Source organism: Haemaphysalis longicornis, unplaced genomic scaffold, assembly GCF_048455015.1.
Source record: "Haemaphysalis longicornis isolate Haplotype H1 unplaced genomic scaffold, Haemaphysalis longicornis Haplotype H1 scaffold_7, whole genome shotgun sequence".
Taxonomy (NCBI): domain Eukaryota; kingdom Metazoa; phylum Arthropoda; class Arachnida; order Ixodida; family Ixodidae; genus Haemaphysalis; species Haemaphysalis longicornis.
The window spans coordinates 102,973,757-103,045,845 of record NW_027526422.1 but is presented as its reverse complement, the minus strand read 5'-3'; the positions used below and the strand labels follow the sequence as shown (position 1 = coordinate 103,045,845).

The following is a 72,089-nucleotide window of genomic DNA, read 5'->3' as shown; positions in this document are numbered from 1 at the left end:
GCTACCAACGCCGCTCGTAAAGCGAGTAAACGTCACCACCAGCACCGGTGAAGTGATAAGCGCTAGTGATAACACTTGCTTTGAGCAGAGCAGAACAGAAATGCCGCGTTGTGGATTTGTGCTCAACAAGGCGTGCTCGTTGGAACGAGCACAAAGTGTGCGAGGGTGAAAGGCGAAATACTCAGGCAGTGTAAAGGTCCACCAATGAATGTCTACTTTGGGTCCACGTTTTCAGCACATCCTATGGAATGGCACCAAAGAACAGCGAGACTTTTTAAAAACCTCGTAAGGGACCATGACTACATTTCAGCTGCAAACTGCGATGACGTCGCTGTGGCTGATTACCTCGAGAATGCAGAGTTTTATCGCAATTCTAGCGCTTATACCCTGAGGTTCAGTATGCCTTCTGTAAGTCTTAAGAAGTGTAGTCCAGAAGTTAGAAAGTAAGCACACAACTAAAGTGCCAATGCCATATTTTTAAGGTCCTTTTAAGCAGCCAGCAGGATGCACCATGCGGGATGACAGCTGCGGTGACACAGAGGTGGGTATTGAAACGGAAATAACCATCCTCAGTATCAGGGTGAAACCAGAGATAAATACTTTAAATTATTCAGATTTTAAAGCAATCAGCAACAGTGCACCGTTCCAATGTATGGGAGAAATATATACTTGGTCCTTTAGAAGTCTCCTTTAATAAGTAGCCTTCCTTGGGAACGACCAATGTCAGCATTTCCCCTATTCAGAACAAGTTGCTTAGGTTCAAAAAAAGTTCACTTCTGCTATAAGCTGCGCGCTCTTGGTTTACCAGTGCCTATTTTTATTTGTCTACGAACTACAGTTTATCGCAGAACTTACAAAAGTGTCTAAAGCAGTTGGTTAATAACTTCCGGTTGGTTTTGTCCCACCTCCGCTACCCATAAATTTGGACAACCAACAAAGTATTGAGATAGCGTTTTCCTGAACACTCACCGTAGAATGGCGGTTGAACTCTTGTGCATGGGCACGGCCGCAGCTGCAGATGTCTCTATGTGAGCGGTTACGCTCACGCACAAAATTGGTTTGCGCTTCTCAGCATCCGCGGTTTGTGTGCGCAGTAAATCATTGGTGATGGCATTGTGAAGGATTCTGAGGCCAAAGGGCGGGCACGCTTCTTTCTTTTTAAATATAAATGAGCTTCAACATACGTGCGTCAATTTGGAGCGAGCTCTGACTAGCCATTGCTGCCTTATTCTGAAGTGATTACTATTGATTGGCTCCAAACGCATGTGGAATGGAATTCGCCTGCTCGCTCTTTCAGCACCAGAAGGTCGCGGGTACGAGGCCGGTTGTTTCCCTTTGACTTTTATAGAGCATGACCAGAAGTTTTGTTTGGCAACTGGAATTCTACCGACCCGTTGCCGCTAGACCTGTAGCAAGACCTACGGCACCACGCAGGTTTTACAAGGCAAAAAAAACCTCAACGTGTGACAGAAAGTACTGCTACAAAAACGAAAATATTGGACTGTCCTGTAAATGAGCACTCACAAACAAAGGCTGTTGGCGTCTAAGGTCAATCATTTTTGCCGATTCAGCTACGAAACTATGCTAAAGTGTACTGCTTATATCGCCCGCGGATCAGCATCATAACTCATATTACTTAAAATTCTTTGGACTTCAGTTTTACAGGAGCACTCAGTTAGTACATAATTATGTCCGCGTGGCATATGCTAGTGAGATTAGGTGACTGTACATGATCTGAATGTCGAAACGTTAGTTGGAGTGCTGCTTTTAACTAGGGTAGCCGAATATTGCATAAAAATGATCAGTTAAATGAAAGGAAACAGGAAGCCCGTAGAAAGATATTACACAGACACACACAACGCACACATACAGACACACAGATGTGCCGATACTTAGTCCGGCGAGCCAACAACCACAACCGACACACAAAATGCCTGTTCGAGCGCGCACGTGCACACATTCTAAAATATGCATGGCATATCCATGCAGCATATTAACCGTTTATTTATTCGCAAATATTGATTCGGAGTAGGCCTAAAGCATTGCCTAGAAACTCCCGTTTGTGGCAGAAATGTTAAGAACTAGAAGCCAAGGATGAGCGCGGTTGCATTGTTTATAAAAACGTTGGCATCAGACTGAGGCCGCTACGTTGACCAAATATTTTCCTGTGACATGTATACAGCGTGTCCAAGCTACTATGCACGAAGATTTTCTAGAACAGCAATGGCGTTGCTCAAGGATAACCGCATAATCTTTCCAGGGCAGCGGAGTTACGGCCAGTAATTTGTTTGTTAATGAGACTGAATTACTTATGAGTTTTTATCTTACTGGAGAAGTAGTGTCCGAATAATTCGAATGTCAATGAGACACTTGTAGGTACCCACAAGGTGAATCCAACTGCGGTATTTCCAACGACAAACTAATTGCGTACTCATTTATGCGGACTGATAAAGAAACCCCCCGACATTAGAAAACTACGTGACGGCGCTCCGGGCCGCATCATAAAGCAGTGCCCTAGAACAGGTTGTGTGTGAGTTAGCCGGAATAAAATGAAGAAAATAAACACAGAAGAAATCACTACGGAGTTTGTGCCTTATCTGCCACATGGGCCTCGCGAGACTTGCTGTTGCTGCTCTTTTCATGCATGTTCTTATCAGGGGATGCGCTGTCGTTTCGGACGTGTCAGGCAAAGCAGTTGCTTTCAATTAGCTTATTTGAGGGCGCTGGTTTATGAAGCCGGCGAGAGCGCCGTCGATCGGTATTTGTTATATTTGGAAGGGTTTATTTATCAGCCAGAATAACTCAATACGCAATTAGTTCATCGCTGGAAATACCGCAGTTAGATTCCTCTCGTGGATACTACTAGTGCCGCATTTATACTTGATTGGTTAGGATAGTGCTTCTCGATATGTATTAATTATTACAAATAATATTATAAACCTCAAACACAAAAAACCCTGGCCGCTACTCCACTGTACCGGAAACATTATGCGCTAGGTTTTCTTTGAGTAACGCCATTTCTCTATTTTAAAATCTTAGAGCTTGACAGCTGGGACACCCTGTATGTTGTGGTGTTTTAGCGTGGTAAAAGTAGGGCAGCTACTTTACCATGTAATATCAAAACCGGTGACGGCAGACACTAATCAGCCTCTATTATCTCGTTTCGCCCAGCTAGCAAGCTATCTCCCACACCGCGACTGCTCGCTGGACCGCGCCAGCCGCGGCGGGCCATGGCCCGACGGAATAAAGGAAGCGACAAGTGTTTTCGCTCATTGACATTTATTGCTGAATAATAAACATTCGGATCTATTTCGTTGCCCGAACAGTTTAAAGGAATCGAGAGGTTCGGCTCACCACGACAAGAGTCTTATCTGGGACGTCACAGCGAACTCGCGTTTGCTGGCCAGATGCCGATGGCGGCCATTGCAGCACTCTTACCCGATCTCCCGAAGGAATGACATCGCCAGGCACGTCTTGTCGCCTTGCTTCCCGGGCACTCTCGCCAGCCGAAAGACAAGGGGGGGGGAGGCAGATCCCCCTCGCCGACGTCTTGTTAAGCAAGTTTCCGCGGGGAGCAAGCATTGCGCAGCCGCTGAACGTGAGGGAACGCACTGAGGTCGCGTTCCCACATCCCTCCAACCTTAAACTCTTCCGCACGGTGACAAGAATACAATGCGGGGACATGCATCTTATAACACCAAAGAATGAAGGGTTTGCACCGTGTAGCAGCTGTACTCCCACTCGTGGTCGTCAAACAGGCATCGTCAGCCGCATGCACAATCTGGCGCTCGGCTGTCGCAGGTAACACCGTATGCCAAGACTGCTACGCTGGACGCTGACGTGAAGGTGAATATGTTCTCTCGAACAGGCATCCGAAGCACTGAGGCAGTCTGTTCGTCGACTGCTTCGTCCGGGGATGCTCGTATCTCGTCCCACTGAGAAGACACAAGCAGGACAAATAAACACACGGCTGCGGAGCGCCCAAGCAAATGTTCGACGTATCGCAGCGCAGGCCAACATAAGCAATCGTGGCTCACGCTGGCGCTTCTCTGAGTCGGTTGTGATGATCAGCCGGTGCGGTGCGGCCCTGGCCGAAGATAGCAGGCCAGGGTCTAAATTGGTAGGGGTGAAGCCAAGCACGAGCAAGTCTAGCGCCGCGCTAACAGATGACGTCCGTACATCTGCTTCTCTCATACAGCTGCCGAGGACGTATTCAGCATGTCGAGAAATCTCCCGACCGCCGCCTTGGCCCAGGCACCATAATGACGCCATTCTGGGCAGCACAGTACAGCGCTGCCCGCACCAACACGCCCTCCACGGAGGGAGACAGCAGCCGTAGGAAGCCCCCAGGGAGCCGCAGCTAGGCCGCCTCTACGTAGCTGCCACGCCGAAACAGCTGCCAGTGGTCCCCATCTCTCGAACGCTCGTAGACCCGGAGCTGTAGGTGGCAGCGCAGACATCGCGAAACAAGCAAGCCTGGGTGACTCAACTCGCATTGCGCGTCACATCAAGCATTACCGGAAATCATGAACTCTGGCAAGGAAGAAATGCCACTCCATAACATCGGCAGCGTGGCACGAATCTAAGCAATTGCGGCTGTCACAAGACGATTTCCTGCCGCGCACAAAAAACCACCTTCTTGAGGCGTAGGAGATTTTAATGCAAAGCAGTATATGTCTTACCCCCCCCCCCCCTGTTTTATTTCCGGTAACATCTATTTACTCGGCGCCGCGTCGCGGCTTCTCACCACCGCTGGCACCTCTTTCACAACTATTTTCCCCCTCACCTCCACCGATGCCCCTTGGGCAAGCTGTGCAGTCGCCAGCTAACGGCGGTATGCCGTTATCAGATGATTGCGAAAACTAAACAGAAGCACGGATGGGCGCAAAGAAATACACTGATGATTACTACACTCCCGCACATGAAATTTGTGCGGAGCGCGGGCTGCAGTCTTCTCAGTCACGGCGCGTTTCTGCTGCGTCTCAGGAAGTGTTCGCGTGATGAGCGAACGTACGGTGGCGGGCGCTACTCTGCTGATACCTCGCAGGCGCCGCCGCCGCCGGCTAGCACGTTACAAATCGTGCTTGAACCTCCCGCGCGTATGTCACGTGGTTCGGAGGAGCAGCGAGTATGTTGTTGCATATCGAGTTTGAACATCCCGCGCAAATGTCACGTGGTTTATATTAGCGGAGAATGGAGCAACGTCTCGGTAAAGTGTCAGGGGGAGGGCGCTCCTTGGTGGCGACACATGAAACACGTGTGAGGGAAAGGCTGTCACATGAACGGATTGTGAGGTGTCTTGACTCGCGCAGAGATGGATGCAGGAAATCCGCTGACCGGTTTACACAACACCCATTTAATGCACACCTGGAAAACTCCGAAAGCAAACAACTAAACAAATCAATTGCACACACCCGATAACAATCAACCCTCAAGATAAATATACCGAAATACAATTCAAAGCAAACCCCGAAAGTATCTACAATACAGTTCTTCACAATTAGTTCATATACACTTCTTACGAAGAGTCATAGTTAATGTCTTTCCCACCACAATTCCTTAGTTGTGTCCTACGACTAAGTCCCTAATGGACTTGCCTACCCCGCTGTCGTCGCGCTGACGTGTCGCACACGTTGCGTCGCCGCGACTCGATCGTAGCCATCCTCGCCTCGCTTTGGTGCCGCCGTTCGATGCGCGCGGTCGTTCCTTGGACGGCGTGGGCTCCGCGCGTCATGAAGTTTCTTCGGTTGCTACCGCTGGTAGCCGCTGTCGCTGGAGGTCCCGGGTAGTCTCGGCACGAACGTAGCCATTCGGGGCTGTTGAAGCGAAGGTTGACGCAGCGTGGACGTTGGCCACAGCTGCCCGACCGCGGCCGCTGGGGCCAGAAAACACAGGTTCGTGGTGCGCCTAGGATGCCGCAACCGATGTGAAGTCGGCCCGCTCCCGCTCAGGCTTGGTGGGCATCGTCGCTGGCTTGGCCGCGTCCCCCTGGCTCGTTCCTTGAAGCTCACGTGTTGCTTACGCCTCCTGGTTTCTTGCCTCCCCCTTCTCTTTGTAAGCCCGGCTTTTAACCCCTCTGGGCTTGATCGCGGAACCCTCTCATTGGCTCCTTACTTTTTCGTGTCCATATATGGACCTCCCGCCACTGGTCTCCTGCGAGGCGTTCTCTCATTGGCTGACCAGTGCGCTGCCATATTTGACCATGATGCCTCGGGGTTTCGGCGCTGGCGTTCGCTCATTGGTACGCTCCTGGCGGACCGTTGAAATTGGAGTTTCTTTGTTCTATTTTACAACAAACCAGTATATGTCTATGATGATGATGATGATGATGATGATTGCTATTGGTTTCCCCTTTGAAGCGGGGTGATGACATGTCATATTACCAAAAAGGAATATATAACCATGTTTTACACTCTTGGTTTAATACTAGCGCTGCTTAGGGCAGGCACTAAAGCTTATCAGGCCCGAAAAACTTTTTTTTTCTTGTTACAGGTGGTAACTGTTATAGGCAATATTCCCCTCTCTGCTTTTCGTCCACCAGCATTCTAATCTTCTTTCCGTCCCCTCGACTGCCTTGAAGTTAACTTCCTCTCTTATACCCTTAAATCCTAGGGCTTCTGGAAGCCCAATATTCCCTTCATGTAGATTTGGATGGATACCCTCACAATCTAACACTATGTGCCGCATAGTTTCTGTTTCTTTTCCGCAGACCACGCATACCCCATCATTTTGTGAATACTTCCCCACAAAACTCTTAGTTCGGAGGCAACCTGCACTAGCCTCAAAAAGCAAAGCACTGCCCTGGTAATTATCGTAGAAAGTTTCCTTTCTGATGTTCAATTTCTCTGCCCTGTACATCTCTAACGACGTTTTAGCTTCCATTTTTTCCCTCCATTTATTCGTTTCAATCTGCCTTGCCTCTTTTTTGGTTACCTTGGCTGTTTTGGATTCTCCACTGTTCTTTCCGTATTTCATCGTTAGCCTTCTGGTCTTTCTTAACCACTGCGTGTCCACGCTTTTCAAGTATAGATACCTAAAAACCTTAGCTGCCCACCTTCGTTGATCCATTGCCCTCAACCTCATCTCAAAGCATATTTTACTCTGAGCTTCTGTAACTTCAAACGACGTCCAGCCCATATCTCTCTGAACTGCTTCGTTAGTTGTTTTTCCATGCGCGCCTAAGACCAAACGTCCAACCGTTCCCTGGTTTACTTCAAGGCGGGATAGAACATCTGATTTTAAGCAGAGTACAGCATTAGCAAACGTGAGACCTGGAACCATTACTCCTTTCCACATTCCTCTTACTACTTCATATTTGTTATACCCCCACAGAGCTCTATGCTTCATTGTAGCTGCGTTTCGCTTTCCCTTAACCTTAAGTTGCTCCTCGTGAGTTCTTAAGTAGTTATCCCCTTCCTTTATCCACACTCCCAAATATTTATATTCCTTCACTCTAGGTAATTCGCCTTGCTGGATAGACATCAGTGGTAGCGTCATTCAAAAACCATTATTCCTGATTTTTCTGCACTGCAATCTAACCCGAGGTCGGTGGCTTCCTGGCCGCTAATATTTATTAGTCGCTGCATATCGGTTTGGTTATCAGCTAAAAGAACAATGTCGTCTGCGTATAACATTCCAGGAATATGCTGTTGTACCACTTCGCCTTGCAGCATATGGGTTAGGCTAAACCCTACTTGACTTTCTTACAGTTTCTTTTCTAACCCTGCCATGTAAAGCATGAACAGTATTGGGCTCAAAGGCCATCCCTGTTTCAGTCCCCGATGGATGTTGACCTGCTGGGCGCATTTCTGTCCTTCCCAAGTAAGGTGCACTCTATTGTCTTTATAGATTGCTATAAGGAACTGTACTAACTCGTCATCTAATCCTTGGAGTTTCAGCGTTCTCCACAGCCGTTCTCTGTTTACGTTGTCATATGCCCCTTTAATGTCCAAGAACGTAATCCATAGTGGTCTATTCTGTGCTTTCGCAATTTCAATACATTGCGTTATCAAGAACAAATTGTCACCCAGTCGCCTGTCTTGTCTAAATCCATTCTGCAGTTCCCCAAGTATTTCATGTTCTTACATACGTGCTTGAATTTCTGATTTTATCGCCTGCATTACGAATCTATACACCACTGACGTTACTGTGAGTGGTCTGTGAGAATCAATACTGGCTTTGTCTCCTCTGCCTTTATATATTAAATTCATCCTAATTTCTAACCAGTCCTCTGGTATTTGTTTGGTTTCTATCACCTTATCTATTTCCCTCATAAATGATTCCTTACTTTTAGGTCCAAGCAGGTTTATCAGTTGCATTGGTATTCCGTCCGGGCCCACTGCTGTCTGGGGGAAACCTTTTGCTCTGCTTTTTTTCCAATCAAGGTCGCTCAAACTTATTTCCCTTTCCGCAGTCTTGTGTGGCGCTGATGTTATCGGTGCTGGTTTCCCTACCACTATTGCCCTAAACGTCTCACTAATCACTCGATGAATATGCGCGAACGCGTGCTCTCCTTCTAAATATTCCCCCTCCTCATCAACCAGGAATTTTTGATGGTTATCGTTTTTTGAGCTTAGTGATTTTACATGGTCCCAAAACTTCTTGGATGCGCTTCTGTCCTTCTTCCGTATTTTTGCCAACCATTGTTCGCTTTTCTGCTTGATCTTTGCTTGCACCATTTTCTGCACTTCTAGTTTTTTCCCACGGTAGATATCCCATTTCTCCTTCACTACCTCCGGTTCCATACCAGTTCTTTTTGCTTCTCTATGCTCTCTCGACGCCTTTCTTCGCTGGTCAATAGCCTCGTTTATTTCCTTATTCCACCAGCTTCTCGGCTTTCTCTTCCCTTTCCATCGGTTTTGTTGCTTTGCTTCATTCATCTTACTCTTTATGAACGCAATCATTTCGTCGTAATCCCAATTTTTGCCTGGGTATTTATTTCATCTTCCAATCTATAAGCGATGATCTTTAACTGCTCATTATTCAAATTAGATTCTCCTGATGTACCTATTTCTACATTTGTCCGGGTTGCGCCTCCAAAGTGCAAGCTAAACCGCTTGTGCTCGCTTCCTAAGCTGTCTGTTCCATTTTGCTCTATCCTCATTTCCCGCAGCCTTCCGTATACTGTCTCGGATACTAAACTGTAGTCTATGCTGGACTGTCTGTTACCGCTTTCCCACGTTATTTGTCCGTCACACTTGCTTTCCGTGTTTACTATTACAAGCCGGTTTGACTGACATAGATCTATCACTAGAGAACCGTTGTGGTCTGTGTATTACTAACACCCCCCCCCCCCCCACACACACACAGTTTTCATTCCGGTGAACCTGATTTACACGGCTCCGTGGCGACGCTCCTCCTCGCCGCCGCCCACATCACTTTCACAACTGTTATCACCCTCGCCACCACCCATGCCTCATTCACAAGCTGCTTTGAACGCCAACGTGAGCCCATTATTCTTTTTCAGCTTGAAAGGCTTTCAGCGCGACTTTTTGCCCGTGTATTTCACGCCTAAGCACGCACCCACCAGCAGTTGCCGGTTTAGGCGTGCCCTGGTTGGAGGTGGAAGCAGTAGGGGGGGGGGGGGGGGGGGGTTGCATGCACAGCTAGACTTCATCCGCTGGCGGTGACAGGCGCGGTGCGCTAGCGGGAAATTTAAGAGTGGAATTCTGGCAGCTCAATGCGACATGTCAGCTGTCCTCAAAGGTCGAGTGGTTTGTGATTTGGTTGGTGCGTTACACAGGCAGTAAGATGCCAACGACGCGGGGCGGAAGCGGACAGCCACATGTTTGTCCACTAGAATAAAGCTCGAGTACTGCCGGGTTTTAACTCCCTGCGGATAGACGCGTGTCGCTCGCTCGGAGGAAGAACATTGAGTAGATGGGGTTTTCAATAGCCCCCCGGTGCCACCTAAGTTCAACCGGTTTAGTACCCAATAGAAAGAACGCCTGCCGGACAGAAGCCTGAATGGGTGCGGATACAGCAGACACACGCTACCGCCGCAGTATGCACGACAAGTTTCAGCTCGCCGATCAGCTGGGAACCTCTCCCGGATGTATTTCAAAGTGGACTTTAGCCAGTGCTTCTTGTTCAGCTTGAGAGGCTTTCAGAGCGACAATTTTGGCAATGCCTTTCACTTCTAAGCACGCGCTAAGTGGTTGCCGGCTTATCAGGCGTGAGTTGTGAGAGGAGGGAAGGGGCCGGGGGACGTGCACGCGCACATATATGTCTCAAGGTCTCACTGATGAGTTTTCTGTTATGCTGGTGGGAGGTTTAAACCTGCATGTACATCCAACGCCCCAATAGGAACTTTCCGGTGCCCCCAGTGGTCCAGCAGATTGGTTGGTGTGTTACGCAGCCACTAAGGTGACTACGACGCGGGAGGAAAACAAACACCTCCATGTTTGTCTAATGCAAGAAATCTCCACTCCTTCAAAATTTATTGGGCTAAGTGCTAATTGCTCGATCGCAAATTACGAGCAAACGTATTTCGTTTTGTGCCTTTTGCGCACTGCTTCCAGCTTTGCAGGTAATCCTTCTTCACAGAGTGGAACGGCACTAGTTTTTTTATTCTTATTTTTTAGTTACTGGCATTAGTATACATGAAACAGCCAGCATCAAAGGTACATATTATTAGTGCGATCGAACAAAAACGAGACGACCGGGAAATAATCTGATCAATATCAAACGTATCTTCAACTCTTGCTAGCAGGCGGAGCCACGTCCTAGGCATTACCAGGCAATCTTCACGGGCGTCCTCATTTTCTTCCACTCACTTGGTAGCAGATTTAGCTGTACGCCCGCTCACCCAGGTGGCATCAAATACAGTCTTCCTGACTGGCCGTGACAAATTTTACAGCCGATTGCAACAGGCTTTCACGAAGATAGCAACGCTGCAGTAATGCCGGGCTCGTCTTCCGCTTGTTGCTCTGGGGCGCGCCCAGACACGTAAAATATTGGAATAAAAATGGATGAGAGAAAAGTCAGCCCCAGTTATTTATTTCTCGGGAAACAAGGAATCTTTGGCTGTTGAACAAAAACTGAGATGGGTACGGAACGTGCGATATTTCAGTTGCAACAAAAAGTTACTTTAGAAGATCGGGTGACTGGTAATTCAATTCATATATGCTTGAACGTAAAAAAAAATCCGCCGCGCATCTCCTTGCTGAAGGATGATAGCCTTGCGATGCCCAAACCTTGAAGGATTCCCCTTCGAGCATAACGGGTTCGCGAGCCCCAACCCGAACCGACGAAGTAACGCCGATCCGCATGAGAATAAATCACCGGTTTATTCCGGGAAAACCAAGGTGGAAAAAACAAACAAAGCAAGTTGGGAGCAATATAAAAAGAGTACAGCAAGCAAGCACGGAATGCGCGTAAAGAAAACACTGCGGCGGTCGACGCCCTGCTTGTCCAGAAAGTTACACCATGGATCTGTACACTCACGACGACGTCTTCAGTCACTTGGGCCGACGACGGGTAAAGAGCGTCCGCCGCGGACGCTGGTTGCTCCTCGCTGTCCGGGCGTCATGGCCGCCAGTCGGTCCCGTCCGCAGCCCGCGGTAGCAGCCGCTCTCGCGTGTGCCCCGGTGCGCACCGTTACAGGGGAGGGAGCAAGCCGTTTGACTCTCGTGTACTAACTCACGGTTGTAGCCCAGTGGAGCACCCATTAGCGTGCAACGTTCGGTGCGTCCGGTTTGCGCCGTCAGCCCTCTGCTTTTTTGTATTTATATAGAAACGTTGTGTTTAGCCATCATAGAAAACAACCAGATTCGAGGATTTTGTGTACACTCTTCTGAAGTCAAGCTTCTCGCTTATGCGGATGACGTTGGAGTTTTCAGTGCAGACAAGGAAAGTGCCACTCTTGTCGTAGAAATTGTGAAACGGTTCGGTGTTGCAACAAGTAGCCTTGTAAACTAAGGAAAATGTGTGGGATTCTGGCATGGTGATTGGCTGACAACCCCAGAAATTTTCGGCAATGTCACTTCGGTCACCCATCCAGTGAACTACTTGGGTATTCCACTATAGTTTTACAGAGACAGTGAGCCCGGCTGGCGTGCTAAAGCTCAGGAGCTGCGTGAGGAAGCGAATAAACAGAGAGCCAATGGTTTGTCTATGTTTGCTAGGGCAACTGTATGCAACATTTTTCTGGCTACCAAATTATGGTATGTTATGCAAGTGCTGCATTGTTCTCGGGTACAACGACTTCACCGCGTGTTCGCTGTATTTGTGTGGGCTTCTACTTGGGAGGGGACCAGTAGAAGGAATTTGTTTCGACGAACCCGCGATGGCGGCACAGGGCTGACGCACCTGTTTGTGAGACAGCTCTTGAATCGATTTTTCTTTTTTCGAGACATTCAAGACCCTTTTCTGTGCACAGTACTTCAGGTGCGGCTAATGCGGGCTTTGCCCGACTTCGTAGTTTCTACCAGTTGTATGATATGGGGCATCTATGAATACTTCGAAGAGATTGCTGTGTCATCCCGTTTTTTGTTTGCTTGATGTTCGCTGCACTATTTTGGCTAATGTCACGCGAAAAAAAATTATATAAGGATGTATGCGATGTGGTCTTACCTGTACCAATGTACAGAGTTTTATACTGTGCAGGCCCAGGACAAAATGTTCTAAAAAGGGTTAAGCGAATGGAAGTATCACCAGGAGCGAAGTCTTTCTTCTTTAAACTACAGACGGGCACGCTTTCAGTTACAACATGGATGGAGCAAAAGGGGATTTATATGCCATGGGGAACTGACTGCTCTATTTGTAAACAACCGGAAACGGTGGAGCATATCTTTCTCCACTCTTGGCCAGCAGTGTTTCTGTAGGATGTCCTCCAAAAGACACCTCGAAAGGACTTTCCGCTGGACCCCCAAGGAATACGGTTTTTGTGTATAGAGAGAGAGGATGGGGTGCCGTATGATCTCATCATGTTGTTGGGCCTCCAGAGTATTTTGCGGTCGCGCAAGGCATGGCTCAACTGTGATGTAGACGTGCGACCGACGCGACAATATTTCCGCCAAATTGTTTCTCAGTTCATTGAAGTTCAGAGAGCGACGTTTTATGTTCCTGAGTGGTTGCCAAGGGTGAAACTCCTCGCCATGCTTAGGGAATTTTAAATAACAATGCCAGTTCACCATGACATGGCGGCCTTATTGTAGATTGGGTGTTTTCCGTTGTACCTTTGTGTTGTGTTGCACTGTCGAAGACCCAGCAATAAAAAAACGGTTGTTGCCCAGTGGGTAAAACGACTGACACTAACTCTGTCTGGTCAACCAGACAAAGGCTCGAATACTGCCGGTGCCTTTGGGATTTTTTGCGATTGTGAATGCTATGCGCATGGACGCGGACGGACATTCTGCGGTCCTAAGGTACTCCGCACCTAAAAAAATATGACGTGAGTTGACGTGCTGGACGGAATATTTTTAGATTGCAGCTCATAATTCAAGTTTCGAAATGAGACCAATGCCATCCAAATAGCAAAACACGTTTTTCCCAGCCTAGCGCTGCTTCCAGAGCCACGTCAATGGTCTCAGAAAAGTCTTCAGAGTGGCCGGCCTTTGTTCTAGGCATTCAATATCTTTTAACAAATGTGATCCCTGTGCCATGTAGGCCGCAAATTATAATATGTTCAACTATTTCTGTAGAAGAACAATTGTCGCAGTAAGGGTTGGTCGGCAGTCCAACGCGAAAAAGGCAACTGTTGGTATAAGCCGGGTTCAGCCGTAGGCGATGGTTTTGTTCCTGATATAGGTGAGTTGGTACATCATGCTTGATAATTACTTGGCGCAATAAAACAGGAGACAAACACGTCCAACAACACACTACACAGCTTCCAACTAAATTTTATTAAGAAATGACGCTTTTTACATACCAAAAACTAAAAACATCGTTACGTCAAAGTACATCGCAGGGACTGTTCAGTGCATTAAGAGAAAAAATCGCAGATTATGGTGAAATCAGGTTCAGCAGTGTGCGGGAGTTAAGAGCGACAATTTTGTGGAACTTTTAAACTTTTAACTGCATTTCATGATGGTTAATCTTGAGGACAAATTCTATGTGCAGCGATGTGGAATTTTCGTTGTTTCTTCCCTAGCCTCTTTTTGTCTGACGTGTATTTGAGTGCCTTTGACAAGCGTGTGAGCACGTCCTTAGATAAATCGCTTGACCTCACCATTTATAGGTATGTCGAGAACTATCTCGTGGTGGTAAATCAGAGACTAGGACAGCTAGACCCCATAGTTCAAAATGCAATTACACCTTCAGTTCGTAGACAAAGGCCCTCAAATTTACGCGGGAGCCGCTAAGTAACAAAGAAATCCGCGTCTTGGATTTGCAGCTTACGTTTACAGGAGGAACACATGTATGCTGGCAGTACGGGCCAGAGGCGGAAAAACGTCTTCTTCCTCTCCACAGTGCGCACCCAAAACTAATTAAAAGGGATGTTGCGGTGACGTGTATCGAGAGAGCTCTGAATAAATCGTGCACCCATAAAAAGGAGGGTAGTTTCCGCGACCAGACTATGAGGCTCAGCCACGCAGGACTTCATTCTTTTGTGATTTCCAGTGCCTGCGAAGCAATTGTTCCGCAGATTACATGAAAAGAAAGCCCTGACCAACTATAAAAGTCGAAAAAAATGGCTGCGGCTTAGCTCACCTAACCTTCGATATGCAAAGCAAAAGCTTGGCTTAGTCTGATTTAGTCTCGGTTTCGCTTGGTTAACCTTTGACGTAGCTGTATGGGCGACCACTGCTCAAAGCCGTTCGGTGCCGTGCAACGGTCACAGAAGGAGACCTGGCCTCGCTTTCATTCTCAGGGAACGCGGCGTTCCTGTCTCACGGCGAACGTGGCGCAAGATGGGTCACATAGCCCGAGACGAACCAACGGCACATGCGTGGGAGGCAGCGGGTTTGGTCGGGTGCCGATTAGCTGCGCCGCTGCTCCCGCTAGGTCGCAGAACGAATTAAAATGGGTCCTTGTGCGCAGCGCCGACACTCGGCCCGGCAAATCACGCGATGTGCTTGCAGGAATGTGCCGCCGGGGGTGTGTCTCTGGTCAAAAGGTTAAGAATATGCCCTTTGATAAAAAAGAATAACAAGAAAAACCGGAACCTTGTGCAACAAACTACGCTGTTCGCCACACATAATGCAGCATGGGGGATGTGTACAAAGTTCCCCTGTGCTGCAAAAAACATATATAGGGCAAACTGGGTGTTTAATCGAGAGAGCAAGGGAGCACTACTGGACAACAGCAAACAATGCGGGTGGCCACCTTTCTGAGCACTGCAAAAAATGCAAGTGCCACCCCCTGCTAGATCGCAAAAAGTTTTTGAGGAAGGCCGGCGGTAGGCCTGCCCCCCGGAATTTTTGAACCTCATTTTATCAGGCAGGCAGGGGAGAATAGCCTTAGCACTCCGTCAATGACACTTTCAGATAAAGAAGTAGTCTTTTTAGATATGTTCTGTACCTATACTTCACAATTTTTTAGATTTTGTGTATAGAAGCAGCGTAATGTTTAATAAAATCTAGTTAAGAGTTCAGCGCTGTGTTCTTGTACGTGTTACTTTTTCTTCGCTGTTTTATTGCGCCGTAGTAATTATCAAGCGATGGTATAATGTGTCCAGACTACGAAGGAGCTGTCTCGAAAGTCTTGATTTCAACTAGGTATCAATCGTGTGCAAAACGTTTGCGCATTCCAATAACAATACGCAATATGCGTGCCAGAGGCTGCCTGCCGTTCAACTCGGTACAGAACCTCTTCCTACGTTGCTGTTCTGGCTTGTTTAGTCGGCGCCTGACATGCCTTTAGGCTCGTCGGGAAGCCCGCAAGTCCTGCATGCTTTTGGTTCGTAACACCTTTCGCTCCGTTCGCCTTCGTGGGGCGCGTAGTCTTTCATAGTCGCGATAATTTATTGGTGCGTCGCGGCACTTGTTTAGGCAGCGCGTCTTTTGCTACAAACAAGATGCAATCGCATCTATTCGCTCGTAGTCACTAGTCTGAGGTGTCACATATACTCGTAGCGCTGGTAAATGAATCTCAGCTCGTACAGCTCAATTTCTCAAGGCGTGTTGATTGCGAAGCGTCAACGGCGGTTATCCAAATTGAGTAGCCGTCACTTGTTTCTATGTCAGTGATATATGTAAATCGTGCAGCGAACAGAGCTTAGACGACTGACAGGTCAATGCAGCTAGTGATGTTAGGGGACTTGATGCAGGTTATGCTGCTATCAATTATGGCTCAACCCTATGGCTAATTTGCAGGTAAGCCCGTGGCTTCCCTCTTGCGTTTGTTTGCGTGTTCCCCCTATAATATTACGTGGGTTGAAATCATCCAAGTTATATCTCTTGTAGGTGAGGAATTTCGGATAATTGGCTACCTCGTTCTGCATTCGCAGCGATTGAATGGACCAAGTAGGCTATTTGTGGACTTTCGCGACGTAATACCATTCATTGAAGTTGACCTCATACCACACGATACAAACGATATCAGTTTGTGGCACTACGGTTATCGGCAGCCAATTTTTCACTTTAAATTCGCCTTCCTCGAGCCAGGCGCTGCTTTCGACGTTTCGCCTCGCCCCCGTCTATCTCTTTTCTTGCATGAATATGTGCAGCCAATGAAACTGAAACAACTTGGATCGGTAACCGGATACTATATTAATGGTTCGACTCTAAATTTGTTTTACGCGGACGAAATATGACCTAATCTGCAAGAAAGGCGGCGACCGGTGGACTCCGGCATCCGGACCATGTCTCATTACTGTTCACCCCTGCAGATAGCGGTGACCCCCCATTGCTACTCAAAGTGGACAAGTTGTGCTTCCTCATCTTTGGAAGAGAAGAGAAATAACATCAGTTAAAAGCGCGGTGGTGGCTTGTCTAAACATAAAAAAATTGGAATGCAGACATGGGAATTGGGAATTACGGTGGCCTAAATTTGGTGAACCCATCTTTCCGTTATGTCGAAAAAACCTCAATGGCATTTTAATTAAAACTTGCTATTGGAACAAGGAAGTGCTTACAAGGGTAACGATGTTATGCATAGCGTTTCAACAACTTTTACCTTGGGTAGAATACGTTTATGACTTGTAACTTCTAGAAGTTCAAGGCTCCTTTTAAAGAGTTAACAAACAAGAAACATAAATAGCCCTCGAAGGTTAGTAACCGCATTTTAGAATCCCAAAAGTGAAAACAATTATAAAATTCGCTGAATTTTTCGAGTAACAAAGCAGGGAAATGTATTACTGCAGGTATTTTGGGATTGGACTACGGCACCTCGATCATCATCCAATGTAAAAACAGGGCATAATTTACCACCGTTTCGGGAATATTTCTTGAGCTACTTCAGAGCAATATTTTGGTCTGTCTGTCTGTCTGTCTATGTCTGTATGTATGTATGTATGCGTGTATGTATGTATGTATGTATGTATGTATGTATGTATGTATGTATGTATGTATGTATGTATGTATGTATGTATGTATGTATGTATGTATGTATGTACGTACGTACGTACGTACGTACGTACGTATGTATGTATGTATCAATGTATGTGTGTATGTGTCTGTCTGTCTGTCTGGCACTCATTCCAGCCACAGGGCCGAATTTCATCATCATCATCATCATCATCATCATCATCACCAACCTATCTAAGCCCACTGCCGGGCAAAGGCCTCTCCCATTATTCTCCAATTACCACAGTCCTGTGCTGACTGCGACCAATTTATCCCCGCGAACTTCTTGATCTCATCTGCCTACCCGCCGCGGTGGCTCAGTGGCTAAGGCGTTGCGCTGCTGAGCACGAGGTCGCGGGTTCGATTCCCGGCCGCGGCGGCCGCTTTTCTGATGGAGGCGAAAAGCAAAAACGCCCGTGTGTACGAGATTTTGGCGCACGATAAAGATCCCCAGGTGGTCAAAATTAATCCGGAGCCCTCCACTACGGCGCGCCTCATCGCCTGCGTTGCGTCGGCGCGTTAAACCCCTCAATCAATCGATCGCATCTGCCTATCTAACTTTCTGCCGCCCCGTGCAACGCTTGCCTTCTCTAGGGAAACACTTCGTTACCCTTAATGGCCAACGGTTATCTTGCCTTCGCATTACATGCCCTGCCCACGTCAATTTCTTCTTAAGTTCTACTAATATGTCCTTAACACGTGTTTGTTCCTGACCCGCTCTGCTCTCTTCTTGTCCCTTAATGTTATATTTATCATCTTCCACTCCATTGCCTGCTGAGTCGTTCTCAATTTACGTTGAACTGTTTTTGCGAGCCTCAAAATTTCTGTCCCGTAGGTGAGTACTGGTAAGATGCAGCTGTCATACACTTCCTTCTTCAGGGACAATGGTAAACTGCCATTTATTATCTGAGAATTTGTATGAACTCTACCCCATTCTTATCCTTCTAATTATCTATGCCTCATGGTTGGGATCCGGGGTCACAACTTGGCCTAAGTAGATATATTCGCACTGCCTCGCCACGTACCTCAAACCGCTGGGTGGTCCCGAGGTTCTTGATCATTACTCTGCTTTTCTGCACTATAATTTTCAGGCCCACGGTTCTACTCTGTCTGTCCAGTGCGGAAAGCATGCTTTGCAATTCGTCCCCCGAGTTACTTAGCAAGGCAACGTCAACAGCAAATCTGAGGTTACTGAGGTATTCTACATTAACCCTTACTCCCTCCTGTTCCCTATCCAACGTTCTCAATACTTCTAAACATGCTGTGTATAAATTTGGAGAGATTGGACCTCCTTGATTTGATTGATTGATTGTAGGGTTTAACGCGCTGACGCAACGCAGGCGATGAGGCGCGCCGTAGTGGAGGGCTCCGGATTAATTTTGACCACCTGGGGATCTTTAATGTGCGCCGAAATCTCGTACACACGGGCGTTTTTGCTTTTCGCCTCCATCAGAAAAGCGGCCGCCGCGGCCGGGAATAGAACCCGCGACCTCGTGCTCAGCAGCGCAACGCCTTAGCCACTGAGCCACCGCGGAGGGGTAATTTTGGACCTCCTTGTCTGACGCCCTTTCTTATGGGTATTTTACTTGTCTCCTTATGAAGCATGATGGTAGCTGTGGCCCCATTGTATACCCTCTAGTATTCTCACATAATGCTCATCTACCACCTGGGTCCGTAATGCCAAAATGAGTGCTGAGGTTTTGACCGAGTCGAATTCTTTCTCAGAATCTATTAAGGCTATATATATATATGTGTTCAGTATACTCAGCGCACTCCTCTATCACCTGATCAATGATGTGAATATGGTCCATTGTTGAATACCCTTTGCGGAACCCTGCTTGTTCTTTAGGTTGACTGAAATCTAAGGTTGCAGAAATTCTGTTAGCGGTTACCTTGGTAACCACCTTGCAGACGAGTGACAGTAAGCTGATCGGCCTGTAATGTTCAAGTCCTTCATGTAACCATTCTCATGGATTAGGATGATGTTCACGTTCTTCCAAGATTCCGGTACACTTGCGGTCATTAAGCATTGCGTATCCAGGTTTGCCAGTTTTTCAAGTACAATTTCTCCGCCATCCTTCAAGAGATCTGCTGTTATCTGATCCTCACCAGTTGCTTTGCCCCCTTTCATTTTTTTCAAAGCCTTCCTTACTTCTTCGGTCGTTGCTGGTGGGATGTCTATCTCCTCTGAGCTACTCTCTCGTTCGGCATTATCCTGGATGTCCCGGCTACTGTACAGATCCCTATAGAACTCCTCGGCCACTGTGACTATTTTATCCCTATTTGTTATGACATTGCCTTGCTTATCCTTAAGTGCATAAATCTGATTTTTCCCCACGCCTTGACGTCTCTTCACTGCTTTCAGGCTACCTCCGTTCTTTACAGCGTATTCGATCCTCTCCATATTATACTTCCGTATGTCAGCTGTCTTACGCTTATTGATTAACTTCGAGAGCTCCGCTAGTTCTATTCTGTCAGCTGCGGTAGAGATTGTCATGGTTTGCCGTTTCCTGATTAGATCTTTCGTCTCCTGTAAAAGTTTACCAGTATCCTGTGTAGCCATAGTGCCCCCGACTTCTACTGCACTCTCCGTGATAATGCGTGTAAGGTTGTCGCTGGCTTCCTGTGTCGTAAGCTCGGCTTCCTCGTTAAGAGTGGAATATCGGTTCGGCAGCGCGATCCTGAATTCTACAGGTCTACACAGGTCTACACGTTTAGACACCGAGCACCTGGAGGTTACCACCTCCTGAACAGGCTGCGCTCGAGAGGCGAATCCCGCATGGGCAGCATGGCTGCTCTGTTTGAGAATTATGTTGAAGTCCCTCAGAGGGCGTGACTTCTGCCCCCATCGCCACCTGCAGCCGTACCCCTAGAAGTCACAATCACGCTGCGAGGAGTTAGGTCCCGGGAGGGACTGCCAGAGGTCGGAATTCGCCAGGAAGCTGCGGTCCACATAGACCTGGAACCGCCGGGACAACTTCTGGTATACACAGATTGGTCGGTTCTTTCAAGTGAGGGCCGAGGTGCTTCTGCCTGCACTGCCCCGGCCCGAGGAGCCTACCGAGAATGCCGGCTGCCGTTCCCCACCAGCTACAAGGCGGCCGAGCTGGCAGGCCTACACTTGGCCGCGGACATGCTGCTGGAAGACGCACCACCAGTGGCCGCCATCTTTTGCTACTCCCGGCCCCGGCAGGAGCTACTTCGCCTGAGGGAGGCACCTGCACCACGGGGGCGAAGTGGCCACCTCGAGATGTCCCTAGTTGCCAAGCTGCGCGACCTGCAGGGACAAGACTGCAGCCACCGACTGCAGTGGCTTCCTGCCCACGCTGGTATACCTGGGAACGAGGCTGCAGATGATTTAGCGAAAGCAGTCCACCACTCCCCAATGGCCCCAGTTTCCGCATCCCTGGTGCGCTATTATGTTGCCAGGGACGTCATCAGGCGTGCGGTGGCCGAACCCCTGAAAACGAGTGGCCACCGGTGAGTTCCCGCGGCTCCTTCCCACCAGCGGGATATCCCGAGCAGAGCGGTCTCTGCTCCTCCGGCTCCGTACCGGCTGTAACAGCACAGCAGCACGCCTCCACAGGCAGGGTCGCAAGGCCACACCCGCCTGTGCCCACTGCCACCACCCTGACACATTAGACCGCGTCCTCTGCTCCTGCCCTGCGTACGCTGGTGCCCCGAACAAAATAGTGTCTGGGTACCGGCGGTTGGGGCTACCCTCAAGCACTGCATAGGACATCTGCGTCCTCAGGGACCCTTCATACTCCACCGAGAGTCCTTCAGGCTGCTCCTCTCGTACCTCGACTAGTCGGGCCTCAACACCCGCTCATGAACTGTCGAAGCGAGACCCCACTCACTATTGACCTCCTGTTAACCCTTTTGCGTGCGTGTGTGTGTGTGTGTGTGAGTGCGTGTGTATGTAAATAGACTGTATATAACCAGCTTGTGTACTATATAGTATGTACATAGCCTTTCAATAGCCTGTTATATTAATTTTTCATTGCCCTTTCAATGCTTTTTTCCCTTCTTCAATGCTCTTTTCTCACCCGGCGAGACATGTGCCCTCTGTCCAGAGGCAAAACTTCGCCTTTTAAATATTTTCAGTTTACTAAGCACCCTCTCTCTCTCTCTCTCTCTCTCTCTCTCTCTCTCTCTCTCTCTCTCAGAATGAATGAGCGGTACACAATGACCCGTACATAAACACAGAAATTTTGGTCTGCCTGTGTGTTGGAAGGATAAATTTATTATCAAAAAGTCCTGGTATCAAGGCTACAACGTAACCACCAGAAACAATTAAACAAGTGCAGCGCCTGTTGCTAGAAAACTAATAGAGCCCGAAGGCTGCCAGTTACAGACACATACACATAAACAACTTCAAGTTGATTGTAGACAAAAGATTAACATGCGAGGGAAACAATGATACAAAAATATTCGCTTCAGGAATGCAGCAATATACAGAGAAGGGTTGGTGTTATGTCACAACGGGTACTGTAGTGCAGCAACACACAACACTAACACCAAAATCAATTGTTACAACAAAAACTCCTAAAGACACAGGTCTGCAAAACTGGCATGAATAATAACCCTTTCGTTAGAAACCTCAATAAATCGGGTAGACCTAAATCGCAGGAAAACTCCTCCGCACCCAACAGGGCCAACGTTTCTGCTTTTTTTCGGTGCTAATTTGGTAAATTAGGAGCGTTGCGAACGAAAAGATTAACTTAAACACAGCCAATCACAACCATCTAAGTACGGTGGCAACGTTCAGAAATGTTAATACTGTTGACCTAAAACCAAACATTGCAGATATCTCAGGCAACACATCAATATACAGGTCATATTTGCAGTGTTGCTCTTGAAAAATGACATTGATGCTTTATTGTTGCGATATAAAGTTAAATTCTATCCACTGCGAGGAAGCAAGGCACTCCGATAGACTGAGACTTGGTGTCCTTGGCTTTGCAGAGGTCCGTATTCTCGGATATGGTGGCGTCACCTGGCAGAGGCCGTTGGCGCGCAAGCCCGTGGATTTCCTAATGCCACGATCAGATGTCGCAACCGGTCTCGTTAGCACTCACTTTGTATGTTTTGCTTCACCGTTCGTATCTGCAACGCGGTTTGGAACGGCGCTCGACCACACGCGAGCTATTTTTTTTATAGAGAGCGTCGATGTACAGGTGCCGTCAAAAGTAATTGGATCCCGAGAGCGGCGTCCGCACACTACCGGATCGCCATTTAGCAGCGCCGGGGGAACGAAAAAGACTTGACACCGCATGCGTGCGTGACACCGATGGTCCCAAAACAGCTCGGAGGGCCTTTGTTTGCCTCTGCCGCGAGCATAATCCGCTGCAGCTGAGCGAGCACGCCGGCCGTGGGGATGGCGCTGATAGCAGGACAGCATCGGTCGAACCATGAGTTAATACTACTGATTCTAGAGGAAAAGCTGCCCGCCCAGCCCGTGCATTGAAACCGTGCTAAACCAGAGCGCAGCCATGATGCCACCCTCACAGCGTTTCCCGCGGTCTGTTTGCCTACTGGACTTGGTGGCAGTAGTGGGTATTCACCTAGCAACCAACGAATTCCATCATGTCAGCAACCGTTGCAGTCATGGAGAGGGTATTTCCTCCATGGTTGCAGTATGGTCCCTAGATATATTTGCTAGTCTGCCGTCCCCGCGCCTTCTCTACGGGAAGGCGTGTCCGCGCCGCTTATGCACGCACAGCAATGCGCAGAGGGCGCGTCAAGCAATCGGAGCATGCGGCCGCCGGCCGGCCTGCGCCGCGCGCTACTGCCGCGGAGAGTGGGCGCGCATCGGGGTTGGTCGGCCAGTTAGAACGGTGAAATCCAATGGCTCGAGGTACATCAGCTCACAATTGAAGCTGCGATAAAACTACTATAAGACCCTTTGATTTTGCGGGCCAAGTTTTTTAATAAAGGAACACTGTAAATACCCCTTGTGTACTAATTTCCTATTTTATATTTGCGTAATGCCTCGTTCTTGTTCAACAAAGTTCACAAGTAAGAACATATAAACCAGGCTTAGACATTTACATTTGGCTGTGAGTATATAAGTCTATTGCGCAGTGAGCATTTTACTTTGGTTTGGCCGGGTGGCTGAATCGAGTTACAGACAGACAGACGGACAGAAAGACAGACATACAGACACACCAAAATTTCCGGGTTTAAGTAGCCCAAGAAAGACTACCGTCTTTAAAAGAAAAACTCCCACCTCCTCTCGCGGGAACCCCTGTGTAGATGCGACGCATAGGCGGAGCGGCGAAGGGACCGCGTTTTATAGCGCGCATAACGTTGAGGGGCTGCGTAAGCCGGTCACAGTCGATGACGACGTTGGCGTACTTGTAAAGCGGCGTGGACTCTAGGTGTTTGAGCCAAGCGTGATGTTGCTTCGCCGGAGAACGGCACACCGGTTATATGCGCAGCGCGCCCGAAGGAGAGGAAACCGCGGAAGAGAGAGTACTGCACATGCGCCAGCCCCAGCGCGTCTGCCGCGGCTATGACGCAACACAATCCAACACAATCCACTTTAATCCAATCCAAATCCAATCCAATCCAATCCAATCCAAGCCAAGCCAAGCCAAGCCAAGCCAAGCCAAACCAATCCAATCCAAGCCAATCGAATCGAATCCAATTCAATGCCCCTCGCGAGAGAGTGTTCGCTATCGGAGAGGAGAGGGGGTGAACGGCGGAGAGCGCAGCTGGCGCGGCAAGGAGAATGCGTGAGGGGCGGACAACGCCGACAACGACGACGACGCCGGAGGGACGAGGCGAGTGAATCAGATGCTCTGCATCTAAAAACTGGCGCTTTGTGTGGACCAAGGGGGGGAAAAGTTTGCAAGGAAGACAGAATCTACACGAGCGCTGTGCGTGGGGTGCGTCAGTGATCTAGAGAAGATAAACTAACTATCAAGAGCTTGTAGAAATGACGTCCCTTTTCGACAGCACAATGAATAACTCTTGTCTCACACCAGGTGAAGTAGGCCTTCTACACGCTAAACATAAAAAAAACTTGTCTTTTATTCACCTTAACACTCAATATGCAAGAAATAAACAGAAACAAATATTTGCACTGATCGCTTTTTTATCTCTGAAACGTGGTACCGAAATGGCTCTGATGTTCTTAGGCCGCCAGGCTCTAAACTTATTTTATAAATCGTCTTTCACGATTAGGAGGAGGTGTAATGCTGATGGTGAAAAAAACGATAACTTGCTGTCTCGTAGAAGCTACAATTGTGTTACGTACGAATATGAAATCTGGACTTTTCAATGTAATGATATTGTTTTTTGTGTCTTATATCGGCCCCCAGGAGGAAATGTCCAAAATTCTGTTTCTTTTTTGATAGATGTTTAGCCTGGAACAAGGAAAATGGTTTTAAGTTATTCCTAGCAGGAGACATGAATATAGACCCTCTGAAATCTTCAGCACCTAAAGCCGAGCTGTGTCGAACCCTAGAAGTTAATGGTTTTTATAACGTAACAACTGTACGAACACGTATTCAAAATGGCACGTCGAAATCGATTGATCTATTCATTACTAATATTAACGACGCAGATCGCTTGTCTGGTGTTGTCAGTGCCCATATAAGTGATCACCTCCCTATATTTCTTATCACCAGCTATAGCATGTGGGAAAGACGAGCCATAGAAAACAGCCCCATTAAAATTCGAGATATATGTGAGACTACCTTAGCCGCCTTTCGCAATAATTTATTGTTAGTGGATTGGTCAGATGTTTATTGTGATAGTCAGTCGGATACCGCTTATGAACGCTTTCATGAAATATTTAAAGCAATTGATGATAAATGTTTTGTTTACAAAACTCTGAAAATTTCAAGTCAAAGCAAAATACCTTGGGTAACGGAAAGGTGTCTAAAAGAAATACGGACTATAATCAATTTATACAAGCTCTTTATACGCAGCAAAAACCAAGGGGCATTAAAACATTTTACGGCTCAAAAAAACAGGGTAAATAGACTTTTGCGGAGTGAAAGGAGACGCTACATGTATTGTCAGTTTAGCAAGGATGTAATGAAAAAAACTGACATAGTGTGGAGGCCACTAACTAAATTTCTTGGTCGCGGCGGCAGTGAAGCACACAGGCTTACGGAAATCAATGTAGACGGCAAATTAATTTCAAACAGGGGCCTAGCAAAAAGCCTTGGCATGACATGGCGCAAACACGTTCACTGCAAGTACAGCAGCAAAAGAATTGTACATTTATTCAGGGGCACAAACGGCACATGTTTGTACACATGTTGCCCTACCGGCAAAGAGCACCAGCAGACTTCCCAAAAAAGATTTACACGGCAACAGCAGCAAAACGTGCATATACGTGCAGCGTGGTGAAAAATACACACAAGGCGAGGGGTTGCGCATTAATCAGGTAGGGCCAAATGCAGCTGTTGTAGCCACGTCAGAGGAAAGTAACCAGCCGTGTAAGCCATGGGAAATCTGGCGCGCACGAACCGCCCAGCGCGGCCATGTGACTGCGTGTAAGGCTGCTCAAGGTGCCAGGTGGTGTGGCAGCTGCGTCAGCTGAGTCATATCTGCCGTCAGGAAAACAATTGTGGACAGTCGGGAATGTGAAAGATACTACAGAAACACTGAAGACGAGCAGAAAACGGGCAACATCAGCCGGGGATTTTGTGTTGTACCGGACGTCAAGCTTACCGTTTTCTTCCTGCAATTTACACTAGAGCAGCTTTTGGCAAGCGTATTGTGGACTTCCTCAGCCCGTCCACATGCGTGCTGCGGCAAAGCTAACCTAGCCGCAAATAATGGGCGGCTAGTGGCTGTAATTCGCCTTGTATCAAGGCGTTGCGCAAAAGAATTTGTCAGCCCTTTGCCGCTTTGGGGGCTCTATTGTTGTTCGAAGTGAAAGCAGAGAATGACGTTGTTTTGCTTGGTAGGATCGTCTCATACTTTTTGTGTACTCACGGGTTCGTCGGACGACAGCCAGTCTTCGACATTCTGCCCAGGCAGCACAAAACTGTTCGGCCTAACTCAATCCGATGTACTTTGGCCAGTTATTTTCTATCCTGCGTTTTTCCCGCAGAAGTGTTCGGCCCGTGTCCAAATGTGGGCCTTTTGGCGGTATGCGGCCGTACTACCGTGGCTATCCACGGCCAGTCTCCATCAGCCGGTCGACCGGCTTACGTTCATACGGCAAGACCCCAGCCCTAGGTTTCCGGCCATTCGACAGCCTCCCGTGTGCGGCCGAACTACGGCCACTGGAGGTCAGCCGAGATGCTGTCGTCGGACTCAAGCCAGACTACAGCTGCCCGAAGTTCGGCCATGATACGGGCTATGGAGTTCAGCCACACTACGTTACTGTACGAAGGTTGGTGGACAACCACTGCATCCAGCGCTCCCAGATGACTCAGTCGCCCTGTGAAGCAGCACAAACCCACTTTTTTGGTTCCACTGCACCCGAATCAAAGCTATCCCGCACGATACCACCACCCGCCCAGCCTTCAGGAGAGCCTTGCTTATTTATCGGCCTTTTCATAATCGATAAACTTTTTGATTTCATAATCGATAAACCTTTCTGTTGAAATTTCACAGGGCTGATTCTAGAAGAGAGTGAACTAGTACCTTCATTTTCAGTTCATATTTGATGTTGTTTTATTAGTTACGTGCACACCCAAAAGCGCGCATCTAAAAGCGCCAACGATCAAAACAGCGTTCCCTCTAGATTGTGCACACCCCACGAACGTCACAGACACACACCACACTCTTTCCCGAGTCGATAGTAGCGGCGCAGGCTGAGTGCGATAGAGGAGAGAGAGGAGGACGCTGCTGCTGACGCGGGGCTTCCGTTTCCTTGGAGCGCGTTGAAGCCTGCCTCGCCGGCAACCGCCGAAGTTTTGAAACCCGCCGAAAGATAGGCGCCAGAGACCCAGGCTTGTCGAAACGTGAAAACATGACTCACTGACACGGGAGGGCTTGCTTGGAAGGCGCACGTAGTGGAGGGTTCGCTGCACAGCCGAGGAGTGTTGAAACAAAGCCCAACGGCGGGCTCAATCGTAAAAGTATGTTGATAGTTTCGGTATACAGACGTCAGACATGCGTGCATTGTTGCGTTATTATTTTTCGACACCTCGCCAATACAGCCTTCCAGCGCCGAAGATTGTTTAGATTAGCAGCCGCTGTTCCACCGGCAGACGCAAAGGAGAATATTTTCTGTTTTTATTTCACAGTTTTGTTTTCCACTGTTGCGTGACATCGCCCCTACGCTGACCTCAGTCATGCGGTGCCACAATGTTGTGCACAAGATGCACCTTTATAATTCAGCGCACAGTCGCAATTCTAAGTCAGACGTACCCATTGTGTGGCTTACGCTCCATATGAGCATCTCAGCGTTTTGTCGGTGCCACGTACGTTCTGCCTACATTTCACCGTCGTGATGACTCCGGCCATGACACTGTACAAAACCTGCTCATTGAACACACTTGCACACAGGTATGTCAACGAGCCACTTCAGCGAGGTCCCTGTCGGGATAGTTGACCATGTCTCAAGCCCATATGCGAGTGTAGGAATGAATTTTCCGCGCTGTGAATCTTTTTCCGGGTGATGTGAAGATTGGGGCGTTGTGTAAACGTGTAGACCTGTACAGACTACTGCGTGCCATAGTGTTAAGAATTTCGCCGTTTTGCTTCCCTGATCAGGAACATGCTCTGCACTAGTTAGTGCAAGACTATGTAGTTTTACTGCGAGGACAGAACTGAAACAAGAAATTGCGAATCGCTTTTCCCTCCCACGCTTTGAAGAAGCAAGTTTTTGCCTTAATCGGACTTGCCCCCCCTTTTTTTGTCGGAAAGTGAGAGGGGTGACTTTTTATATTTGTATTCGGCTGTTTGGCGACACCACCATGCCAGCGCGGGAGGGTGGTTGTTTCCGTGGCTTGGATAAATCTGCCTTTAAAGGCACCCTGCAACACTTTTTGTCACTTTTTTTCTGAATCCAAAATGCTTTCAGAGCGTACTCACCAAACAAATTAGGTACTTAGAATAGGTAGTCAGAAACCACCTCATTCAAAAAATTACTGCTCTACGCCGATCAGAAAACAAAAACCTGCTACAGAATCTGCAAAAATTCAAAGAATTCTGTTTTAATGCGTAGCGTTCTTGTGCCGCTTGTGGAGAGTGTGATTTCTGTACAGCCATTTTTTTTTGTTTTTTGAAGTTCTGTCGGAACAATTATCTCCATTGCCGCTATTGTAACGATTACAAGTGTTACTTCCGCCAAATCTACTTTTTTGTGGAAATTCAGGGTGTTACACGGCACGCCTTTTGGGTCATTTTTTAATGTTTTCCTAATTTCTTGGTTTGTCGAAATTCTGTTCACACAATTATCTACATTTACGCTATTATAACCGTGGCCTCCGCGATCGGCTACCGGCGGCGCGCCGTTGCTCCGGCCGTTCCAATCGCCCGGAGAGAGCGTAATTCCGAAAAGGCTGTTTCGCCGTTTTCCGCCGCTCCGCGGCACGCGTAGCCTAAGGTCGTTTTCCCTGGCGCGGGCGGGTGCAGAAGACGAAAACTCGGCCTTCGCAGCCCGTGTGCGAAGTTTAATAAAAAAGTTACCGCACACCAATGCAGGTGAAAGGTAGAAGTAGTTACTGGTGCCATTAGGGTAGTTACTGGTGCTTTGAATTTTTGACGTAGACTATGCCCGGGGTGATGCATAAGTGAATTCATTGCACAGCAGTATTCTTTTTTGTAGTCACGCATGGTTCCAAAACACAACACGTTTTCCGGTTTTGTTTGTAAAAATCTCGTACATGTTGTTTGGAACGCACAGAACGCATATTCCGAGCGTTCCAAGTACGTACCAAATTACGGGAATTCAACCAACCGAAATTTAACCATTAGTAAACACGAAAATACCCCGTATGTCGTTTCCTTTTTTCTCCTTTAAACGTGCGGCCTTTGACAGATAAAGTAGATGACATGGCAACACTACTTGAAACGTTTGGCGTAACTTTTACCGCGATGCTATTAACAGAGACGTCGTATACTTCAGCATCTGAAGTACGTGTATACTGTCCAAATTGCTATCGGTATTTCTTCCGGAATAGGCAGGGTAAACGTGCTGGTGCCATTTACTGGCATGCATGCTTGTATATACAAACGTACAGAGAGACTTCCAGTCTACCATAAATGGACGTGGTCTAAGTAATGTAATAAAAATCTTTACCCGAGTTACGATTGGTATAGTTCTCCACTTGATGTGTTTATTCACTAATATCCCGAACAACTTACTTACAGCCGATGCTGTGCATACAGATATTAGTGATAAGCTGAACTGCTCACCGAAAAAAATAATGCCCTTAATATGTCATGACAACAAATTAGCAAATCTAGAAATGCAGAAACAGTCTTTCGAAAAAATACATATGTAGTGTCGATAGCGATATGAAAGGCATCGCGGAATATCATGACATTTTCACTCACGGCAAATAATTTGATAGCGTGATTGCAGTAGGTACTTGAAACCCCTAAGCATATTAAATAAAACGCAAAAATATGATTGATTCGTACCCGTGGAAACCTAACAGCTTATTTGACTATCGTAGTCGCCTGCCTATAAACAATACACGAGAGCTTATATATATATCGGTATTACGCTGTTTTCGCGCGCGCGCGCGCGCACGCACGCACGCACGCACGCACACACGCACGCACGCACGCACACACACACACACACACACACACACACACACACACACGCACACACGCACACACGCACACACGCACACACGCACACACGCACACACACACACACACACACACACACACACACACACACGCACACGCACACGCACACGCACACGCACACGCACACACACACACACACACAAAACGGATACCCAGAGCGTTCGAAACAACTGAAAAGGCAAAAAAAGCATATTTTCGCGCAGCGATATCGCGCGAAAATGATGTGACAGCGAAAAAATAATTCAGCACGCTGGCATTCACTCTGCCCGAGATGACAGAGCACTGGGCTATGGCATTCGCCTTTCAAGCAAACGACCACTAAAGTTGCGTGCAAAGGCAATCGTGGGTGGTAAACAACGTACGTTAAACAACTTTCTACTTGTAGGATCGAGTCAAAATATATAGACCACATATTGAGAGTTTTCTAGCACGAAGACGCGACAACGAAGGCTGATTTACAACTCAAAGCGCAGGCAGCGTCGGCCAGACGAGCCTCGCTTGAACCTTAGGCTAACGGCGCCGCCTCGCGGCGCGTTTCGGAGTTAGCAAAATTACAGCGCTCCCCTTGCTTCCGCGCCGAATAGGACGGCCGGAGCAACGGCGCGCCGCCGGCAGCAAATCGCGGAGGCCACGTTATAACGATCAAAGGAAAAACATCCGCGAAATCTGCATGTTTGTGGAAATGCGTGACGTTACGCGTTGAGAACGGTAGAATTCTGGGCACGTTGGTATTGCAGTTACGCAAAATATTTCCGAAAATCGGAACACAGACGAATGTCCGCTGTGCGTGTCCGTCATAACTTCGCCAGTGTCCCGAATTTTTGGGCAATTATTCGTTGTAATGAAGTTACGCCCTCAGCATTCCCGCTATTTTAGTATTTTGATCTTATTTCTTGGTTTTTCAGAATTCTGGGAAACCAATTATCTCCATTTACACTTTTAATGCGATTATAGGTAAAACTTCCGCAAATCGGTTTTTTTTGTGTGGAAATGCTGGGCGTTACATGATTCACCAATTTCACTACTTTAACAGCGAAGCTGTTGTTGCTGGCGGTAATGTGTGCGGCGTGCGGCGCCATGACAAAATTGTGGCATACTTACTCTGGGCGTTTACAGTGCGCATGAGCAGCCGCCTCACAAGGAGTGCCCGGTGTCATCCAGGCTTCCGCGTGGCGTGTTGTAAAAATACCAAGAAATCAGTGCACGTGCGTGCACGCCCAAGAGGAGAGCACAAGAGAGCTCGTGCTACAAACGCCCAGTTCCCTAAGCAGGTTGCTGCCGCTTCAAGGGCGTGCAGACACTCCCCTTTGTGAAAAATGCGAAAGCCTGCGAACAAAATGATCGGGGCCCACGAGTCACGCACGAGCGAGACGACGATATAGTTGGATATGACGACGACTACTACTACCCCAGTGAAATGCAACCACCGAACCTGTTAATACAACGTCAAATCTTGTGCAATGCGTGTCGGTGTGTCCTTCAGTGCTTACGTGGAAATAAATCCTCCAGGTTCACTGCGGTTGAAGCCTAGCGCGATGTATTTGAAGGTGCGCAAATTTTTGTTACTTAAACGCGAAAACTTTGGTCTATCTATATGTCTGTTTGTCTATCTAATGGTCTGCCTGTCTGTGTCTCCTTCTGGGTGGCAGTAACTCGATTCAGCCACCCGGCTAAAGTGAAACAAAAGTTGCACAATGGGTATATATGCAAACCGGTGAAATCTTAGCGTGTTAAGTCCGGTGGCATTGTTCATACTTGTCAACATTGCTGAACAAGAACAAAACATTGCGCAAATGTGCGGCAGAAAATCATTACATAAAGAATATTTGGTGTTTTCGATTATAAAAATGTATGGATGCTTGATTTTTGCGACAGCAAATGAAATACTACATGAACTGCACCAAAAAAAACCCCTCCGTAAACTACTGTCGGCCGCGAAACTAGAGCTTCTGGTGGCATTTTAAGAAATTAAACGGCAAGAGTTACAAAGGTTCTACTAGATACGTTCCACGTTCCGCCGGGAACGCACGTGGAGAGGGGCAAGCTGGTTTTATAAACGTTTAAGTAGGGCGCCCTGATTCACGCCTGTCTCCGCCCTACGGCGGCGCTGGCATAGAGGCACCCGGCCTGGGGCAGTACAAAGCGGTAAACTTAAATTGAATTGAACAAACCTTGGGAGGAGAACGACGGGAGAGGAACAGCATGAGAGGTTTGCGGGAAAGGGTAGGGAGGCATTTGCTTGGAAAATGTCGACAAATTTGCAAGGAAAGGAGCAGGAGCATTTTTAGTGTGTGTTTGTGTTTGTGTCGCGTAAGTGAACGTTTATTTGCTTCATCTTTCGTTCGTCGCTCATCCTTGTCGTCAAGGGCATTTCGCGAGCGAGGTGCGCTAGGGAACGCCTCTGCGGTTAATAGTTTTGCCAGGCTACCCTGGGCGGACAAATATACATCGGCATTTCGAAACACGTGCATTTGCATTCTTCCTCTGCAAATGAAAACAGCCTCAGTGTTTGGTGTTGCAACTCACGTTCTTGTGGTCAGCAGCCAATGACTTTGCCACAGAGCCCCACATTCGGACTACACTTCTCAGATATTTACGATACCTAGGTGTCAGGCGTAAATATGGGAATGAGGAACGGCAGCAAGTAGCTACGTTTAGGGCGCTGGCCTTCGTCGTTGTGGAGTGCAGCAATATTGCGGCCAAACAGTACATTCGCAAAAACGAAAAGATAAAGTTAAGGCAGCCTCCCAAGATTGGGATAATTCTTTTCCTGAGAGTTAAGGTTAGCTGGTGCGACAAGCAGCAACATGCAGTTGCAATTTTGATGCGTACCTCTATTCTCGAGTTGTGACTACAAATGAATCGGTGAGTGTGCTGTGAATGTTCTGAAGGCAAAGAGTCTGGAGTAGTAACAAATTATACTCCGCGGGGAAAATAGAAGCCCCGAAATGCATTAACTCCCCATTACTGTAGACAGATGGTCATTCCGTTATTACCGTTCTGTATCGGTAAGCTTAAGTTTCTGGTACAACTTCAGTCACAGTAAAATACCGGTTTAGCTTCGGTTTGGTATTATCATCAATCCGGGATTTGAGGTTAAAACATTTCAAATTCGAAAGCGACTATCTCTGGCCTCGCAGCTGGTGGTTTGTTTCGAGTTTTGCGCAGCAACAAGCCTGGGCGTACCATGGCACAAACATGCTCATAGCAAGTACAGTAGCAAAACAACTCTAAATAATGTAGGGCAAAAACGCCACATGTTTGTACCCATGTTGCCCTACCAGGAAAGAGCACCAGAAGGCTTCCCAGAAAGATTCCACGGCAACATCGGCAAACCGTGCATATACGCGCAGCGTGGTTAAAAATACACACACGTCGAGGGGATGCGCATTAATCAGTTGGGGACAAATGCAGCTGTTGTTGCGACGTCAGAAGAAATAACTGGCCGTGCACGCAATGGGAAATCTGGCACGCAAAGCCACCCAGCGCGGCCATGTGACTCCGTGTAGGGGTGCTCAAGGTGCGAAGTGGTGTGACAGCTGCGTCAGAAGAGTCCTACCTGCCGTCAGGAAAACAATTGTGGACAGTCCGAAAGGTGAAAGATACTTCGAAAACAATAAAGACCAGGAGAAAACGCGCACAACCAGCCGGGGATTTCGTGTTGTACCGGTCGTCAAGCTTTCCCTTTTCTTCCTGCAGTTCTTGGAAGGCATTTTAAGTACTTCCGCAGCCCGTCCACTTACGTGCTGCGGAAAAGGCCGCAAATACTGGGCGGCTAGTGGCTGTAATTCGCGTTTTATCAAGGCGTTTCGCAAAAGAATTTTCCAGCGATTGGCTGCTTTGGGGACTCTATCGTTTTTCGAAGTAAAGGCAGACAATGAGGTTATTTTGCTTGGTAGGATCGTCTCATTCTTTTTGTGTACTCACCCGTTCGTCGAACGACAGTCAGTCTTCGACATTATCCCCAGGCAGCACAAAACTGTTCGGCCTAACTCGAGCCGATGTGCTTTGGCCAGTTATTTTCTATCCGGCATTTTCCCATCAGAAGTATTCGGCCCGTGTCCAAATGTGGCCCTTTTGGCTGTATGCGGCCGTACTGCCGTGGCTATCCAACGGCCAGTCTCCATCAGCCGGTCGACCGGCTTAAGTTCTTACGGCAAGACTCCAGCTCTAGGTTCCGGCCATTCGACAGCCACCCGTGTGCGGCCGAACTACGGCCACTGGAGGTCAGCCGAGATGCGGTCGTCGGACTCCAGCCGGACTACAGCTGCCCGAAGTTCGGCCATACTACGGGCTATGGAGTTCAGCCACAGTACGTTACTGTACGAAGGTTGGTGGACGACCACTGCATCTAGCGCTACCAGATGACTCAGTCACCCTGTGAAGCAGCACAAACCCACTATTTTGGCCCACTGCACCCAAATAAAAGCGATCCCGCACGATACCACCACACGTCCAGCCTTCAGCAGAGCCTTGCTTATTCATCGGCCTTTTCATAATCGATAAACTTTTTCAATTCATAATCGATAAACTTTTCTGTTGAGCTTTCACAGGGCTGATTCTAGGAGAGGGTGAACAAGTACCTTCATTTTCAGTCAATTTTTGATGTTGTTTTTATGAGTTACGTGCACACCACTTAATAGTTCAAAAGAGCTTAATTTTGTTCAAATGTGTTACTTGGTTAAAAAATTGTGGACGCCTTCAAAATGACACCCCTCTTCTGGTGGCAGCAGTTCTATCCAACTTTGTATTCTCGCAAGAAAAGGCGTAATACCAGTGTTTCATACTTTGTTTTAAACCAATAACATATCAATGGTAGTATGCATACAGCAAACCTTCCATACGTTGGCGTACGTAAGGCTCACAACTACTCGGAGCCGAAGTTGCGGCTCGGCCCTATGTATGCATACACACATTCTTCCACCTTTAGAGTCTAGCATGACAATTCTCGCACGCCCCTCGAAAAGAACGCAAGCCACGCTGTGCACTGTAACCCTTCCAGTGGCCACGTTTTCGCACTTTGAGCAGCGTCAAGGCTGCGTGTTCGTCCTTTTTTTTGTTACGGCAATTGACACTCAAGGATAACAATGTTTGTACCCTGCTATTCCTATTTGGTAAAGCATGTCCACAATGAGGCACTTCTCACCGGGTCACTATTTATTTATTTAATACCTGCTTCACATTCGTATGCATTACTTGAGGGGGAAACAAACGAAAGTATCACAATGACAGAATATTTGCACCAAGCGCGGGGAAGATCGTACTTAGGAACTATGAATACAATCATAGGAGGAAGATAATTCCAATCTCGTATTGATGTAAGATAAAATGAATTGCGCAAAGCGTCACCTTTAAGGGAAAGTTAATAATTTACTTGAGGATTGTGGTCCGGCTTTGGGATATGTAGAATGGCGCGTGGATATACTTCTTATCGATCCCGGTTTTTGGAATGATAGGTATTATGGAAAAATTTCAACCGAATGTTTCGTCTGGGATCTTTCACGTCTTATAATTTAAGTGCAATTTTGCTTTCCCTCGTGCTAAGTGGATTATCCCAGTTACCTCAAACGGATCGCACTGCCCTCTTCTGTGTTTTCGAGTGTATCGACCAGCTCTTTGGTGTACAGTTGCCAAGACACATATGCGTACTCCACCATTGAGCCACATGGGTGAAATACGTTTGTTCTTTTAAGTTAGATGGAGGTTCGCTTAAATTTTAGATGCAACGCATTTCTATAACTGGCCTTGTCCCGCGTCGTTGTCGCGGCGTAGTCCGCATCCCCCCCCATTCTCCTCGCCGCGGCAGCTGCGCGCTCCGCCGCTCTCACCGCAGCGCCATCTGTACGTCAGCGCGCAGCTTGCGCTCGGCTGCGCTCGCTCCCGTCGCCGTGCCAGCTGTGCGTTAGCGCGCAGCTTGCGCTCGGTTAAAAATTTACACCATCTTCCCGCGAGGGGAACGATGGGGTAGATGCGACGCATCGGGGGTGAACATGCTGCGTAAAAAGGATACAGAACAACAGCAATCCACAAGCTGACATCGCTAACATAAGGGAAACGCAACGGCAACCCCCGATGCGTCGCATCTACCCCATGGTTCCCCTCGCGGGAAGATGGTATAACTTTTTGTCACAGGAAATCCAACACACGCGCACCTTTAATTTTTATGTTGTGAACGGGCCTAGTTCACCTCAAACCACTCCCTGAATGAACTCCTATTGATTTATATTCCTTAGTCGTTTCTAAAGAAGCATCATTTACGCTCTACATATTCAATTAGTATGAACGTTTCCTTGTAAAAGTGGCGTTACAATCTTTTTCACATTCAACTACAGTTCTGAATCGGCACACCAGGATGACATTACTTTCAAATCATGCTGCAGGTAGAGGGAATCACGTTCATTCTTTGTAGTCCTGTAAACTACACAGTCATCCACGAATATTTCGAAAGATTTGAGGAAAATAGCAATATCACTTATATATAACAGAAAAAAAAGAGGGCCCACATTCGAGCCATGCGGAATTCCTGAAGTCACGGGAACATATCCGGAAGAACAAACGTTGAGAACGGCCGACGGCTGTCGGAGAGAGGTACTGGTCTATCCATGCAATAACCGATTCATTCAGTTTGTAGCCCCACAATTTACTAACACGAAATTCATATGGAACAACGACGAATGTTTTTTGCAGTCCAAGAAAATACAGTCAAGTACTTCACGCTGACCCTTTGCTAGAGCCAAATCATGCGTGAACTCTACAAGCTTTGCTGAGCAACAAAAACGTGGTGCTGGAGATTATGTTTAACCAAATGTGTTATATCCCACGTATAGCTGAGCTCACCATAAAACACCGATATAAATTAAAATCCACGCTTAGTCATTGACTAGCCTATGTTTTTATCGCATATTTAAAATTACATTTGTTTTAAAATAGACAGACATAAAATCAGATAAAGAAACAGTGCAGGGAACGAAGTTGAGCTTAGCCTTTTATATGTTTAGTACCAACAAAATATTGCACCGTTGTTTTTCGCAGAATTTTTGTCTGAGGAGAATTGTTAGAAACTTGCGCTTTTGCACGCCCTTGCCTTTCTTTGGCGGGTTGTCCTTGACATGGCGGTGGTTGAGCTCTTGCATAGTGGCCGCTTGGTCGACACCCTTTCAGGTCGGATATTTTCGGTGAACCACCGCCATCTTGTGTCGGACATCTATGCCGGGTCGATGTCTCCAATGCTCTCCATTTGTCGAGGGGGCAAATAGCCTCGCGCTGATGCGTCGACGAGGCAGGAGGAGGAGGCGTGGTAACGCTATCATTGGCGAAGCACAGCTCACTTGTTGGTATCGCACAGCCTCCTCGTGGCAATAAAGGGCATTGAGATGGCCTAACCAGTTAACTGGTAATCTCAAGTGCGTCCTTGCATCTTGCCAGTTCACCCAGTGCCACTCATGACTGTTTGACAAACGAAGTGCGTTCATTTCAAGCGTATAAAGACCGAGTGGATAAAAAACGTGTCTGCATCGCTCGTCTCCCTAAGGGCTTTTACTTTAAAAAGCAGTTGTGCATGGGTTCTCGGTGCCCAGACACGTTCCGTTGTTCGGCTCGTACATCGCTTACCAAAAGAATGACGGATAACCTGAGACCTTACGTCGGCTTCCCTCCTCCTGAACAGTGGTTGCCAAATATTTTGCGGCCGTTCGTTTGCCGTAATTCGGCTGGAGACCGCTAACTGAATGAAAAACGTACATTCAGGGGCCGCACGTCGGTCGGTATTCTTCCTAACATCGGTTGCCTGAAGAAAACGAATATTCTGCCGCCGGACACGCGGTTCACAGTAGAAAGAGCGAATGCATGGCAGCCGCACTCCGGTCGGTGCCCTTCCGAACACCAACTGCCACAAGAATACGAATATTCTTTGGCAGTTGACTTGCCATGCTTTGGCTGAACACCGCTTCTCGAAGGTAAAACGGATGACCTGAGGCCGTACGTCGGCCGTTCGTCTTCTGTACATCGGCCGGAGAAAGTAAACTGTATATCTGGCAGCCGGGTACCTGCCGTTGTATGTCTGAACACAAGTGGCCAGAGAAATACCAAAGTGCTGGTGGCCGAATGTTGGCTGTTCATTGGGAGATCAGTGGCTGCCAGAACCTAAATGCTTGCCAGGCATGCCAGAAAGCGGTCATAGACGAGCCAGTCTTGGAACACACTATCTGTGCTGCCTGAGATGGTAATCCTCACCGTTGAAAATGGACGGGGCCTGCTGCCGCACTGAGTCAGAGCAGACCGCGGGTGCACCCGACGATGCAGGATGATGGCTGGTCTCATCGCGGTTCATCGTGAGCAGCGTCCGGTTGCGAAGCTACAGTGTGGAACCAAAACTCTTGACATGCACCACTTCCAGAGGAGAATAGCAGTCCCGACGGTAGCCGGACGTGGGGTATATTGGCAGGCGAAAGCGTAGGGCGAATGAGTCGATCGCAGGTCCAGACCAAGTACACTCGCATGGATGAACGTCCGAGTCGGTCCTTTTTCGCTATCATCATAATGCTGGTCGCATACACAATATGTTAAATTGAGCTTCGGCATCTACTATGCATTGTTCTGCCATAATATTCCTTATTGTTCGATACATTATATATGTACACTGGAAATGAGTAGCTCAGTAAATTGTCATAGTAAGAAAAGCATACACACAACGACGCCAGTGAGGGCATCGGCAAAATGTTTCCGGCTAACTTTCCAAGTGCAATAATACGGGTCACGACACTACGCTGACATCAGTTGACTTCACCGTGGTGTCTAAAATGCGGGCGTGGCAAAACAGGTGGAATATTGGCTGTGGATGGCTGAGGTGTTTATTTGGATTCCGTTGCCCCGGATATCTTAAAACGCTTTGATTTTCTTGCGTCCAAGGAAGCCTGGGCGACCAGCAGAAGCGCGGCCAAAACATCAATCGCTGCACAGGTGCGGTACAGGTTGTCGTACGAGCCACCAATGTCTCGGAAGGTACCTGCGTCGGAGAAATATTTTGTCAGGAATACTAGAAACACTAAAAAGGCTACGTCGGCACAAGCTGTGAAACGTGATCCCCACAAATGTATCTTTCAAATGAAGGATCAGCGCGAGGAAAAAGGTATCCTTATGCTTCAGTTATTATCGCCACTAACCGCAAGCCTCGCACCCGTTACAACGAGTTAATTTCTGATCAGGCAGACGCCCCTTTGGGGAGTGAGACTAAGCCGCAACGCAAAGGACACAATTATGACAGATGTTCACCCAGACACAGAGGCCTCAATCTATACGATAAAGGCAGTTGTTTCGCATTCTGCATCTGATTGCTCCTGAATGTCCGTGAATTCTCAGTTTTTTATTTTACTAAACGCTTGAATACATATAGGTGATGGGATAACGGGCTACGTATCGGCCGAGGAAATGTTGAGGCTTCTGGGTGCAGTGGTTGCGCATGAGGGGCTTACTGATACAGCCCGAACTTGGTCCCTTAACACTCTGCAAACCTGGTACATCCTAAAGTAGACAGAAATTTCCAGCCTAAACTACCATCAATTTATGCTAATCTCAAATGGCTGGTCTTCAGAATATAAATATGTGTGCGGAGAAAACCTGTTTGACAAATATCTCGAGTGAAGGGATGATAATTTTTCCCGTGGTTGTCACCTTGCAATTCTTGTGACATAAAAAAGAAGCCATTTGTACTAATTGACCTGAAATATACCTGTACAAAGCATTGCGAGAAGCTCGCATATTATGTAAGTTTCAAGGGTCAACAATAATACATTTGCCAGCACTTACCGACAATGGAAGGCTCGCTAAGCAGAAGAGGAAGTGCAGCAATTCCCATGAAACCCCAAGATAGAGCTACATTCTCCACACCGAGATAGTCAGCTAGCAGCACTGCCTTTAATGTGCGCAGGTAGCCAGTCTGCAAACCAGCGACAAAGATGACGACACTGACACTTTCAATGCTCTCAAGGTGCGGCATCGCAAGAAAACACACGGCCGAAATCGCACACGCAAGAGCTGCAAGACGGCATCGGTTACGCAGAACCTTGTCTGCGATTGCAGGAATAAGCATGTTTCCGCATAGATTTCCAAAGGAGATAAGAGAAGTCACTTGAGTGGCGTCGTTCTGCGGCAGTCCTTTGTCTAGACTATAGTCAATAATAGTAGAGGTGAGCACCGGAAAATTGAACTCAAGTGCCGCCATGGCGACAAGTAAAACATAGAAGCACGGCATCTTAAGCAGGGAAATTGCTTGAGCAATAACGTTGTGGAAGGTTTCGTGAGCAGGCTGGTGTGAAGGGTCTTTTGGATAATCGTGTTGCTCCTCACCAACCACCGGTACTGGGGCTGTATTGCTGCCTGGGGCTGTATTCCGTTGCCTTAGCCAGATGACTGAGTTTTCCCGACGTGTCTTTCCCCCAACCCTCGCGTCGCTGGACAAAACAAGTGTTTTCAGCGTTATGTATCACTTGTTTTCTTATAGTGGCGCACTCAAATTGCGATGTAGTGTTTTCTTGCTGCTGATGCACGCAGCAACCTCTGCAGGCACGGAACGTTAATGGCCGCGGATGGCGCAGCATAAGCATCAATGGAATTGTGTGAAGTAACAGGCCACCGAGAACTAAAAGTGTTCCTTTGAAGGCATAGGCCGATAACAAGCACATTAAAAGCGATGGTCCCAGGATGCCAGAGAGATCGCGTCCGACGAAGGTAATGCCTGTTGAAAGGCTTCTGTATTCGTCAAAGTACGACACGATGAGAACAGAAGTTCCGACCACAAGAATACCCGACGATGAACCTGCAAAAGAAAAGCTCAATAAGTTGACTTAATTTCGGCTGTGCACTCCTCGTCTTGAAGCTGTGCAATTAATCACCGAGAAAGCTGTTCAGCGAACTGGTGGACATCAAGTAACAAGTGAACACCTTGGCCATCCGAAAAGTGCTAAAAATGCCGTTTTCAATAAGACAGTGGAAGCGTTATCTGTTGCAAACTTTGGGTATTGTGGAATAAAGCAAACGTCTTACTCAAAATATCTTCCCCGACATACACCTGCTGTGGCATACTATTGACATAAGCGTTGATTTGAAACAAACGTGAACTGCTGTTGAGGGAATTTAAAAGCTGTGGTTTATGATGAAATCTAGGCAGCTCATAGCATAAACACTGCAAAAGTTTGATAAAAACTGTTCAGACACAATATTTATTCGTGGGTATGATAAGTGTTTGGCTTGTTCTCATCACTGTGGTATATAGGTAATACATCACGCATCCCTTGCAAATTTCATGACGCTTACGTTCAAACCATTTCACTCCACTTTATGAGTACCTCAGTTTATTTCAATTTATATTCGGTTATTCTAGTCGGAAAACTAGAATCACTTCTCGCAGGCATATACACAGTCGAACCAACTTATATAGAACCCAATCTTCGTGCTTATTTCTCCGGTTGTTGAACCCTTAGTTTTTAATAGATTCTGTTTAAACTTCGTGAAAATCAAAACGCGTTCTGCGTGCGGCCGGTGCACAAGACAACAGCGAGCACAATCTGCATGGCACAACCAGCAGCGATATTGGTCAGGCTGAAGCGTTAAGACGATCCAAGGAGCCCATTACGCATGCCAGAATAAAAAGAATGGCACAAAGAAGCGCAGAACATCGACGTGGTTAAAACAGCCGCAGTGCTTTTGATCTCCCCAAAGGCCATAAGTGGGACTTCAAACTTCGCACAACTTCGAAAATTGCGCAGCACTGTCCGATACAAAACAATATTATAATAACCAAAAAGCGGGATTTTTCGCTTCGTGTCACGTTTTGCTAATTACGTTTGAAGTTTTTTCCACTAGGCTTATTTTTCTTCTTGCCAAACCAACGTGCGAGGAAACGGGCTTGAGCCCAATCATCCTAGCGTGTTCGTTATATGCGAAATCTTCATACGTGAACTGGTCAGGAATGCAAGCTTGAGGTCAAAAATCTTGTACAGGGAATTCTCTGGCCGACAAAATATTCAGTACACTGAGAACGAACGTTAGTAGCTTTGTTTACATATTCACAAGAAATGTATGCAAAAGCTTTAAATTTTCTTCATAAAAATATTTAAGGCAGTGTTCACAGAAATACTTGACGGAGGAAGTTATACGAATATACCATGACACTTAGGCACACCTTGCTTGCAGTTTTAGAGAACAATTGTGCAAGAACAGCTTCTTGTTAAGCTGGGCAATGTCTGAACATCGTGCAGGTGCAAGTTATCTTACGCGCTTTTTGCTTCCTATCGGACGCTATTGTATATCATGTACTGTTAGTTTATATTTGACCAATACTTATATTAAAATACACTCCCCCAAGTATTGTTACGGAACCCTAACACGGTGAACAGCACTTACCGTAAAGAAATCCCCAAGACACACACATCCACGCCATGTTTGTAACAAAAGCAGAAACGATGATTGACAAAGGGCAAATTAGCGCAGCGAAAGTGACAATGGTTAGGATTGATAGTCGACGTTGAAGTGCCCAAACCAAGATACCTGGAAATATTGAAGAGCAAGTTTAGGTAGTTACAAAACGCAGTTCACTGAAACAACACAACTCCAAGACTGCATATTCAAAGCACTTCTTCAAATCAGAACTGCTAACTTCAAAATTCAGAAAGCTGGTGTTTCAGACGGAAAGCTTGAAGTTCAGGTGGTGCTGTTGTAGAAGTCATGTCTTAAACAAGTGAGGGAAATGCTAACAAAATAAGTGAATAGCCCTAACTAGAATCGACACATATGTGCTATTTCAACCAAGAACTGCAGGTTTTTTATAGCAAACAACATGCACAGTCAAGGGCAAACACACTCTAATAAAGCTCATTTTGTACGATTGCTTACAGCGTGTGTGACTTAAGGTGTGGAAAAACTACACGCCCCTGGAACTTACATTCAGAAACGCATAACGCGTGGACATATTCCATCGCTGAAAGCTTAGCTCGGTCATATCCTCCTCCTCGTTGTCCTCCTCAACCTCTTCCACCTCCTCTTCCTACTACTCATCATTATCAGCCTATCTACGCCCCCTGCAGGGCAAAGGCCTCTCCCATTGATCTCCAATTATCCCTGTCCTGTGCTATCTGCAGGCAGCGAATGTATTCCCGCAAACTTCTTGATCTCATCTGCCCATCTAGCTTTCTCCCGCCCCGTGCCACTCTTGCCTTCTCTAGGGATCCACTCTGTTACACTTAATGACCAACGGTTATCTTGCTTTCGCATTGCAAGCCCTGACCACGCCCATTTCTTCTTATTTTCAATAATATGTCCTTCATAATCATCATCATCATCGCCAGCCTATCTACGGCCACTGCAGGGCAAAGGCCTCTCCCATTACTCTCCAGTTACTCCGGTCCTGTGCTAACTGCGACCAATTTATCCCAGCAAACTTCTTGATCTCATCTGCCCATCTAACTTTCGGCCTCCGCCTACAACGCTTGCCTTCTCTAGAGATCCACTCTGTTACCCTTAATGACCAACGGTTATCCTGACTTCGCATTACATGCCCTGCCCACGTCCATTTCTACTTCTTAATTTCTACTAATATGTCCTTAACACGCGTTTGTTCCCTGACCCACTGAGCTCTCTTCTTGTCCCTTAATGTTACACCTATCATCTTTCGTTCCATTTCTTGCTGAGTCATCCTAAGTTAAGGTTGAACCCTTTTAGTTAGCCTCTAAGTTTCTGCTTCGCAGATAAGTGCCGGTAAGATGCAGCTGTCATACACTTTCTTCTTCAGGGAAAATGTTGGGCAGTCATTCATTATCTGATAATGCTTGCCGAATGCACTCCCCGCCATTATTATTCTTCTAGTTATCTCTGCCGCTTGATTGGGATCCGGCGTCACAACTTGGCCTAAGTAGATATATTCGTTTACCACTTCCATTGCTTCGCCACCTATCTAAAACCGCTGTGCTCTCCCGAGATTATTGAACATTACTTTTGTCATCTGTATTTTAATTTTGAGGCCCAAGGTACTTAGTTTGAGTAATTTTGATTTCCCCGAGTTACTTAGTGAGGCAACGTCATCAGCAAATCTGAGGTTACTCAGGTGTTCTCCATTAACCCTTACTCCCACCTGTTCCCAATCCAATGTTTTGAATCATAGAGATGCTGTGAATAACATTAGAGAGATTGCGTCTCCTTCTCTCACACCATTCCTAATAGATATTTTACTGTTCTCCTTATGGAGCACGATGGTAGCTTGGACACATTGTAGATATCCTCTAGTAGTCTTACTTAGTTCTGCTCGACACTCTGATTCCGCAATGCCTGAATGACTGCTGAGGTTTCGACTCAGTCATATGCTTTCTCATAATATATAGGGATTGAGTACACTCCGCACATCTATATCACCTAATTGACCCCGTGAAAATGGTCTATAGATGAATAGACTTTACGAAACTCTGCTTGTTCGTAAGGCTGACTGAAATTTTGGGTGGCAGAAATTCTTTTAGCGGTTGCCTTGCTAAGTGCCGCACTGCCTTGTAGATGACTGACACTGTTCTGATGGGCTTGTAATTTTTCTAATCCTTCATGTCACTTTTCTTTTGGATTAGGATGACTTTTGCGTTCTTGCACGATTTCGGTACGCTCGTAGTCATTAAGCATTGCGTATACAGGTTTGCCAGTTTTTCAAGTACAATATACCCGCTATCCTTCACGAGGTCGGCTGTTATCTGATCCTTACCAGGCGCTTTGCCCCTTTGCATCTCTTTCAAAACCTTCCTTACTTCTGAGGTTACTGGTGGATGTCTATCTCCTCTGAACTACTTCCTTGTTCGGTATTATCGTGGATGTCGCGGGTACTGTGCAGATCTCTATAGAACTTCTCGGCTACTATAATTATTTTATCAGTATTAGTGACGACATTGCTTTGCTTGTCTTTAAGTGCATACATCTGATTTGTCTCCATGCTTAGATGGCTCTTTGCTGCTTTCGGTTTGCCTCCGTTGTTTATAGCATGCTCAATCCTCTCCATATTATACTTCCGTATTCCAGAGCTCTTACGCCTATTGATTACCTTTGAAAGCTCCGCTAGTTCTATTCTGTCAGCTGGGGTGGAAATTATTATGCTTTGCCGTTTTCTAATTATATCTTTCGTCTACTGAGAAAGTTTGCCAGTATCCTGTCTAGCTAACGTGCCTCCGAGTTCTGTACACTCCGTGATAATGCTTGAAGATTTTCACTGGATTCCTGTGTCGTAAACTCTGCTTCCTCGGTTAGAGCTCAATATCGGCTCAATATCCGTCTTACGGTTAGCGCATTGATAGGCTTCTTTCGTACTAGTTGTTACGGTTCCTCCTCAAATCTAGCATAATTCGAGATTTTACCAGACGGTGGTCACCACACCTTACCCTTCCTAGCACTTCCACATCCTGCAAGACGCCAGGGATATCGCATATAATGAAGTCTATTTCCTTTTTATGCGAGCCATTCGGGCTCCTCCACGTCTACTTCCGGCTCTGCCGTTTGCAGAAGGTATTCATGATACGTAGATTATTCCCTTCTTCGAACACGACTAGTAGGTCCCCCCCTGCTACTTCTACAGCCTAGACCGTAATTCCCCACTGCCTTGTCTCCAGCCTGATTCGTGCCTACTTTTGAATTGAAGTCTCCCAATACTACGGTATTCTTCGTTTTTACTTTGGACAATGGCGATTCCCCATATTCATAGATGTGTTCAAATAGCTGGTCGTCGTGGTTGGATGTAGGCGCGTAGCCCTGTACCACCTTGAGTTTGTACCTCTTATTAAGCCTAATTGCAAGACCGGCTGCCCTTTCGTTAATGCTATAGTATTCGTATATGTTGCCAGCTATGCATTTATTGACTAGAAATCCCACTCCCACTTTTCTTCTATCGACTAGACCACGGCAACATATGACGTGTTCATTTTTCAGCACTTTGAAAGCTTCACCTATCCTCCTAACCTCGGTGAGCCCTATTACATCCCATTTATTTCCCTTTAATTCCTCAAACAACACCTCTAGACTCGACTCGCAGGATAAGATTCTCGCGTTTAAGGTTGACAGAGTCAGTAACCAATGGCGGCCTGTCTTGATCCAGAGATTTTTAGCACCCTCTGCTGCGTCACAGGTCTGACCGCCACCGTGGTCAGTTGCTTCGCACCGACTGGAGACTGAGGGCCGAGGGTTACTTGGTGTATTATTGGGAGGTTGTGGCCAATAGTACACCAGGGTGGCCAATCGTGCTCTGGGGAGGGAGTGCGTTACCGGCAACGGTCGCCAGCATCAGGCCGTACCCCTAGCTTCCTTTTGCCATTTTAACAGCATGCGGAGTTTTTTATTCCGGTGGAAATTGTGCGGCAGCGGGATTACAACCACCGTCCTTCTGCGCGCGAGGCGGATACTCTACCTCTACGCAACCGCTGCACCTACTCGTGGGCTCGTATCTCGTAGCTCGTAGCTACGTGGGCGTGGACTTGTAGCTCGACCGGTATGATAACGGGCTCTCGCTCCGTTTATCTAATCGCTCTGTTATATACGAGGAGCTTTCACGTGTACTGCTGTATCGAGGATAACCGCGGGTACAAGAACGAACAAAACCAAAAAGAGTTAAATTTTGAGCATATTCTTCACTGACAGGATCGTCATATGTGGCCCATTGTTGGATTGTGGAGCCACAGACAAAGAGGTGGCATGCATACCGATTTTATAGCTTTATTAAACGGTTGCAGTAGTAGAAATCGAGCTGAATAAGCAAAACAGGTAGAGGTATACCATTATTACATGCTTGTGCCAGAACATATACTTGCAATAATGACGCCGATGTAAGTTTAGATGAAGGTGTAGAATCAGTAATCTATAGAAAAACACCACGGTACATGATGGCTTTTGAAGACTAACGCGAATGCAGGTGACAAACGAATATGTGGCGCTTGTTCTAAAAATTTCAGCGGCAGGGTAAACGGCGAAATAGATTTTAAACCATCGGCGTTAACAGCAGCAGTAAAACGTGGCGCCGCCAAAAGTACCGCCATATCTGTGCGACGACCCAACATAGCTGTTTTCGCATTCACTACATGATGACGAGTGCGTAGGTGTCCTGACAATGTTTGGGTGGTCTTGGGATTGGGATTACAAAAAATGTGTCGCAAATAAATCCTTGGAAGGGTAAACACTTTTAACGTTGCTAATGATGAGAGAGAGAGTACTTCGACGTGACGGAACAAATTTGAAGCATAAAAATGCCTGTAATTGGGAGACTCACGTCCACGAAATGTTTTCCCATCCTTTCTGGATGAAGGCATACTGAAATGCCTTTGTACAGCCAATGTACATGTAGTTGTGGTGTTAATAATTACAATTCCCTATTTGCTGGTTCGGCATACATGTTACTTTAGCAATGAAGGCATACCCCAACAGCATACCTGACGTATTGGAGAAATCTATCCTACACAGACACAAATAAGTGAAGTTCACGAGGATGGATTGGTGGGCTAGTTTTTAGGGCATCATGAAGAGGATAACTGGGCACAAAGATGACAACACACAAGGAAGAGAAAACAGGGCAAGTGTTGACAGGTCATCGTTTGTGCTGTCTTCTTTTTCTTGTGTGTCGTCGTCGTTGTGCGCTGTTAACTCAATCATGGATAAGTGACCCCCTAAAGTAAACATCAACTCTTAGTGTGCATTGAAGAATCGCTCTGCCGCTGCGGTGTGGCAATGCACCTCTAAAGAACACGAATTTCACAGCCGCTGCGGGGATAAAATTTAGTTCCCGCCCGTTGATTGATCCATCTTCAATTCATTCCCGTGTAAGAAAGTACCAATAAATAGCACAGTACTTCACTTAAAACAAACTCAAAAGACAGTCACTACACCAAATTGGGTGCATTATATTAGCGTCTTGCATTAGCGGACAGGGGGGGGGACAAGAAGTGCCCAGTTGCCGTACGACTTCAGTAAGAGCTGAGTGTAGGTCCTAATTATCATTTTGCTCAGGCCGATGTGAAGTGCCTATTTGTACAGCGCACAAAGCGCCTACCGAACTCCACGAGTAAGCCGATAAGGACCACCGTTCGTGGCACAATCTATCAGAGCGCCGTGGAAGTAGCATATGATAGCGAAGCGAAAGCTGGCGGCGCTCTCGCCTCTAATATATTTACGCCATTGCTAAAACACAACTGAATTAAAGATCTTCCTGTAGACAAAGTTCGTACCTGAAAAATTGGCACATGCGGAAGCGATTGTCTTTGGCCAAGAAGCACCTTCGCGACTGGAACCCAGTTCATTAACAAATAGAACGTAGAATATGCCATTGTTGGATTGTGGTAGGACGAACAAGAAGCTCGCTATTGCAATAACAAGAGGCACAGCCCAGCAGTTGTCGACCAGACTAGGAGCATGCTTAGATCCAAGCGTCGTCAGTGAAGCTACTGTGGGAGCCATGAGCTGTATCAGCTGGAAATAAAAAAAAGCAGAATGCAGGTAAGTATAGAAAAACAAGTTGTTCGAATTTCACATTAATCATTGGTGCTTTTTCAGAATTCGGTGATTTGCAAGCCACAGTGATTTTCACCTTACGGCGTTTAAGTATTGAGCAAGGATATCTTGCAATGCTAGGCCAGGTCATTTTGAAGACACGTAATGGGTACATAATCGAATGAAGAAACATTGCAGCAGAGCAGCAGAACAACAGAGCAACAGAGATAGAGACAGAGCAACAACATGTATTCTTAAACGTGGAAGCACATACTCACGTGCAGTTGTCTGTCGCTCTGCTTGGTTATGCCCAATGTCTGGCATGCTGCTTTCAAGAACACACTTAGAATTAGTTGTCGCCGAGTTACTCTGCACGAGTATTTGACAAGAGGGTACAGTTTCTTACTTCCAACAGTACCCTATGGTAAAAAATTCAGTCACGTGGTGGAAATACTAGGTGGAGGTCAGGTTGGTGCTTAAGGGTTGGATAAATAGCTTCAACTGTTCCTTATCTGTGAGCGTTACCGGTTACAATATTCACCTCTGTAGCGGGATGTCCAACCGGAATCGAGCTGAATCTAAAACCGGAAATGAACCGGTATTTTTGGAGCAACTGAACCCGAACTGGAAGTGAACCAAACAAGAAATGGTGGTTGCCGGTTCACGCAGAAACGGGTAGACCATCTGCTGTTGATAATGAGCGGGCAACGACATTCACGGCTTTCCTATGTTACGCACCATCAATTCCTTAACGTTTCCCGCGCTTTCTCCTTCAGATCAGTCCAACTCTATCAGCTATGTCTTGGATGTTCCTACACGAGGAAAAGTATGGCGCACATGCCGCAATGGTCTGTCACTCCTGGTAGCGCTAGCAGAGTGCAAGGCTGAGCAAACGAAATGTCACACTCTCGGGAGCCTTCAAGCAATATGGAACAGCGGCTTTTCCCTTCCTCTGCTGCGACTGTGCAAGAACACTGGGCCACGAGATTGCTGCAGTGCGCAACGGGGAAGGCGAACAGTCGAAATGGGGATATTTGTTGCATTTGATCATTTCCTTGCAAAAAGGTCGAACACCTGAAATGTCAAATACTTCACAAATGTGACCCTTAAGAGCTGAACGGTCGCTGATCCATTTGCTGCTGACTACAATATTGTGGGTTCAATCACCGGACCCATTGCCTTCTTCTGATATAGACGAAAAACAAATAAGAAAATTACACATCTTCCCGTAGGGAAACCCTGAGTAGTATGCGAAACCGCCATGGGGTCGACTGAAGTTCCAATTAGTGTTCAGTCCGTTGTTTCCGTTAGCGTTCATCTTCGCGTGCCTTCGTTGTATCAGTAGCTTCTTGGCGTAGTTTGAATGGGTGAAGGACATAAGGCGCGTTTGTAGCACATGCTACTGTCTCGGTTTGTAGCGCCGTGGGAAGAGCGCCACGTACCTACCGTTGCGTACAGAGAGTCGTGGATCGAGACCGGGCGCCGCCTAACTATTTCTTTTTATAGTGGACTGCGCTGACGTCAGCGCAAACGCTGACGGGGCTGAAGAGACGCGCATGGGCAGTAGAGTGCGGACGGCGGACAATGACAACAAAGGAGGGAGGGAGGGACACAGCCCTTAGCATGAGATGCTTCGCATATAAAAGCGATTGCTAAAGAAGGAATTATTTCGTTAACCCATTATTGCCCCCCATTGCATATAGTATGCTCCCTAGGGACCTACATGCAACGCCGGTTTTGAAATTACGCAGAGCTCATGTCAACTGATGGGTTAGAAAAAAGTTGTCAGTACCCTACGCATAGGAGTAATTCAAGTGGTTCGCATTTTCCCCCCTTCAGGGCCGCTGGCTCCCTTCAATCCTCTTTCAAAATGGCGGCGGGGAAAAGAAGCGGGGACTCGTCGGAAAAAGTGTGTGTAATGACTTCTCACTTCGGAACTGATCACCTCGGATGCCTGAAACTGTGCAAATATGTTCTTTGTGTACTTCGGCATAAATATTTAACTTATGGGCACAGAGCACTGCTATTGTTTGCAGTACACGTCTTGCACAGCGACTTTTGCATATATGCAACTTTCTGCACCACTGTTCACCACCCTAGATGTTGCATATCTGCAACATCATTAGCATTAGTTCGCTAGTGATTCGCTGTAGCTACTTTCACAAAATTTAGGTTACTTTTCGTGAACTGTTTTGTTCGCGGAGTTTCCACCGGGGATGTTTCTTCTCTACAGGGTACTCCTGCTATTCTGCCTTCAATGTTTTACGCTGTTCCCCGAAGCCGGCCGAAACGGAATTTTTAAAACGTATTACACGCAATCGACACCAACGAAAGTGACTTCTCTTGCGACGACGAAAGCGATGAAGAATTTTTCCTAATGCTCAGGACAGTAGCACTGAAGACGACGAGGAAGGTTTTGCTAACTGTGGTGATAGTACAAGTGAGAAGGAACACGACCAAGAGACGGTCACCGCTGGTGACATGAAAAAAATAGGCCAATAGCCGGTTCACTTGGCGAAAAACAACTTTCGACCAGCCGCCAATGAAGTTTGAATACGATGTTCCTGTTCCACCAGCCGAGCCCCTGGCAGCAAGGCGATACTTTAATCTGTTTGTTTCTCGACCCATGCTTAAACAAGTCGTAGAAGAAACAAACACGTACTATATGCAGAAGAATGGCACTCCTCTCAGTCTCACTGCAGAAGAGCCTACCTCTGTCTTGGGAATTTTTTTCCGAATGGGGTGTGTGAATATGCACCGAATACGTGCCTACATGGAGACTGGAAGCAGATACGAGATAGTTTCTCAAGTGAGGTCCAGGAAAAAGGCTTGAGAAAATCACAAACCACTTATTTCATTTCACAGACAAGACCAAGCAACGGACGAGCTTAAGCAAGAGAACTGTTGGAAGTCACGTCCGTGCATTTCCTCAGGGCGGCAAAAGATGCTATCGGTAGCCCAAGAAAAGAATTGTGCCGTAGCGGAAATTTTAATTTCATTTCGTGGCCTCTGAAACATAAGGCAGTATATGCCGAGCAAGCCAAAAAGCAAGTGGGGCATAAAGGTCTAGGCTCGGGATGGTGAGTCGGGTATTTGTTACGACTTCGACGTTTACCAACGCTGCAACAAGGGTGTGTATGGTTACCAAGAAGTGTACCAGCTAGGCCTCTGTACTGGTGTGGTACTGCAGCTGTGTACTAGCCTCCCAGACCATGCTGACAAGTTGATTCTTGAAGAGAATTTCTTCACGAGCCCCCAACTTGTTTCAGATATGACGACAAAAGGGATAGCTTTTGTTGGTACAGTCCACACCTTTGCAAATAAGGGTATAAACAGGTGCCCTTTGTCTTGGACCCATTGGGCTCCCAAAAGTAATTGCTGGTATTCACTGGTCTTTGTCGTACTCTGAGAGGGATGTGTAGTACGCATATATAGCTGACCACTCTCAGCGTAGCCAGATAAAGATACCACACTTTTTCTGGCCAGAAAAAGATGTCACACGCGTTAAAAGTTGTGACAACTCTGGTCTATTGAGGAGCCTGAAACGCAAAGTATCTCTACAAAAGAAACAGAAAGGGCTTCTACAAAAATAAAAACCGAGATAAACAAACTTTTTTGACACTTTGAAAACACTATAAATGAGCTAAGAGGACACGTTTTGCAATGGGAGTGGTGGGTGGCCGTTACGGCACCTCCAAACTTCGGCATGAAAGCGATTTTTTTCTCAACAGCCCCAATCCTCATTAACGGAGTATAACAGCTCAGCTGGAAGCGCAATACATTATACACATGATATTGTAGGAGCTTTCAGCGCAGTTTCTGCTGCTAAAGGCTTTTTAAATATAAGGTTCCCGAAGTAAGCTGCTTCGGAACACTTGTTGTCTGTTCTCCCTCCTACACCACAATTGATGAGTTGGAAAGCATTATTCTTGAGTTTTAAACATCATCAGCTTGTTTTTACGCTATTTTTGCAGAGTACAAGAATCGAAATATGAGAATACCTTCAGGAACATTTACAAATAAAATAAACCTCGGTCTGACGGCTGGCGTATTTTCATATTGTTTAAAAGGAAATAGCTTTGCTGTACCAGAAAAGGAAACGTACAAATGGGGGATTTAGAGAAAATAATTATGACGACATATTTTACAAAATATCGCAGAAACTTATTTAAAAAACACAACCTGTTTATAAAACGTAGCATATGATATCCCCGCTTGTCTAGCTTAAGATGAGCGTGCGAAAGCGTTCTTTTCTTTTCGCGTACGTTTTCTTGTTTGTAGTATGAAGCATGGCTTTAGAGCCTGCTAGAAGGCTACGCTGCGATGTGCATTACAGTGGCGTTTTATATTCAGCAGAATAGTCGTCAAAGAATTCATTTGTCTATGGGTAAACTTTCAAGCTTTCAGAATTGACCTTGCGACCGTTGATTGCGGCTTCATAAGTATAAATTTTGGAAGATTTAACTTCTTTTTTCATTTGGACTGGTTTATATAGACACTTCTCTGCTGTATTACATCCTCAAGTTTTATAAGTCTGGAGTATCCTTACAGCGTCGACGAAAACAAAGTGGTTCACGCCACAGCAACTACATCAATAAGGGAGTGGCAGGGGGCCATCCTCAAAATCCTCGACGTATGCCTTATATGAACAAATTCTGTAGTTGCCGTTTCTATAGTGATGATTAGTAATAGAGGTTAGTATTTTATTTTTCTGAGAATCAACGTGCACGATCAGTTGTGGAAATTAGTGTTCAAGTCCTAAAATCTTGGACTTAGGGTGTGGAAACTTTAGCCTTTTGTGCGAAAGCAGTAATAATTTTTAGGTGTAAAGCGTTCCTCAATACACATATGTGGGCATGTGATATTTTGTGGGGATTTGTTGCTCTGTTCGTTTGTTACACTGCACTACCTTTCAGAATACGCACAACTATTTCTCGAGGTCGAGCGTCCACGAGATAGCGCAGTGGTTTATATTGTACATATGTCAAAACCTGAGGCCCCTAGCTACCACTCCAGACCCCCCTGGATTTAGCCAGAAGCTATGATCATGGTGGGTTTGGGTGGGACAGACCATAGAAGATGATTACAAATAAAATGTAGGATATTGTGGAAGAGTGTTTCTCGTAATTATATAGGGCAGAAGGCATGCACAGATAGTTTACTAAATTCAAATGCAAGCTAGGAAGGACTGTCAAGAAAAATCGACATTTTAGGGGCGAAGCTTGTCTTTCTCGGGCCCTGTCCCGTCCCTCGTTGCTGCCGTATACATACCGCCGATGATGATTGTGGCAGGATGCCCTAGGGATTGGCCAACCAAAGATTGGACGAAGCGGTCAAAACGTTCAACGCGTTAGTTGCTACCCAACAAGGAGGAGAGGAAGACGAGGTTGTCGTTCGTAGTCTGCGAGCTCAAGACACGTACCGGGGGTACACGACACAAGACGCTCTGCAGAAGGCGACGACCAAGGTGGCTAAAATGTCCCACACAAAATTTGCCAACTTACCTATAGAGATTCTCATCGTCCCAAGCACCTACATGATCACCACAAACATGAACGTCGTCGACGGGCTTGTCAACGGAGCGGTGGGAAGTCTCAAGCTTTGCGAGCGAGGAGTGGTGGTCTTGACACGGTGGCGCCCGGTTTCGATCCCACGACTCTGCCTGCGACGGAAGGTACGTTGCGCTCTTCCCACTGCGCTACAAATGGAGACGCGAGCATGGCTACGAACGTGCCTTATGTCCTTCACTCATTAAGATGGTGCGCGCCGTCAAAAAGACCTATAACAACGTGTCGAGTGCCATTGACGCGGCGGCACCCGGTTTCGATTCCACGACTCCCTGGCCGCGATGGGAGGTACGTGGCGCTCTTTGCAGTGCGCTACAAACCGAGACGCGAGCATGGCTACGAACGCGCCTAATGTCCTCCACTCATTCAGATGGTGCGCGCCGTCAAGAAGACCTATAACAACGTGTCGAGTCTTTATATGATGTGTGGGGTTATGTTTCACGGTTTTACCGACAGACATTTTAGCTTCGCCCCTATCAGCATCATTCACTTCGTGGAGCCGGCGGGATTTTTTGTTTTGAAATTGATGGCATGCCTATGATAATCTTGAGCTATCTACGGAACGTCGCAGGTAATATACGTGCCTTTATTATTAGAAGAATAAAAAAATGTTTTACTGGTTTGCAGGTAAAAAGGTAGTAATTGTAATTAGTGGTCTTAGACGGTCTTGTCGCGAGGCAGAGGATAGTCTTCCAATGAGGTCTGGGTAATAAAAAAGGGACAGCGTTTTGCTCTTTTGCTGTTGGATGCTGGTGCTGTGCTCGCTAGAGTCATAGCTATGGTCTCATTGTGTTCACCCGGTATACACCTTAGCAGTCATGATTACACCTACGGATGCACATAACTGAATTACACAGAACTGAATGATGGGATCCAGTTCTGGCCATTCATTAGTGGTAACTTGTAGCAATCAGTGATCGTAAGGGCGTGAGGTGCCTGTATGAGTTTGAGATGTGTAAATACTTAATGCTGATTGTGAATCAATGCAGGGCCGGATTGTGTTCCGCATTTTCACTTGCTATGATAGAGAGTTTGGTCTATAAGTAATTACACACAGTGTGTTTTTATTGGTATATTGGTATTGGTACGTCTGGAAACTGCGAAACGTTAAGTACGTAGTATTGTTCCTCGGCGGGGGCCGGTTCCCGCGCACAAAAAAGAAAAGGTGTACTATATAGAAGTACGAAAAACGATAAAACAACAAAATTCTAAAAAGTTTGTTAAAAAATTCAAGATGTCACATTCCGTATCACCTTGCAATTGTTTTACCTGCTTTGTTCTCCAATACATTTCTACAGCGGCTGGTTGTTCCGCTGATAGAGTACGCAGAAGCTAAATATTGTTACGTAATGGTTTGCGACATAGGAATATTTATTGGCTGTCATTTCTCGATAAAAGATAATTTGATGAGTCGTCAATTTCCAACCCACTCTCCAAGATATCGACAATTTAGTAAACAGGAACGACTCGGCCCTTCCTTTCCCCTCGGCATGTGAGTGTCTGCGACAGATTGTGACCAATATTTCCGCAGAATATTTCTTCCGTGTATTGAGATGGACACGCACCGGACGTTTGAATTACGGAGCGAGTTTGTCTTGATCAATGTAGGCGTTTTACTCCAATGGGAAATATACGTGTCATTGTTGAAATAAATGGACTGGTCAAACTTTGTCCGATAAAGTTCTTCAATGCTTTTTTTTTTGGTATAACTGCGGCTGAGTTGCCAGAATATAACTTTAAAGCAACAAAAGTACAAAAAGGCATAAAAAAATACAAAAAATTGGCCCCATTTTGGTCACTATACTGCAAATTTTTAATGACGATAGTACTGTGCCGCCTCTGGCGCGTAAATCTCTCTCTTGTATTTTCCAGCACCTCTCACGCTCTACCTCTCTTGTATCGCTCCTCCCATAATAAAGGCGGTAATTTTCTCAAGTAAATGCAATATTTCCGGGTTGCACTAGTCGCACCAGCTACTGGAAACATTCGTTATTGTGGAACATTGCGGTATGCTCCCACGAAGCGGTGCTTTTTAGTATTTTTTAATCGAAACGTTGGTTTCAAAGCGGATTTTCTAATTTGTATAACAAAACTCAAGCAGCTACATATTTTTATTAGGAAAGCCCTTAAAATATCACTGATGTAACCATGTTTTCTATCGCATGTGCCTGTTGTTTTTATCCACTCAACACGGTTAACTAGTTGTCAAGTAATAAGAAATAAACATGCCCAAAACTTCCTATTCACCTTAGAAAACGAAATGCTAGAAGTAAAAGAATATAACTACCTCGGACAGATTGTTAGTGCTGACCCCAACCATGACGGAGAAATCCGGCGCTGAATAAGTATGGGTTAGTGAGCACTCGGCTAGCACACCCCAGCAATAAAAAGTAAGCTTGCTCCATACCCCAAAAGAAAAATCTACAACCAGTGCATAATGCCGTGAATGACATGCGGAGCTGGAACTGGGCGCATTACTATACAACTTGAAAGCAAACCTAAATCAGCTCAACGGGCCATGGAACGATTAGTGTTAGGAAAAGCACTCACGGGCAGGAAAAGAGCTACCTGGATCTGAGAACAAATTAGAGTTAAAGGTATCGCAGTTGAAATAAAAAAAAACAAAATGTACTTCAGATGGTCGTGTGGTGAGACGAACTGACAATGGGTCGGCAATTGGGGTAACATAGTGTATACCAAGGAATGGGTCTAAAAGAAGGGGAAGGCCAACAACATGGTGGAGGCATGAAATACGGAATTTCAGTGATAAACTGTGGACTCGTGCAACGCAGGACGGGAGCGGTTAGAGGTCAATGGGAGAGGCCTTCGTCCTTCAGTCAACCGGAGTAGGCTGATGATGATAATGATAATGATAACAATTGTGAACATTGCAACCACAATTAGTACATTGCAAATGTCCTGCCTGTAGAAACGTCCCGTTGCAAAGTTACTTTACTTCTCGCCGGGCAACTGAATAAAAAACGGACAGACAGACATAGAGACAGGCCAAAATGTTCCCGTTTAGGCAGCCCAAGAAAGGCTATCAGCTTTGATAAACAACGATGCATACATGACTTCTGCAATGAGAATTGTGTGGGTGGTGCCTGAGGTAATGTACTTAGCAAATTGTCTTGTCTCTATGGGTTTTTATAGTTAGAGGGACTTTTTTATTATTTTTACTTTGCGCCTCACGTAGTAAGTAGATACCTCACTTGATGAATGTGTGCGCCATTTCTCTAAGAAAAGACTTGCAATAAATAGGCTGAATATTGGGCAGAAATTAGAAGTGTTTGACAATTGGGTTGTTCAAAATTGGGATGTTTGATCCCGAAAGAAGTGCTATATAAGGGGGTGCAGGCAGAAAAAAATCTTGAAGAGCATTGGAAACCAAATATAAGTCGTATGGAAGCTCATATGCTTGTTCTACTAACACGTTTTCTCGCCGTCAATGCTATATTATCTGCGGAGGGAGAAAAGGGCATATCCGGTGCATTTTTTTTGAGCGATTGAGTCACAGTAAAATATCTCGTATAAAAGTCCTAAAAACAAAAATTTCTGAGAAAGAAGAAACAATGTAACACCACCTCAACAAAGCATAATTATCAATCCGAGCATAACAAATTGTTATAATAACATCTATGCACCTTTTAGGTGAAGGAAAACATTTTAAACCAAGTAACTTTCGTAGAAGCGACTAAGCAGCTGCATGAGTTCCCGCAAAGTTGTATAATCGGTTATATGCAGTGTATGGTGTTTCGCAAAATAACTTCCAGTTTGGGGACAAAAATATATTTGCTTCGACACGTAGCACTCACTAATGCATATAACGCTTAGCAGTCAAAATGAAGCCCGCAAAACCCTGTAGAAAAAACTAAAAATTCTCAAAGAGAGTGAAAATGTGTTGGGGCCAATTACCAGAACCAACATATTAAACCTGAACTAAGCAGCATCAATACACCGTAATCTGGACGCTGAATGTAGGGCTATTCATAAGCTCGGCCTACTAGGTGCACTGATGTGAAAGTTTGGGTACATACCACCACACTCCGGCGCTCTCTTTGATGAAACCTGCAGGCGAATGTGTGCTGTTACCTCGGTCACAACGGCAGGCGGCTTGTTGTTTGATGACACGAGCAGCTGCATTTCCTACTCCCCCATACCAAAACAATATCGCCTGTACTCGCTTGCACCTTTCTGCTCTTGCTGTACACGTTGTGTTGCAAAATAAAATACGGCGCCATTATGTGGGAACCTGACTGAAACAAGGAGAGCACGCGTGGTTGAATGCGATGGGAGGAGAGAATATTTGAGACAGTAGCGTGCACAGCTGCAAACTCGGAAATTTAAGCGAATAGAATAAGCGGGCACCTACTGTCACGTGTACTTTGTTATTTCGATGAAAATTCACCTTCTCATTGGAATTTAAATTGAATTTTTATGCGCATAACGAATACGCGAGCTTCGCACTAGGCCGCAGTGTAGGAGTGCAAAAAATATTAGGCAATCTGGGGCGCCTGAAGAAACTGCACATTCATTCTCCCTCCATTCTTGGATCCCCGTGAATTGTAAAGAGAACATTTTTTGTCGTCCTAAGGTATACATACTTTGTAGTCAAAAGGCAGATATGGGTCGACTAATTGACTTTGTCAAGCAAAAGATGTTGAGCGCTCAGCCTATTGCTTTTAATTTTGAGTTCACTCGCAAGCGTCACCTTCATCATCGTAGGTGCATTTTCCACACCAGGCACTCGGTTCAATCATCTGGTACGTGGAAGGCAACACGCGATGCGTGAAGGAGAATTGATTTCGGCGTCCTTCGTTCGAGGCAGGCGGCGTGTGTCACGCTATGCGCTTCTCGGCGCCGGAGGGTTCGGTGGGCCTACAAATTTAACGACATGCAGATTTATCTTCGCCCGCAATTCTTCATACGGCTCCGAATAATGGGTAGACATGTAAAGCTGTATTGAGAGCTCGCTAATCTTTGCATATGCTGTTTCCCCGCGAAATAATATTGCCGCAGCCTACTGAATTGATTCCAGGGGAAATAGGGACATTCAAATATCGTGAGAACTGCACTGATTACACAATTGATGCTATCTGTCCGTACCATTTAGCGCGAAAAATGCGGCTTTTTGTCTGTGCGGAGAGCAGGCGCTGCACACTTTACTTCCCTGATAATGGTGTTCCCGTCGGAAAGTAGATTCACACCAGCGCAACTTTGTATCGAGCAGCGAATAACTTGTAGTAAGCCTCACATGTAGGCAACAATCTGATTTCGAACACCCTTGCTATTTGTTTACTGAAGAGCGCTTTTTTGGTTGTAAGGATGGTAAATTTGAACACACAGGGTAGCGAAACAGCAGACAGTAATATACTGCACGAAAGCTGTAAAATACCCAACATTCCGATACCTGCCTCACAGGCACGGGCGAAAGGAGAAGCCGATAATTTCCCGCGCATTGTCTTAAAAAGCTGCTGATAAGGGGCAGTGGTTGCCGGCACACCTTGCAAGGCTAGGTTCACCCGTTAATTAACTACAAAAAAATAGTGCAACAACAAAAACAACATCGCGTATGGGTGATGAAATTTCAGTTTGGACCATCTCTGCGAGAAAACAGGAACATTGTAGACCGGTCAAAAATTGGCTTATATATAAAATATTCCCTAAACCGAAATCTGGGAGCAGGGAGAACTGCCGTCTTCTCAGTGAAGGCGCTTAGCTCTTGTGTCAAAGGAAATGATAGCGTCAGTAGCAAACGCACGACGGAGTGGGCTGCTCTGCTTTGCCTCACCGCGCGTCCCTCCGCCGAGCATGTTTCGCGTGGCTTGGGCATAGCATTCTCCCCCTCGCATTCTCTCAATAATTTTCTTCTCTTTCCGCCTCGCTCTATCTCGTCCATCATCGTAGTGTTGTTCATTAGCTAGGTATTAACGAGGCCGACGGCGACCAGAAACCACAAGAGCGGCCCGCTCAGCCATTGCCCGCCATGTATGAATTTAAACATTCCTGTAAATTTTCTACAGAAAGTTTTGTGTAGACCTAACACTCAATCGCTGTTGATAGCCGAAGCGCTTTTGACAGTACATTCAAAATGTGATGCAGGCGGAAAAGCCGACCATTCGTAGACCGTGTGGTAAATACATCAACACTATAGCTGAATTGAATGTCGTCATTATTCTTCTCTAAAAGGTCGTATAGTGGCAGCAAAAATTAACAAAAAAGGAAGCACGGCACGAAGTTAGGGTTATTGGGCTCTTGAAGGGATACACATCCACATTTTAAGGAGGCATACCATTCACACTTTTTTTCTTTAATGCCGATCTCCGACAAAGAGCGCACGCCTTGTGCTTCTGCACTTCTACGTACTGTGATATGGACTCACGAAAACATTGCCGCGTAGGGGCCCCGGGGCGTCCACATCACCGTGGAGCCAGGCCATGCGCGAGCACCATATGCTATGCAAGGCCAATAACGTAACAAGGTCCAAGGGTGCCCCTCTTCGTTTTCCACAGGTAGAAAGCGTATGCCATGGGGGCTCAGCGGGAAGTCTTTATGAAGGGTCCTTTGTAGAACATCCCACAAAAATACCGCAGCCCCACAATGCAGAAAAACGTGCTGTATCGTTTCTGGCAGTTTACGAATTGAGCACTTACGCGCCACCTTCAGCATTCGTAACAACACAAGCCGTACTACAACCGAAACAACACATAGCGGCGAGATAGTAACCACATATTGAACAGAAGTGCATTTCATTTATATATAGTCCCCATCCGTCGCATACCGATGCCGCGGTGAGGCGTGCCTCTCATTGCATGTTTACAACACAGCGCATTCTTATTTCCAAAATACAATACCGGGCAACACTGGGACGTTAAAGATTGCAAATATCTTCTTTTGTACTTTATCGTTGCAAGCTGCAACCAAACAAAAGGGAAAGCATCAATGGGTTGCAAGAAAGCGCGAGCGCCGGCACTCGCACCGCGTTATGGCTGCCTCAGATGATTGGCGCGTTTCTCCTGGCGGTTCGCAAAGAGAGAGGGGCGCCGCTGGCGGTTGTTGTGAACCGAGAGCGGACACAGCATCTGCGCCGGCCGTATTAGGTTAATATATAGCGGGCGATTTTCGATAATCGCCGTTGTTAGAGGCGCGCCTAGCAGTCTGTTGCGAAATACTTACGTGCATAATTCGTTCTTTTCAACCATGTAGCACTTAGTTTGCGTAAATCAAAGCACAGTAACGAGCGGTTGCGACTTGTTGATGCCGCTGCCAGGCGCTTGTTCAAAACCGCTGATTAGCCATGTTTATCACCGTGGAGAGTGAAAGAAAAGTACGTGCGTGTGTGAGTGCGTGCGTGTGCGTGCGTGTGCATGCGTGCGTGCGGGCGCGTGCGTGTGTGTGTGTATGCGCGTGTGGTGCGCGTGCGGGCATGCGCATGCACGTGTGCGTGCATAAGCGTGTTCGTGTGTGTGTGTGTGTGTGTGTGTAAAAGTTTATAACCTGGTCCGAACAAAATCACAGAAGTTTGTTAAAGTCAAGTAAATAGTTTGTCCAAGATAGTTTGTACCTGTCCAGAGATTTAGAAAAAAGCAATATGAATTAATTCAAACCCGACTCGAGAAGGAAGGAATGCATGTCTGGGTTAAATTCACCTCGTGACGAAGCGTCTCAAAACAGTTCCAGTGCTCATCCTAGCGCATCTCGTCAATAGACAAATGTCAACATAAATTAAGTAACTTCCTATATACAACCATCGACTGGCAAATGTCAACATAAATTAGGTAGACTTTTCACACACAATCGTCAATAGACAAGTGTCAACATACATTAAATAGACTTTTTACAGACAACTGCCAATAGGATGTAAGGGTATGTAGGATAGCAATAAAGCTGGTAGAATTTCAACAGAACGTCTACAGAATGTAAAGAAGCATTTTTGTAGGGGTTTGATCATTGTTGTCGCGTACTTTTAAATCATTTCTAAAATTGTTCATGCCGGCTGTATGTCTTTGCTTGTGATGGGCGCTTGTCGGTTCTGCGGGTGGCCAAGGAACCCTCAAGCCGTTCTAGAACGGCTTTTAGCTGGCCCAGCTCCTACCTGTTGTGAAAAGAAATAAAGAAAGTTGCTGCGACGTCACTGGAGGCCCATGTTACATTCGGGGAGGGGTCCGCGAACCGGGCTCTTTCGCCTCGGTCAGGTAGTGGTAGCGTGGTGTATGAGCGCTAAGCAGAAGCAGCGGCCTTGGTGTTGGCGACACAAAACAGAGGGCAAAACGTAACTGGTTTACGGCGTGGCGAGAGATGAACAGCGACGAAACAGGAACACCACCCTTCACGGCGAGATCAAAGCAAGAATCGAACAGAGCGGCAAGCATCAGGGTCCTATGCTGTAAATCAGAAAAGGCGTATTTGTAACCTGAAGCGCTAACAGTCAAAACGCTTTCCCAGTACTTTGCACATTGCCAAAACACAGTAAAGACACACACGAACACTCTTTCCCGGGCTCGTGAGAGCCGGCGGTAGCGGCGCAAATTTAGTCGGAGAAAGGGGAAAGAGAAAAAATCGGCGAGTGGCGTCCACTGAGAGGTGCACGTCTCTACATGCCTCCGCTGGAATAGACGGTTTCGTTTTTTTGCTGCTGCTGCGGCATGAGTCACCACTGCCTGGCCTGACGTGGCAGGTGCTAGTATGAACGCGTTCGAGGAAGCGGGGCTTTCGGGTAAAGCTCAGAAGACCTTCACCACGCTATCCCAACTAGTAGCACGCGCGCACGTGGTAGCGGAGCGGTGATTCGTAACACCAATAAGAAATTTTCTAAGCAAGCAATGCAGATTTTCCACCGGCCGTACGTTTTCGAGATGCCCCATACAAAATTACGTGCGGGTGAAGGAAACTAATAAATGGGGTTTGGAGACTCATGTATTGTGGATGCAGGACAACAGGTACGACCATCCGAATGGCTACAACGGGATGGTAAAAGGAGTAGGGGAGGCATATAATTCGATGGAAAGGTGAATTGGAAAAGTTCAGAGCCAAAGAAGGGCCCACAAACATCACGCCTTACAAAGAGGCCTTCGTCCAAAAGGGGGCACAAACAGGCCGATGAGGATGAGAAGGAGGGGTTGATTATGATGAATGGGGCTTGAGTAATTTTAGGTTTGCTTTAGCTTTTCATCACTAAGGGGGTGCAAAGCTATACCAACGTCACGGCAGTCCTTGCAATGCCTGGTGTACGTGCCTGATGCATCGCATGCAGCAACATACCAGTGATGTAAGTACGTTCACTTTTGTGGTCCCCTCCCATTTGACCGCGTTTTTTCTATTGAGATTAATTTGTGGGTTCTCTAGCACGTCCGTTCGTTTTTTATAATATCCTGATGATTCCGTCTTTCTGAGGGGTGCGAGAAGGCGTCCACTTCGTCTATCTAGGGTGCAGTTTACAATCGTGCGGGAATTCCCGGTGTAAATTTTAGAGATGCGACCGGCGGCGCGAGGTCTCCCTTCTACGATTGTGACTGTGGCGTCCATAGTATGTAGGCGTCGCATTTTACCTTTCTTAACGACCATATTGCTAAATACACTCTTCTGAAATCTTCTTGGGGGTATTGTGAGTCTCTTACCAGTGCCCGTTCTGTTAGTCTTGATGATTGCCTTATCTAAGGTGATTTCCGATTTCGTTACTCTGCCTCCGGTGGCGTCTTGAGCTTGCACTCATCCTGCAACTCGCTGTATCTTTTCTACGTTTATACTGTTGACTGCATGTAATAATTTCTTTTTTACATTCCCGCTTCTGTGTATCTAGTTCTTTAGCTTTTATTTTTTTATCCCCGGCATTAGGAGTACTACGATAGCTATGGCCAACCAGCGCTAGCTGTCGAGTTTTGATTAAGGTCGTTGGTAATCTTTGTCGTAAGCGTTATTTGTTAGGGGTACTATGGCCTAGTTTGAGGTTATACCGTGTTTTTTTCGCAGGATATGGTTAGTGATTATTTGCGTTCAGTACCATCACCCTTATGAGGATCATCATTATCATCAGCTTGGTTATGTCAAATGCTGTACAAAGGCCTTCCCCAAACATTTCCAGCCTCCTCTACCATGAGCAAGCGGAATTATATTCTTCGCCTCGTAATTTTTATACTCTGTCCGGCCACGAGGCCGTAGACCTGCCTGTATTTCGGTTTGTGTCTATTGGCCCCCACTCTGGTAAAGGCATTGTCCATCATTGGTTCTCATAAGCTTGACATATTCTGCCTCAGCCGTCTCCTGTCACTAACTATAAACTAGAATGTTTTTAATTGAGTTTGCTTCCTAATCTATGTAGGTGTTGTCCCCGAGCATATTTATGGCCCATCGCGCAGATAGAAGTATTATTTTCCGGTGCTTAGTAATACCCTCCCCGTGTTTGCCGCGCAGGGGATTCTTTCGAGAATGCGTTGGTCGTAGACTGCCTACTTTATTGGCAGGGTAAGATAACTGCTCTGAATATGAAAATGTTTATTGAATGCAGCCCATCGCCACATTTCTCTGTGTTTCTTTCCTTTTTGTGATTGGGATGAGCGCTTATAGCGCAATCAAAACGACGTAATAACTCGCTTATTCCAAAATCTCCCTGCCAACGTTGTACATGCGTTTTGTTGGATTCTCAATGAAGCAATCTTTCAATTTAATGTGTTTATTCGAAACCCCGCTACTCAACTTCGAGAGTAAGAGATTTGTAGTATTTTGTGTTTTTCTAACTCGTTCACGGAATATTGGAAAGTCGTCAGCAAACAGCAGGTGGTTTATTAATTTCTCTGTTATTCATACGGCTGCTTTTCCCCAAGAGACCTGCCACGACTGTCTGAAGTACTGACGCCGCGCGCCTATACTAGCTCTTATACCCTATTGTGGAGCCCGTTTCTATGTAGCCTTCTTTAAATGAGGGCGAATCTGACAGCTAACTTCAAAGTAGTATGAAGGGCAATAATTACTTTATTTTTTTCCGTGTTGTTAACGTGAGCTTAGGGCGCGCCTTACCGAAGCATGGTAATGGCGAGAGCATGGGTATTTTTGATGCCCTCATCTTCGTGGAAGCCATGTCACCGCTGTGCCACTATTCGCGGCGGCACTGCCATCACTACCAGCCGCAACCGTTCTCCAGTACCGTCTTTTTTGTATACATTACCGAGGACGCATAGCGCGTTAACTTCATGTACTCCTTTTTCACGTATGTCAATTCTGTGGTCTGGTATTTTTGAGCCGGTCTTCTCTTCTGCACTTGAGTAATAATAAGAATTTTGTACTCACCACTTCTCAACTGCTTTCCTGATGTGGTTATGCAGGGACAGCTGATGGCCAGTTGTTTTTGTATGCAGGATATATTTCGCTAGGAGGCTAGAGCCTGGTGTACTGACATAGGTGGTTTCACATAGGCTTCTGAAGTCTTTTATTTGTCCACCTAACCGCGTGTGATCGAGGTCGCCCAGCCCTACCATCGTAGCGTTGTATACGGGCAAGGTCTTGACGTATTTATGAATGCCACTACGAATCGGTAATATCCTTACGCAGAAGCTATGATGTTACTTATTTTGTAAAGTTATCCTCTTACATCAATTGCGAGGATGACCGAGTCTGTCTTTCTGAACTGCGATATTATGTATGTCGTTGACACCTGCAATCATTACCCGCAGAAAAGGGAATATTTTTTCACAAAGTGTCAAGTTACCTTCTTTACAAAGTGTCAAGCGTCAAGTTTACAGAATCCTTCCCGGCATGATGCTGGAGACGTTGGTGATAGATTCTGCGTGTCGATATGTTTTTACTGATTGTCGTCACCATAATTCGGCCAATTTTGCATAGGAAAATTTGGTATATTCTTTGAGAGTTTGAGGCATAACACCAGATCCTGGTGCTCTGTGCCGCCGAGAATGCGCATTCTATTTTTTCATTACAGATGCTAATGCCATTCAGTGGAAAAAAATTAAAGCCGTTCCACTCAACGTGAAAGCTGTCGTAAATGCAGAGCAGTGATTCGCCATAACGGCCTGTGGCCCCGTTATCCGCTTACTGCTACTACCCATCACGCTCTTCGCCTCGGTGTCTCACTTCTCTCTTGAAAAATGGAACGGAGGTTTGTCCAAAGCAGTTCAAATTTCCCGCCTTCGCAGTGCTCGCGCGCCCCCTGCCTGGAACGAACAGCGCGAGCGGTTCTCGCACGTGCCGGCACCTTACTGCGCAGTCCACAACGCGTTGTTTTTGGCGGTCCCATGTCCCCGCGAGGGGGACTCGAGTAAATGCGTCGCATAGGGGGTGGGTGTATTGCGTTAACGTTTAGTGTTTGGGGAGTTGGTGGTAGTGAATGCGTTGTATCAGCAGCTTCTTGACGTAGTTTGAATGAGTCAAGGATATAAGGCGCGTTCGTTGCCTCCCATTCTGTGCGCGCTTTGTGGCGCAGTGGGTAGAGCACCATGAACATTGCGTTCCGCCCGCAGGGCCGAGGGATCGAAACCAGGCGCCGGATAGTATTTTTTTTATATAGTGTAGGGGGAGGGGTGCGGACAACGATGGTGCGGACTACGACGGACGTCAACGCGGGTGACATCGTGAGTTACTGAAATGCTCTGCATTTAAAATCTTGCATCTATCGCGTTTAAACGGCTTGCAAAACGGCTGGAGGTAGGCACAAAAAAACGAAGATATGTCAATGCATTTTGGAGTGAATGGGGATAGAACCACGCCGTTTGGATTCTGAATCAAGCGCGTATCCCTTCACAACAATTCGACTTTTTTACTATGGCCTTGTAAAGGATATTCTTGTGCAGGCGCTGCGGACGTCGACTGAGAAAACGTCCAGTATCGAAGTGCGAAGCTCCACGTAGGATTTCGACTTTTTCTGAACGCTCATACGATCATCATACGAACGCTCATCCGAGTCTAACCGCAAAAGAGGGCTTCACATAGACATAACGCATAGCTCGGTGACTGCGAGTCACAATGCCGATGGCAGCAGTCGAATGTTTGCTGCCTTCGGAAGAAAAATGCCGCTCCAGCACTTTAAATATTTTGGTCATGTGAACATACCCACCACAATTTCACCGCACCAATCAGAGAAGTATGACAACCGCCGCAGGAGATCATGGCTTAGGGCTTAGGGCATTTCATCTCCATCATGATAAATAGCTGGCCAAATGGGAGCGGATGTCTTTAATGTAGCCTAATTATTTAAAGTAGATTATGCCGGTACCGGTACCGTCGGTATCACCTTCCTAGAACTTAGCAGTGGCATGTTGTAGGAAATCTTCCTTCGTCCAGTATGGTTGTGTATCAGCTTCTGGACGAGGTGCCTCAATCTTTCCTAGCGGTTTATCTTGCTCCGGAAAGACTTAAGGATCGAACACGTGTTATTGCGGCTGAGAATTCGCGGCAAGTTGCACATCTGGTGACAATTTTGATGGGTATATTTTGTGCGCATGTTTACACCTCTTACGTGGCCTCTGAAAAGCGTTGGTTAGGTTTTCTGTTGCACTTTTCCTTGTTGTAACGTTTCCTCATCCCTCTTGTAACCCCTTGTACAGGCAACACATGGGTACCTTCAGTAGGGCTGTTCTCATTAAGTTTGATGGCCTTCGTCTGCATGGCTCCTCAATGTATTGCGTTGTGGTTCCTCATCTACAGCCAGTACATTGCCTGTCGCTTTTCATTTAATTTTTGCTTTCCCACGAATTGTTGGCTTCCCAATCTCTGTCATCCACTTCACTGCATTGTAATCACACCCATCTAATATAGCAAGCACTGCCGCAAGCAGGGCTGACCTCCCCAGCCCACAATAAAGAGTTTCTCCTCCTTCTCTATCTTTAAATTCTCCTTTCACGTCTTTATTCAGAAACGAAATTTCATCCCGTGATCTTAACCTTCCTAACAGCTCTATCAGACCGCTTGACATGTGGAAATATTGTTTGCTCACAGCCCAGTTCTGCTCTTCAATACTAGAAATGCAAGGAATTTGTTTACATAGGCGCACGTTAAAGGTTTCTAGGTAGCCAGAACTAAACCGGAGCGCTCCTCTACGGCACGCCTTATACTCCAGGCGTAGCTTCGCGTTTTAAATCCCACAATCAATCGACAGAGTTTGTTTCCTTGTTTGTAATCTTGTGGACAAAGCCATACACCTGCATTTGAGTTTGCACTGGTGCCTGTGTGTGCTGCTGTTGGTGCCAGACCGATTATATGTGATGTGGATTGGTTTAGGTCAGGGGACTTGTCTATGTTCAAGCATTCCGCAGCTAGAGCAGTACTGAATGGCGATTGGGGATGCATTTATCCTGGTTTATTCTTCAATAACGACCGAAGAAGTAAGGAAGGCTTTGAAAGAAATAAAAGGGCGCAAAGCACCTGGTGAGGGTCAGACAACAGCAGACCTCTATTAAGGATGGCCGAGAAATTGTACTTGAAAAAATGGCAAAACTGTATACGCAATGCCTAATGACTGTAAGTGTACCGGAATCTTGGAAGAACGCGGACGTCATCCTAATGCATAAGAAAGGTGACACGAAGGACTTGAAAAATTACAGGCCGATCAGCTTACTGTCAGTCGTGTACAAGGTACTCACCAAGGTAATCGCTAACAGAATTTTTGCAACCATAGATTTCAGCCAACCTAAACAACAAGCAAGGTTCCGTAAAGGATATGCAACAATGGACCATATTCACACGATCAATCAGGTGATAGAGAAGTGCGCTGAGTATACTGAACCCCTATATATAGCCTTCATAGATTATTAGAAAGCATTTGACTCGGTCGAAACCTCAGCAGTCATTCAGTCATTACGGAACAAGGGTGTAGACGAGCATTATGTAAATACTAGAGGATATTTACAGTGGGTCCACAGCTGCCATCATCCTCCATAAGGAGAGCAGTAAAATACTTATAACGAAGGGCGTCAGACAAGGAGACATAATCTCTCCAATGTTACTTACAGCATGTTTACAAGGAGTATTCCCAACGTTGGATTGGGAACAGATGGGAATAAGGGTTAATGGAGAGTAACCTCAGGAACCTCAGATTTGCTCATGACATTGCCTCGCTAAGAACCTTGGGGGACGAGTTGTAAACCGTGCTTTCCGCACTGGACAAATGGAGTAGAACCGTGGGCCTGAAAATTAATATGCAGAAAACCAAAGTAATGATCAATAATCTCGGGACAGCATAGCGGTTTGTGAAAGGTGGCGAGGCAGTGAAAGTGGTAAGCGAATATATCTACTTTGGCCAAGTTGTGAACCCGGAACCCAACCATGAGGCCGAAATAATTAGAAGGATAAGAATGGGGTGGAGTGCATACGGCAGACATTCTCAGATATTGAATGGCAGCCTACCATTGTCCCTGAAGAAGAAAGTGTATGACAGCTGCATCTTACCGGTACTCACCTACGGGGCAGAAACTTTGAGGCTCACGAAGAGGGTTCAACTTAAATTGAGAACGACTCAGCGGGCAGTAGTGTGGAAGATGATAGGTGTAACATTAAGGAACAAGAAAAGAGCGGAGTGGGTCAGGGAACAAACGCGTGTTAAGGATATATTAGTAGAAATTAAGAAGAATAAATGGACTTGGGGAGGGCATGTAATGCGAAGGCAAGATAACCGTTGGTCATTAAGTGTAACAGAGTAGATTCCTAGAGAAGGCAAGCGTTGCAGGGGGTGGCAGAAAGTTAGATGGGCAGATGAAATCAAGAAGTTTGCGGTGATAAATTTATCGCGGTTAGAACAGGACCGGGTAATTGGATATTAATGGGAGAGAGCTTTGCCTTGCAGTGGGCGTAGATAGGCTGGTGATGATGATGAGGAGGGTGATGAAGATTCTGGTTTACTTAATGGCAACCCCTATGTGGAAGCCCGCATGCAGCCCCCCAAAGGTCATGACCGCGGACGCCGATAGTTTCAGGAATTTTGTGTGTGGTATCACCCACTTCTGTGTTGAATTCTCTTCCATTTAAAATTATTTTGGCGATGTTCAGAAGAGAATGAGATGCCCGGGGCGTCTCATAATTCCTAGTATCGGACTAGCGTATGGTACGGTACTGCCCATGAAGAGCTAACCTTGATGCACGTTATATTTGCTAGTTCGCATGTGGGAACAGGGCAGAGTGCAGTTTCGCGATCATGTTTCGCTTCCGTTGTGTCTTGATAGGGGAGATAGTGCATGGGTATTCCAATAATGTCCCTTTACCCGCCTGTGCTGTTCCCTGACGAAAGTCTGTCCTGGTTATAAATGCAATTTTAGAGAAGTCTCAGGTCTGTATTTTGTGACTGTATATTGGCGGCGAATAAATTAGTATGGGCTTCTTACATTTATAGGCTTGTGGCTCAGAGCTACGGGTTTCGTAAATATGTTCCGCCCGTTGGCTGAAGCCGCTCTGATAGTGATCTTCACACTTTTGTTTCTTGATAACACCTTTTAACACCAATGTACAGTTATTGCGCGGCTTGAATGTTGATGTATCTCTCTCCTCACTCATTTCGACTCCATTGCCTGCACAAGGAATTTTTATTTTGTTCTAGCGCCACTTCCGTATTTATTTGTGTTTAAGTAATTTCCACTGTGAGCTTTGGTTTCGTGCTTGAGATGGGTTCACGAAGATGCAAGCAAACACTTAAAAAACATCGAAATTTGTCTATCTCGTAACTTTTAGGCTTGGTCTTGCAGCTTCTATCAAGAACGTTCTCATGCCGGCAGAAAATGAAAGAATTTATTCAATTGTTAGTGAAATGTATCAAGTGATCTCTATGAGATAGCGGAAATATTTAGGCGTTTGTTTTCGAATGAGCCAGATCGAGAAACCGAAATTAAATCGAATAAAACTGCAGCGACAATGAAAACTCGGCACCTTTCCCATAAAAAAGGCGTGGCAAGAAAATAATTGAGATAACTTCCTGAAAACGCGTACGGAGATCGTAGGACGTATCCAAAATTAGCCATGTCCTGCTTTTTCACGGATCAAAACGAGCCATATCAATTTGCCCCATGGTAGTTTGTTCTTAGCTTGACTGTTCAGACTGTTTCGTGGGTTTTTCGGAAGTTTCTTTTTTCAGCTTCTTCGGAGCGGGCTTATTGTGAATTAATGCGGCAATTAGGTAATCGGCCGAAGATGTGTGCCCAGATGTCAACGATGGAGTGAACGTCAGACAAAGGGAACGAAATGAAACTGACACCGATATGAAAGGAAATAATGATTTCATTTGGTCTCTCCCGTTTCTACTAAATACTTCTGGTCATATTTATTTATTTTGACTCCCATATTTATTATTTTAGTACTTAACTAAATCGCTGCCCCTTACAAGCCCTAGCAAATCTCCTTCCCTCTGAGAGTACGATTCACATCGATTCGATGGGGCTTTATTCATCACGAAGAAACAACATACAATGTGTATATACATGAGGAGGTCCCGAAGTCAAACACCGCAGGGGGACCTCCTGCTGTGTTCTTCTATCATATCTTCTTCACTTCATCGAAGTGAAGATGTGGGCAGTCTTCTTGTGAAACGTTTTGGAAATTCATCGCAAATCCATAAAAACGCTTGCTTACTTTTCGACTACGTTCAGGCGTGCCCAAGAAACCTACTGTAGGGAAGAATTTGAAAAGACCTGCTAATGGTGCAAAGAGGACTCACCTGCTCTCCATGCATATTCCTACTGTTCTTGAGGCCCTGTTGCACATTTTTAATGCATTTTCCACCAAAACGCAATCGCACCACGCTTGAAAGTCAATTTAAATAAAGTTTATTAAAAATGCTTCATCAACTTGAGTGCTTCAATTAAATGTTAGCCAAATCCAAACTTATCACCCCAATATTGCTCAAATTTACGGGATAATT

General features: G+C 46.4%; 1 protein-coding gene across 7 annotated transcripts; it reads right to left on the bottom strand.

Annotated features, from left to right (window-relative positions):
* Window positions 1-39,012: 39,012 nt before the first annotated feature.
* Window positions 39,013-58,474, bottom strand: LOC144146695 (monocarboxylate transporter 13-like). Of its 7 annotated transcripts, none has more exons than XM_077678625.1 (7): window positions 58,337-58,474; window positions 54,182-54,339; window positions 48,956-49,002; window positions 48,416-48,656; window positions 42,588-42,731; window positions 39,993-41,001; window positions 39,013-39,192 (listed from the first exon to the last, which is right to left on the bottom strand). In XM_077678625.1, the coding sequence occupies exons 1-4, from the start codon at window positions 58,385-58,387 to the stop codon at window positions 48,604-48,606; spliced, it is 309 nt and encodes a 102-aa protein (XP_077534751.1). In that variant the 5' UTR covers window positions 58,388-58,474; the 3' UTR covers window positions 39,013-39,192; window positions 39,993-41,001; window positions 42,588-42,731; window positions 48,416-48,603. The 7 variants fall into 7 exon arrangements, 5 of the variants coding, with proteins under 5 accessions (XP_077534751.1, XP_077534748.1, XP_077534752.1 ...); XM_077678622.1 differs by having other exon boundaries at window positions 58,282-58,411; XR_013317692.1 differs by lacking the exons at window positions 54,182-54,339; window positions 58,337-58,474 and adding an exon at window positions 58,282-58,315.
* Window positions 58,475-72,089: the final 13,615 nt, after the last annotated feature.

Bases quoted from the DNA above. Each gene is read 5' to 3' on its own strand.
- LOC144146695 (XM_077678623.1), bottom strand. The intron at 48,657-48,955 runs GTGAGTATGTGC...TTTTATTTCCAG, and splicing joins AGAGCGACAGACAACTGCAC to CTGATACAGCTCATGGCTCC. The intron at 42,732-48,415 runs GTACGAACTTTG...CAATATTTCCAG, and splicing joins CGCATGTGCCAATTTTTCAG to GTATCTTGGTTTGGGCACTT.